This window comes from Punica granatum, chromosome 2 (assembly GCF_007655135.1).
Source record: "Punica granatum isolate Tunisia-2019 chromosome 2, ASM765513v2, whole genome shotgun sequence".
In the NCBI taxonomy this organism is placed as follows: domain Eukaryota; kingdom Viridiplantae; phylum Streptophyta; class Magnoliopsida; order Myrtales; family Lythraceae; genus Punica; species Punica granatum.
Genome location: NC_045128.1, coordinates 24243731 through 24315819, shown reverse-complemented (window position 1 = coordinate 24315819; position 72089 = coordinate 24243731). Strand labels below are relative to the sequence as shown.

The 72089-nt window shown below is 37.1% G+C and overlaps 4 protein-coding genes and 1 long non-coding RNA gene across 9 annotated transcripts; all 5 read right to left on the bottom strand.

Annotated features, from left to right (window-relative positions):
• Window positions 1-11394: 11394 nt before the first annotated feature.
• Window positions 11395-15645, bottom strand: LOC116197787. The gene is made up of 4 exons (XM_031528038.1): window positions 15071-15645; window positions 13769-13865; window positions 12696-12755; window positions 11395-11784 (listed from the first exon to the last, which is right to left on the bottom strand). The coding sequence occupies exons 1-4, from the start codon at window positions 15628-15630 to the stop codon at window positions 11698-11700; spliced, it is 804 nt and encodes a 267-aa protein (XP_031383898.1). The 5' UTR covers window positions 15631-15645; the 3' UTR covers window positions 11395-11697.
• Window positions 15646-30124: 14479 nt separating this feature from the next.
• Window positions 30125-30739, bottom strand: LOC116197766. Its single transcript, XR_004155098.1, has 2 exons — window positions 30598-30739; window positions 30125-30446 (listed from the first exon to the last, which is right to left on the bottom strand). It is a non-coding gene; the product is annotated as an uncharacterized LOC116197766 (long non-coding RNA).
• A 1641-nt stretch (window positions 30740-32380) lies between these two features.
• Window positions 32381-34431, bottom strand: LOC116197765. The gene is made up of 2 exons (XM_031528003.1): window positions 33942-34431; window positions 32381-32856 (listed from the first exon to the last, which is right to left on the bottom strand). Exons 1-2 carry the CDS (start codon window positions 34157-34159, stop codon window positions 32766-32768), a joined length of 309 nt encoding a protein of 102 aa, XP_031383863.1. The 5' UTR covers window positions 34160-34431; the 3' UTR covers window positions 32381-32765.
• A 1875-nt stretch (window positions 34432-36306) lies between these two features.
• On the bottom strand, window positions 36307-43617 carry LOC116196947. Of its 5 annotated transcripts, none has more exons than XM_031526914.1 (18): window positions 43246-43617; window positions 42940-43126; window positions 42399-42561; window positions 42082-42218; window positions 41741-41844; window positions 41539-41634; window positions 40844-40937; window positions 40105-40225; window positions 39831-40030; window positions 39201-39292; window positions 39046-39101; window positions 38286-38375; window positions 38081-38183; window positions 37773-37874; window positions 37591-37663; window positions 37008-37168; window positions 36833-36902; window positions 36307-36693 (listed from the first exon to the last, which is right to left on the bottom strand). In XM_031526914.1, the coding sequence occupies exons 1-18, from the start codon at window positions 43246-43248 to the stop codon at window positions 36635-36637; spliced, it is 1911 nt and encodes a 636-aa protein (XP_031382774.1). In that variant the 5' UTR covers window positions 43249-43617; the 3' UTR covers window positions 36307-36634. The 5 variants fall into 5 exon arrangements, with proteins under 5 accessions (XP_031382774.1, XP_031382771.1, XP_031382772.1 ...); XM_031526911.1 differs by having other exon boundaries at window positions 38081-38180; window positions 43246-43597; XM_031526912.1 differs by having other exon boundaries at window positions 36438-36693; window positions 36833-36887; window positions 43246-43596.
• A 22478-nt stretch (window positions 43618-66095) lies between these two features.
• On the bottom strand, window positions 66096-68995 carry LOC116194389 (dCTP pyrophosphatase 1-like). Its single transcript, XM_031523204.1, has 2 exons — window positions 68767-68995; window positions 66096-66944 (listed from the first exon to the last, which is right to left on the bottom strand). Exons 1-2 carry the CDS (start codon window positions 68878-68880, stop codon window positions 66621-66623), a joined length of 438 nt encoding a protein of 145 aa, XP_031379064.1. The 5' UTR covers window positions 68881-68995; the 3' UTR covers window positions 66096-66620.
• Window positions 68996-72089: the final 3094 nt, after the last annotated feature.

Below are 72089 nucleotides of genomic sequence, written 5' to 3'. Positions count from 1 at the left end.
TATCTATATCTCAAAGATAACAATATTGTAGAGGGATTTTAAGATATATTTTAGATATGGTGGTCATGTATCCATAAATACGGAGTAAGAGTCTTGTATCAAACACAATGTTGCCAGGGATAGTAGCAAGAATGTCAAAAAAATAAAATATATCATAATTATTTTCTTTTAACTTAAAAGGATTACATTGTAATCAAAATATGGTGTAATGCATCGGCGAACCCCCTCTTTTTAAAAAATATAAAAAAATATTATTAGTTATTAAATCTAGGAAAAAATATATGTCATATCACAACATTTTGCTTTTGAGTTAATTTTTTCACAACTTTTGAAAATTACACTATATAGTACAGCGTTTAAGGTGTAGTGTCAGTTATAGCCTAATGTTAAATATTTCGTGAAAATTAAATGGAAGACTGATGTGTGGCACATGTGGATAAATAGTGGGCCCGGACTCTTGCCACATGTAGAATAATCGATATTTCGACCCGCCCGATGTCCTTTTCCCACCCGACTCCCTCACCATTAATACTCGAATAGCATTCCCGCTTCTTCACATACGGGATTACTCTTTCTGAAAAACAACCACACCATCAATAGAATTAAAAAAAATCACATACTGAATTTATTGCAATTCATATAGTGAACAATGGATAAAAAATTGTTAGAAAAAATGGAAGCTCATACTTATCAAATGAAATACAAACTTTAATTCATTTTCTTTTATGGGAACAAATGAGAGAGAAGTGTGAAGAGAAAGACTAGCAAGCTTGTAAGTGAGGGGGGGAGGGGGGCAAAACGCTGAACTAAAGAGAAATTTGGGACTGTATTGATGTGGAAGATGTGTGAAGAGGCAGGAATGAGATTCAGATATTGATGGTGAGGGAGTCTGATCGGTAAAAGGGCACCGAGCATGCCAAAGTATGGTAATTTTGCATGTGGCAAGAGTCTAGGTTCACTATTCATCCACAAATGCGTCACATCAGTCTTTCGTTTAATTTTTACGAAAAATTTGATATCACGCATGCCATAATTGATACTACACCCTAAATGATGTGTTATATAGTGTAATTTTAAAAGATTATGATTAAATTGACACAAAAACAAAAAGGTTGTGCTATGATTCATACTACGCCCTAAATGATGTGCTATATAGTGTAAAAGTTGTGATAAAATTGACACAAAAGTAAAAAAGCTATACTATGGCATATATTTTTCTTTTTTAATCTATATATATAAAGTTGTATCATATGCAATAAATAGAATCAAAGAAGTAAACGTTAATATTATATAGGGTCAGAAATATAAATGTTTAAATAAGAATTATGGTTAAAATATTATTTATAGAAAAAGTAAATAAAATTCTTGCATTAAATGCATTAAATAGTAAAACAAATAAAAATTATTTATTAATTATTTTTACACATTGTTAGTAAAGAAGTATTGTATATTTATTTATAATATGGATTTATAAAAAGTTCTAAAACTTTTCATTTATTCAATTTTTTATGTTATCGAAATAACATGCATTTTTTATATCTAGATAATATTAGCCCTCGTGCATGCGCTTCGCGTGTGCACGATTGCTTTCATGCGTTGGAGCATACACGAATATTGGTTTAACATTCAAAGTCGTTGCTCTTGCGTCTAGGAACAAAGACGATTATGGGATTAACAATCCAATTCATTGCATTATTGAATTCCACATTAATACTTAAACTCACATGAACTGAACATGCTAAAGAAATTACTAAGCAGCAGCATGTCCATCACGAGGTATTCATTGAGATTGAGATGGTCATGATGGCCGCATTGCTGCCTAGCAATTTCTTTAGTCTCTTCAGTTCATGCGAGTTTAGGTATTAATATGTGCAATTCAACTATTCAATAAATTGGACTGTTAATCCATAATCAACTTTGTTCATGGACATGAAAGCAATGATATGTAACGTCAAACCAATATTAATTTTTTCTCCAACGCACGAAAACAATCGCATACACACGAAACGCATGCGTGAGGGGCTAGTTATCCTAAATAATGGAAAAGGAAAAACATGAAAATTACGTTTGCTGTATGCAGTAAGATTACAAATATAACCTTTCTTTTTTGGAGGCCACTAAAAGAAGAGCCACAGTGCAAGCCGCAGTGCTGTCTAGCAAATTGTTTAAACTTTTATGTTAAGACGGGTACAGCCATCGATTGAGATGGGCAATGCTGCACTGATTTAGTCTGTTAAACCAAAAATTGACTTTGCTTCTAGGCTCGAGACTCGCGCGCGCGAGAGCTAGTGTTAAATTAAATTATACCTTTTCACTATCGTAATTTTGATCACATAAATTTATAGACATACTTGTAAAGTATGTAAGATATTGTGCATAGCACATGACATTGCTCCTTTCCATGATCAGAGTTTCCAATTGAGTGGTCGCATGCAGATGCAGAAGTCTCTTGCTAAAATAATTCACTGAATTGTCCCCAAAGAGATTCACACTAAATTAATTATATGATGGAACGGATCCTCAAGATGGAATGGATCTATTTTTGATGTGATCTAGATCACTCCATAAGGTATGAGCCAAATTTTATGCGATGTCAAGTTTTCCTCGGAACGATGAGGGTAAGGCCGCATCCCTTCATCATTCTCGCCGTAATATGGTTTCCAATCATGTCGCTTAATGAAAGGCAGATCGAACACAGCCTCCGTTTTTCTTCCTGATAATTAATAACCTCGATTGAATTGAAAGGTCGGCAAATCCCTCGTACATTAGTTTTTACATATGCTTTTTACTGGTTGTTTCGCTACAGAGTTATATAACCCAGCAAGTCCAGCATATATATATATATATATATATATATTGGATATTTTTCCATTAAGACGAAAAATGGAAGCCCGGGAACTAAAGAAGTGAAACTCCTTGCTCAACCGTAGGGAGTTCACCCCAATCCATGTTTGTCAGATGGTGAGTTTATCAGTATCGATTAGTAAATGTGCTCGATCACTTCCGTAGGGAGTTCATCAAAATCTCCTTGCTCAACCTTACGTGGGACTCAACGTCATTCGCAAGCCCAGTTCCGTCCGCCTTGAATTGTAATCTTATGTCACCTTGAAAATGTTAATACCGACACATTCTGTCTTGATTTTCTATAACATAAGTTTCTTTATATGGAGACTATCGGCACCCCAATTTGGCTCACTAGTCCAAACAACAGCATCAATGGAAAATCAAACTACGACTTGGTGGTTGATACAGAAAAAGACTCAACAAAACAATGAATCATCATTCATCCTCAAGTCGGCAGGGACAAGCAGATGACATGGGCGAACAATAGAAGAACTTCCTTGGTCATCAAGAGCTAACAGAGCAAGCAAAAGCCAAACAATCCCCAAACCGGTATTTTACAAAGTATAAAGCCAACAATACTATTTTCCAATAATTCGCTGAACCATCAGAAAATATCCAATATTGGACTCCAAAAATCAACATCAGTGCCAAACATATGAAAAGTGTCTTTAAACGCATTTTGCAGATCATATGCTCTATACAAAGCAATTTTCTAGATACAGACGACTTTTTAGTGGAAGTTCGAAAATGCCGGTTTATCAAAGAAAAGTTAATGCCTGATGTCAGAAACAACCGTGTCCCACAAACAGACAGAGCATGTACATTGCTTTAGATTGTCTTCTGGAAGCCACACAGACATTTCGAATAACTTCCAAACAACAGAACAAGCATACCTTTCCTCAGAAATGCCTAACCAGAGACTATTCTGACGAGACATCGGTAAACAAAGTTGACCCTGCATTGCCCTGAAAACTACAGCGGACAAACGTAATTGGGCAAATCAGACAACATAACCCCTTTCAGTTTCCCAAGTGACCTCCGAGGAGCATAAAAAGCCGTTTTCAACAAAAATCCATATGCGGATGTCATTTTTGCGGAAACTTGACACCAGACAGCTGCCCTACACAGTGTTTGTCATCCCAAGACTCAGTGTGAAATCATCAAACTGAACTGCACAACTCATCTAGGCCTCCCGAGCAGTGCTTTAAATGTCTCAAATGCACTTTTCTAGTCCTTAGAGGTCTGTGTTCAACAAACAGAGATTACAGTGAGCTCCGGCTCGCCTAAATAACTCAGAAAGCAATCTGAGAAATCCAACTTCGGCCTCCTAGGACGTCTCCGGCTCCACATGTGCAATACTGGCTTAAGGGTCAACTATTCAGTCCAACTGACAATGCATATCAAAATGACCAATGCAAAACACAAATGCAAGATATGCTATCAAATACGGTTAACTTCGCTCTGATCGCCTAAAAAGAGAAAAACCGGCTTCCTAGCCTCATGACCACCCAAGACATTTTCTCATGAAAAATGGCAATTTTGGGCTCATTTGAATCGTTTTATTGCGTACATTGCCGATTCGATGTTCAATTTGAACCACGGGTCTCGATCGCATGATCAATCGAGACTCGAGCTTCCTCCCGACTCAACTCCAACCCAAGCGGGACCTACTGCATCTTGTTCCCCTTGCTCATGACAAAGCTAGCCAAGTTGCATGCAAAATATCAAGTTTTATCCTTCTTGCACTCAACCATCACCATCCAAGCCATTAATGCATTTGGCTTCCTCTTCATGAAGGATACTTGGTTGACATTCATCCTCATCTTCATTAAGCTAACCGACTTTTGCTAAGCAAGCCCCTAATTGCACTTTGTTTTCCTTAATTGCACTTAAACTTTGCTGATATATTGCATAAAGTTCATTAAGCTAATCACTTTCTAGCATGCACACTCTCTCTAGCAATTCTCTCTGAACAAATGCTCTTTAACTCCCTTGCAACCAACAACAAGCATATCAGCCATAGCAACTAGAAAACCAAGCCAAAAACTCTCAAACTTAAGTAGGAAACCATGGCGGTCACTATTCCGACTTAAATCCGAGCTCAACCAAAATTCATATCCCACATATTTTGGATCCTTTGAGTTCATTTCCAAACCCAGATTTTTATTTTGAAGCTTCTATCTCATCATTTCAGGTTGATCTCGTGACCAGTCGCCCGCGTCCAGGCGGTCTAAACGCTCGGTCGAGCGTTCAGGAGAGCACGCTCGCGCTCCACGAGCTCAAGCACTGCACGCCCGCACGCACGTCCGAGCGCTCCTACCTCCCCGCACCCTAGCATTCACGCTCGCGTCTAGATGCCTCCCAACGCTCACGACTCGCGCTCCAGCATACCCGAATGCTCGTGCTCGTGCACCTAAGCACCTATCCTCGTATCCAGCCAAGTCACCCGACTCTCCAGCCCTTCTCCGACTCCTTAGGCTAGGTATAACATTTATGACTTAGAAGAACTAGGGCTTTTTTACATTTTTGCACGTTTATGAAGGAATAAGGTGCTTCAAGCATGTTTCACATGCAATATTTCATTTTTATGCATTTCCATATTATCTTATGCATGTTTATTGTCGTATTACATGCTAGTATGCCGTAAAATGTTAAAATCAGAGTCAAGGAGGCTGTCTTGAACCGAAACATCCAAGGGAGTTCACGGTCTCATCTAAGGAAAGGTGGCCGTGAGCCTTCCTTGGTCCTTCAGGATCATAACTGGCCTCCTTGCCCCAATTTAAGTCGTTTCCCGAATTTTCATGTTATTCCCGCATCCATGAAGTCGATATCGTTTCATTGATTCCTTAAATAACATGTTTGTGCGTGTTTGCAGTTTAAATGTGTTATTCAACTCATGGCGATACCAACTTTGTCAAATACGTGTTATTTATCGTGTTTGGTGTTGAAATATGCGAGAAACAACCGAAAACGGGACGAGGAAATTCCATGAAACCCGACTTGGGTCAAGGGACCTCTCAGCCTTCCTACAGGGAAAGAGGCCGAGAGCCTCTTGAGCCATTTTGGGTCACATTTAATTTCCTTAACCCTATTTAAGTTCGTTTCTCGGATTGCGTGCGATGGCATTTTCAATGTCACCGCAAATCCCGCATTAAAGCACCTTTTAAAATGCTATTCTTCAAGTAATATGCATGGATTCGTGTATCGGTGACTCTTTCGGGTCCATTTGGCTCTTAGGGTATTTTGGTCATTTTGACCAAATTATTGTGTACTTTTCTGGACCCGGCTTGGTTGCCAAATCATGAATCGTTTTCATTAAATGAAACTTTTCGAGTATTCGGACTCCATTCAGTGGATCAACTCATGATCTGTCTGATTGTCTGTAACCCATACATTTAATGCATTCGGCTATAATCCTTAAGCATTAATTCAACGAATGGGTTAATCGGGATGCTCACATGATTAATTTAATCAACCTTAACAATCTTGCACGAATTGGCCATTAATCGGTAACTTGCGTTGACGAATTACAAAACGATGTTAATGCCCTTTTCAAAATTCGCATACTTTCAAATCCGAGACACGCAATCCGATGTAACATAGACGTCTAGGAAAGACTTGTGTGTTTTGACTTGAGTTTTACATGCTTTCAAGTAATTCGGGTTGGAATACAAAAGTTCTTTCTAGATCACTTTCGGATAGATCGACCGAATCTTTGGCTTTTCCGAGGTCTTGCATAACCCTGAAAGACCCAAGGATTTGGTTGGCACCGGTTACAGGTCGAGGTGACCCGCATTATGTTGTCTCCTTTTTCTGAAAACAACTTTTCAAGTCAAGGGCAAAATCGTCATTTTACAATTTAGTGACACCCCTAGGGTTAACTTGACAGAAACACTACAGTATCAGGATAAGAATAGGCTACATGTTCAGGCGCAGGTTCATCTGCAAAGCCTTTTCTTATCCACTGATGAGTTTATGTCATCCTATCATAGACTCGAGTAACTAGAACGGTTATCTCTGTCACAAAATATGCAAAATGCTGATTAATCTTTCACTCAACCTAAGCAAACACTAGATAATGGTTAAGTGGAATTCTAGGTTCCAAATCTAGAGTCAAAACACGAGTTTGGCGAATTCAGTGAAATTTCTGTTAGGAATTGGTGTATGCCCTAAAGGCAATCTATCATCGGTTCTGTAATATAACATGTATTTCATTATATTACGAGGCATTTCTGTTATTGTGTAGATTGCGCTAAATATGATTTTACACAATAATGTCCTTAAAATAGTAGGTTCAATAGGCATCAAGTGTGACTTGATTGTGAGATCCTATAATTACTGAACATTATTCCTAAATGTCCCTAGTCAAAGTATTATCGTTAATTAGGACAACGATAATACGGTTAGACTAGTGCGGGTGTTGATTGATGACCAAGTCTCACAGGTCATGGATATGTAGATATCAAGTCACACCACATGTATACATTAAGAGTAATGTGTATTGGACTGACCCGCCATGAGATTGTTACATGGGTTATTACGTGACTGTCATTAGCATATCTCATAGTGACTATAGTGTAATGGTCCTTTGACTTGAGGTCATCATATATTCCTACATGTAATGTCGTATATTTTGATACTACCAAACGCCACCGTAACAGGTTGGTTATAAAGATAGTTATTGGGTATGCCACAAAGCATAGAAAAGAATGCGAGTGACCAAGATAGGATTTGTCCCTCCTACATAACGGGAGTGATATCTCACGGCCACTTGGTGGTTAAGTCTAAAAGTGTATGCATACCCAAATGAGTCGATGTAGCGATATCGAACTCATTTGTTCTGATAGACTTACCCGGTAAACCAAGAAAGAGAGATATTGAGCCATACAAGGATGTCATCGACCATGCCTTGGGCTCAATAGAGATATAGAGGACAATGGATTATATTACACAGTAATGTAGGTCACGAGGTTCGTCGATAAATTGACTTTTCCAATTACTTGAGTAACAGTGATGCATTGCTAGATGTCGTTCACTGTTTGTAATATTGAAATAGAGATTTCGATATTACTGTCAACGTAATTGGAAACCTACAGGGTCACACACTACGACTAAATTGACGAGATATTTTGAAACAAAGAAAATCGTCTAATAGAGATTAGATGATTTATGGTGCGACCGATTAATTAGATATTTAATGAGATTAAATTTATTGATTAATTAGACTCGATTTATTAGATTAAATGGACCTAATTGATGCACGATCAATGGCTTTTATGTGAATGGACATATCTATGGACACCTGTCATATGGAAACCCAATTTGGGTTAGTTCCACATCGGCCTGGGACTTTAATTGTACCCCCATATTGCTTATAAAAAGGGTGGGCAATGTGTATATATATATATATGTTGCATATGTTTACTAATATATATATATACACGTAGTGTATGCATGTGTGTGCATATAAGTATATATATATATATATATATAATTTGAGTTGAATTGTTCAACTTAAATTAGGTCCATTAGTCTGAAAATTTCGGGTGTCGCATTGGTGTTTCTTCCGAGTGTTGGCCGCTACCACCGCCGATCTCGAAAACTCGTCTACAAAGTCGGTGTGGATACCGGCAGGAGCGTCACGCGTGGGACGCTTGGTTGATAGTTTTAAAATTCCAGGTACGCTTTTATTTACTCTTATTCTTTTAGTAGGTCTTGGGATTAGTTTCACGGGTGAGAAATTTTTGAATTTCTTTTCCTTTTTCGCTTCTGTTGGCCCCGTGAAACTAGCAATTTCTGTGTCATAATACATAACAATTTTAAAAGCAATCCACACATAAAGAGTTTGACTACAGACACCATGTCTATCAGGTCTTTGAAACAAAGCCGAATGCAAAAATGCTTTGCACACGTTTACTTGTTTAGCATATGGCATTTACTTGCAAAATACCCCTAGGTTAATAATTTGTTAATCCACGTATATTTGGCAATAACAAACACATTGTCTGTTATCTACATGATGTTTGTTACTTTTCTGCTATTGTTTGTCCATGCGAGTCGAGCTCGACCCATAGGACGCATTGCACTTAGGGTTCAACGCCCTAACTATCAGTCACGGGTCCAACGCCCCATTCACTGAGAGCGCATTTGAATTTCAGTTTTCGATTTTTCCCTGAACTCACAGTGAGTCGAACGAGAATAATAATCGAAAGCAAGTCAACTGGGATTCAATCATTTGTTATTTGTAATTTGTTGTATTTTGAGAGCACTGTAAGGATTTTACTTTGTACATTTATTTTTGTAAGAATCTCAGTTGGTGAGTGAACGGTCAGAGAGTCGAATTAATTGAATCGGTCTAATGCTTGCCTAGACAAGAGTAAACCCAAGATATCGCAGTTCCAGTTCACGCAGGAATTCAACCATCATGGTTTGATGAACTGTAACGCAATATAGTGAACTGATTCCTTGACAAACGGGCCTACTTCTCTCTCTGCTTCTCAACCGATATCGTTTAGTTCACCAAATTTTCGGTGTCAAAACGTGTAAGCCGAGCACAGCTTAATTCACGCGATAAATGAAATAAAATTGCAAGCCTAGCAAACCAGAGTACCGAAAGGGCGTGCGGGATATAGGTCTGGAAGTAACGTGGACCACCGAACTAGGACTTTCCGGTTCTGCACAGACCAATGCCTTAGTGAAACTTGGTGTATCACTACCCCTAGATCGAGGTAACTTACCAACCCTCGACCTTCCGGTCGTAAAATAGTAAGTGGCGACTCCTTCTCACGCGTGTCCGTCACGCATCCCTGGAAAGGTGGACACTCTCCAGCCGTGCGATCCAAAAGCACGCATGCGGGCCCCGACGAGAACCACATTCGGGTTCATACAGAGACCATGGAGGTGCAGTCGCTGAAGGAGCCACATTACTCCTCCCCAACCCTGAAAGTAAAAAGAATCGCTTACGCCACAAGATAAATGTTGAATACGGAGGAGGAATTAAGGGTATGGGAAGTTTGACGCCTCGACCAGCCAGAGCTGCGCTGCAAAATTAGGGTCAGTAAGCTGGTGGGTCTTCTAACATCCTTGCTCTTCTAGGCCCTGAAAGACCATTGCCCATATATCGTCAACGATGCCAGACAACGAAATGTAGGTCAATAAGCTGTGGTGCCGACGGCAATCTTGCCACCGGTGGCCGTCCAACAGTCGGGAGCGCCACCACAACGACGGTCAATCAAGTCCGACTACTAAAACCGAACATTAATAAACCATCCGACTATTAATCTAGACATTAAGAAACCATTCGAGTACTAAACCAGACATTAATAAATTGTTGGGAGTACTAACACGTGGCATAATATAAATGGTCCACGTAATCAAACGTAATCAAACCGAATTTCGGATGAAATCATAATCTGACAAAAAGTTTTGGGGCTAAAATCTAGGTTTGAAAAACTGCAAGGATCTCACAATAAAGTGTTTTATGGTACAACACACTCGGTGTGTTGCACCACATAATTTGCCTAAAAATTTTGAAAAAAAAAAGGTGATGTAGAGAAAGAGATGAGAGTGAAGAGAGAGGAGAGGAAAGAGAGGAGAGATAAAGAGAGAAAAAAAAGTAAGGATTTGAAATGTGAGAATAATTTTTTAAAGTTATTTTATCATTTTAATCTTAAATGAATAGCTCTTATTAATTTAAATATATCTACTGTCGGTAAAATGAGAAAGCAAAAGTTAGATAAATTTTTTCTTTTTCTTTTTGAGTATTATAGATAGACAAGTAGTCCAATGCCTTCCAGAATCGATAGTTCATTCAAGACTTAAGGCTGCTGCTCCAGGTAATAAACTACTCTTTCATTTACCTCTTCACGTTTAAGTGCATTTTCTACAGAAAATGGAATGGGAAAGTGAAGCGCAAACTCTTGTTGATGTCTGTAGTGACTGCATTCCCTTTTCCTTCCAGTAGTATCCTAAACTCCAATAAACTCTTTAGATTTATGCTAGCTCGGTTTCATTGAGGATAAAACTCTCCCAATAGTAAATTTTCTCCATTCACATTAGTCTTCCTTAATCTTGTTAATGGGGAAGAGGTGCTGAACCCCTGTGACTGCATTCCCTTTAGTACAGCTATTCACTTGGAACTTGAAAGAGACCCAGTGAAGGAAAAATCCCCAGTGGAAAAATAAAGTAACGAACCGTCACAGATTTTTATGCTCTTGCCGGAAGGAATTCTTTATGGATCGAGTAATTCCAGCAATAGCCCCGTATCTTTCGATGGCACTATCTATTGTCTACGTCCGTTCTCGTAATAATACAGATACAGAGAATGCATTGAAATATTAAAATAGTTGCTTAAATATCAAAATATAGATAATAAGCGTGTTAGATAATTTAAAATATATATATATATGTTCAGAAATATATTAATCTAGAAAAATAAAATTCGTGATTTACTTAATACTCTATAACAAACAGCATATCATAAAAAAATTAAAAAGAAAGACGTCACATTTGAACAATTTGAAAATACAATGAACATATTCGAGAGGGGAATAAAACAAAGAAACTTGCTCAATCTGCAGCATACGAAGAACAGGAAATCACAATGAGCAATCTTTTGGAATTCAGCCATTGATGTAAATATAAGAGAGGATAACTATCCACAGAAGCAAATGGAATATTAGGTCTACATATTCCTATTTGGCTGAGTGGAGGAAACTTTCATCTGCATCAGAAATCAATTGTTTGTCATCTAAGATAAAGAGTTTCGAGTTGGGCAAAGCAGAGCAGTTCACTACACACTACACAGAAGCACCTAACACAAAAAGGCCTGCCTAGCTGTTTCCTTGACCATCATTAGTCCCCATTGAGTTTGCCAATGATCTCCGATATGACCTCCTCCATATCTAGCTTCTTCATAGGTGTAAACGGCCGCTTCATGCCCTGCAGAAATGTCATCATCATGATATACCCCAAATTGCCTCAGGTTAAAAAGTTATCCTATGCTTCTTCCTGCCAGTTAATGTCTTAAGGGCAAGGAAGAATCCACATAGTGTGAGACAGGATGAAGAACTTATGATGTTGGAAAAAGCGAAGAATAGGAAGATGAGTCGGTCAATGCAGTTTCTACATTACAGGGACAGTATATTTTCTCTCAAATGTTACAGGATTATAATTTTGCTGTTAGTTCTCGTTTCTCCATTGAATGGCAATATAGGAGCTAACACAAACCAAGGGAAAGATGAAGTCGCTCCTCCTCCGCTGTTTTTAATACTAGTATATAACTGATATAAGTTGATTAACTGCAATTCAACAAAAACCAAGTTGACTAAACTGGAGAGCAATCCAAAGCAGAAGCACTCAAGGAAATATTAGATCCCTAAGCTATTATTACCCCAAAGAAAAAAAAAGATTAAAACAAAAAAGATCCGTAAGCTATCAATATTGCAACTTGTACAAATAGAATACAAACAAGTGGTTCCCCACTAAAAGACACAATTCTTGACCACATTGGACTTCCCTTGTAACAATGATCCAACGAACATTGTGTCCTTGCTCTTATTGCACTATATGATCATTTCCACCAATCCCTGAACAGAAAATTAACAGTGCGGTGCTAATTTCTCTACTTATTTAAATTAACAATAGATTATTCCTCTCACATCATGTCTAGGCTGCCACGGAAAAGATAAATAGCAGTAACACAGATCATGTTGTTATAAGCATCATATCAATCTTCTGTTCAAATTAATGTTTAACAAACTATATACTCCAGTAAGATTGATCGAGAAATCAAAATAGAAGTATCGAAGAAGTTCAAAAAAACTTGCAACTTTAATAATCATATAACTAACCAGAAGGCTGATAAATTTGTCGCCACCTTCCTCACGTATCTCAAAGCAACCCCTTCTTGGCTGTCACAAAAACCACACCAGATTCATGAAAGGTAAGGTTGACATATTAAATATACAAAGCAGGCATTAGAATGACCTTCATATGGAGACATCAAGAGCCTTTACATTTTCAGAAAGCATACAAACTCCAAAAAGAAAAAAAAAATCAAATGCACAAGCATTGCAGAACTAGTAAATCCATGACCAACGCATGTTTCGAGTGGCCTGGACACTGCATGATGATGGGATTTCAAGCACGCAACTTGATGGCATGCAAGTTCCATCATTGTGCTGACCATTGGGTATTCATAATCCTTTGCCTAATCCATTAGTAAGTTAATTCATAGTTCTCACATGTCTACTGAAGAATAAAGTGGCACAAAACAATCAAATTATTGCCCAATACTTGTATAATCATTTCTTTTATTTGTTTCCGATGAATCCATTATGCTCTTATTGAAATCGCCAAAAAGGGGCACAAATGATACAAGCAGTAGAATTTCCAAGCACAATAAAAGCTGGAAGGCAAACAGTGGAAAAAATAAAAAAGGGGAGATTCGTAAACAAGACAACTAATGGCAGAAGTCACACTCAAGTCACCCACGCATTGGCCTCTCATGTGATCTTTTCCACGTGTTAAAACTCCAATGGTATTCCAGCCTATATGTGAATTGGCAGATCGGGGTATTGGATAATACTGTGTGCCTTTATATATAACAAAGTTGAGATTCCATATAATTTATGAAATGGTCATTAAAATTTTGACATCTGAGATCGAGTTTCCGAATAGCAGATGTAGAACAGAATAGAAGGAAAAGAAATGGCAAAACAGACATGCACTTTTCCTGTTCACATCCTTTTTTTTTTTTTAACCATTCAGTGTGAACCTTGGTATCAAGAAGCCCAATAGGGCCTCGATCCTATTCACATCTTTTGATTTCTACTCTTAATAGTACAAAATTGAAACTTACTATTTAAAATGATGTAAATTCCACACATTCACACATTTATGTAGTATACAAATAAAGACATACCTTATCTGGGTTAACCAGCACAGTGATGGCAGAAACACCATTTTCCAAGCCAATCTTCACCTGAAGAGCCCTTGTCTTGAAGGAATTGCATTGCTTGCTAAAGTAAGATACAAAGGCATATCAGAAGAGACCTCCCCAGAAGTAGAGGCACAAAACAAAGAGTAACAAAAGGGTAAAAAGAATTAATAACTAGAATGTAGAGAAACTATTGATAGCAGACTAAATGGAACAAATAGCATGATCATGTTACATTAGAACCTTCTCAAAGGGTCAGCTTTTTATGCTGCAATTATTTTCTTGGATACAAATGTCATGATGATGAATTTTTTCGTTGTCTTTTTTCCCCATTACAGGTTGCTTATAGTAAGCAGCCAGTTAATACGACAGCCTCATCCACATAATTCCTGGTTGAGCTTATCTCTAATTGTACGATTCAAAAGCTAAACACTCTTATTCTTAGTCCCGCTTTTACTTTCCACAAAAGCCCATAAACACGTCATTCTTAATTAGCAAGAGCCGTGGGGTTAGGGCTAAGATGTCATATCTAAAAGACAACTGTACACCAACTCATCCCTTCCATCTTTCTGAATGTAGTGCTCTTATAAATAACCCAATCTCCTCCACCAGAAACTCTAGTAATGCGGTTTGAAGGCACTCAATCTCCTTCTTCCTAGTTCTTCTCCCCGGTTCTAGTTCCTTTGTTGGGTCTCTTAATTTTAGAGCTACAAATACAATCTATAGATTAATCACACACAAAGTGTACTTACCGGATATCACTCAACACTAAAAGTTGTCATTCCGTTGATAAAGTCCGGATTCAGGGAAAAGAAAATGAGAGCTCGCATTTCTAAGTTCAAACCCCAAATAGTAGAGGCAAGTAAACATTCAGTGTGCTGAAATCCCCAAAAAGAGAGAACTTTTTTTCCGAAGACCAACATACATGGCAATATCAGATGCAATTGGAACAAGGCTCTCCTGTCACCAACAACTAGAGGGGCTCACTCCTTTCGGCCTCATTAACGCTAAGTGTATTTATATACGTATGTCTACAGACACAATAAAGTTGGCATTGGAGAGATTAGTCCATCAAAACGATGAAGGGCAACAGTCAAAGAGCAAGGGTTTACCCATCGATGGAAAGGGCTACTGCTGTGGTCTAAGACTCACATCGCTCATAAACCCCGACAATTTCATCACTTCAATCAGCTAACCAAAACGTAGTAAAAATCACTTTCCATTTGCCCCCAACATTTAACTTAGCAGAGGAGCAGATGCGAGAGAGAAAGAGAGAGAGAGGGTCACCAGTGCTCAATGACAACAGTTCTCTCCTTCTTCTTCTTCTCCTCTGCAGTGGTGACCGGCTGAGCTTCTTTAGATTCATCGATTTCACACTCCGCGGACTCTTCATCTGTGAGCTCAGTCACCCCTTTTGCAGTCTCTTCAGCTTGGGCGTCCTTGCCAGCATCTTCCGCCTCCGCTTTCCCTCTCTTACGGGCTTTCCTCTTCTGGGGCTGCTCGGGCACCGACTCAGCCTGCAGTGCCCGGCGAACAGAGGTCCGAGTCACCCGGGTCGTCGTCATCGGAGGTCGTGCCGGGGCTTTCTCCGCCTTCGGGTCACACTCAGCATCACGAAGCAACCTTTTCCGTGGAGCCATTGATTCCCCCCTCCCTTCCTCAAGTTCTGCGGCTATGCTCTGCTCTCCCACCCACACACTCTCCCCCAACCTGAGGAATGGGGTGTTGAACAGAAAATGGAAAGGACAGCCAAAAAAGGTTCTCTCTCTCTCCCTCCTTCCGCCAGTAATGAAGGGACATTTGGTGGTGTCAGGAGATATTTCCTGCTGCTGCGCATTGGCGCCCATTTTCTAATTCTTAATTAATCGTACTGTGGAAGCTTCCCCGCTTTCAAGGTTATTTTGGTCATTCTCTACTATTATAAAAGCAAAACAACAAATATTTGCCTTCAATAATAAAATTAAAATAAAAAAAGCAAAAGAACTTTTCATTTACTTTTACTGTACTATACTAAATTCTCGATAGGGTTGGTTTGATTGTGGAGTAGGATTTTTACTTCACCCATATAAGATAAAATAGGTAATACTAGATAAAAAAATTTATTATTAAAAAATTAGTTACAATAAAAGTAAAAAAAAGTAATTGTGAGAATTTATTATTAAATATGATAAAAAAATTAATAAAAAGATATTTATATGAATGTAAAACTTAATGGATAAATTTATTATTAAAAAATAGTTGTCATAATGTTAGGAAAAATATGTGAGAATTTATTATTAAATTGAGAAAAAAAAAAGTAATAATTATTTTGTTGAATTAAAATGAAGTAGAATGTAGTAATGTGGAGTAAAATGATGTGGAGTGAAGTAAAATGAAGTAAAGTGTAGTGATGTGGAGTAGAAATTCATTCCGAAACCAAATGCAACCGAAATAAAAAGTGAATGATGACATCATGAAATGAATCATCGATTCAAGGTTAAAATGACTCTCCACTTCTTCTACTCAAAACCTATCCGTTTTTTCCTTGCCTCTCTCCTCTCTTTTATGATAGTACGGACCTGAATCCCACACTTGGAACCTATCTATATAGATGGGAGTCCCACTATTTATTTAAGGTCATTGAAATCTTCGGCTAGTAAGTTGCCCGAGGCTAGGAGGATACTTGATACTAATACCGCCTAGGTTTTTATCTAATTGATTTGGAACCAAGGAAACATGTTCGAGAGTTCTATTACGCTCACTCACCAAACCTGAACATGTAGGAATTGATACTCTACTTCCCTCGGATTAGTCGTTTTTATGCTTAGCCGACTTGTTAGGTTCTCTGCTCATACTCTCGCATGGTCAGGATCCTAATATAAATTGAATCAAACAATGTAGCTCAACTACGGGACGGTCCTAATCTGAGCAAACAAAGGCTTCAAGTGGGCCTTAGATAGGCCCGAAGTATTCAAATGGGTGCACGTGTTCTAATTGGGTTTCTCATAGCCCAAGATCCCACCGAAATTAATGAATAAAGTACAATGTCACATAATAACTCATTGGGGTTCACATTCGTGGTCCAAATATTCCACTCATGCTCACCGTGAAATCATGAAAAGTAAATCGCACACGAATTTAATTTAATTTACCGAAATCAAGACAAATTGGAATTTAAATCGGATCAAGATGTCACATTTCAATTTTAAAATTTGAAAGGCAAAGAGTGACATGGGCTGGCCCATGGGGCTTGCATTGGGCCCCTTGAGCTCTCCCAAGTTTTGCGTTGCTTAGGCACAAAAAGTTATCGCTCGATCATGTTGAGAGTTTAGATCTGACATGTAAAAATTAATAAGAATTTAAGAAATTTATAAGAGATTAGGTACCACAACCTATCAGCTCGATCTTTTGGGTAGGAGATGGGAATCGCTTGTAGGCGTATCGGAACTAGTTATGCTTTCGCGTACTCGTATGGGCTCACACCACGCAAAATCCAGTTTCGAGACAATTAAAAGTGCGCCTCTAGTCAGGCCAAAGTGTTGAACTCCTTATGGTTAGTTTAGTTTGTCCCCCCTCGCCCGAGCAAAGAAGAGGATGCATGGCTCCTAGTCAGTTGTTAAGGCGAGTATCGAAGAGCAAGTGGCACATAATGGACCACACGTTGTCACGTGAGGGAGGGTATTGAGAGTTTACATCCCACATGAAAAAAAAATTAAGAATCTAGTAGATCTATAAGAGATCGGACACCACAACCCATCAGCTCAAGCTTTTGGATTCTAGATGAGCCTAATCGCTTATGGACCTAGTAAAATTTTACAGAACCGACCCGGAAGCTCAACTCAACTAAGGAGGCACCCTTTAGCAGCCGATTGGGTACCTTAATGTCTAACATCTTCCCGATATTTAACGCTCTTGGTTCAATCGAAAATTCTCTTGGTTCGAGCTCAAACCACATTAATCAAATCATTTTATTCAATTGAAGTTGTTTCTAAGTGATAAAACCAACTCATATGAGGTCCGATTCACACAGACAACTAAAATCTAAGACAAGACAAGATCGACCCAACTAAAAGCACAACTATTCATCAAATTCACCAAGAAATATATGAAACTCATCCTAAACTCAAGAACTCAACAAAAACATTCATGAACATCAAGAACATCATTCCAACCATGGATCCTCCTTGGGATCAAACAACATAGACTCAATTCCTTACAAACTTGCTTCAAATCATTGAGGACCGAACAAAATGAACTCGAGCTTACCCATCCTCAATTAGACCGAGTAGTCTTGGGGAGGGGGAGCCGAATGCTCCCTTGTTTATTCCATGCTCAAACCTTCGTTTCTAGCTCGGTTATGACCCATTTAAGTCAAATGGCAATTATTCCGGGTTCATATGGGTTAATTCTTGCACAATCAAGCTTGATTTAAGGTTCCAAGTTGAAATTAAGTCAGTTTCAAGCATGGATGGGGTGTCCAAGCAAGGATCTATGCTTAAACTCATTAAATTCATCAAATATGAGAGCTCCTAACTATGCTACCAAGTTAAGGGGATTATACCTTTCCAAATGTGGTTCTTGGGAGTTTTAAACTCAAGAAATATCACAATCGGACTTGTGGTCTCAAGAAAACCAACCCCTCTCCTAAAAGGCCGACTCCAAGCTCAGTTATGACTAGGAAGACCGAGCTGTGGTGGCTGGAAATGAACCTTATCAAATTGATATATCATGCTGTCCACAACCCTCAATTTGGTACATGAAAAAAAATTTCCATCAATTTCATACACAACGTTCGATTATGTCTATCAAAATGCCCGAAACGACATCGTATTGATATTTGTTTTAAAATATATAGATTAAAAACTACGTCGTTTTGGGCATTAAAAATATATAGACAACATTGAACATTGTGCATGAAATTGATGACAAAATTTTTGCATGTGCCAAATTAAGGGTTGCGGACAACATGGTATATGAATTTGATAGTTTTCTCTTAAATTAATGTTCAGCATGTTGTAGTAATTAAGAAGATTGCTTCAATTTTGGAATATAATAGACAAGTCGAGTCAAGTTAGTGTGATGTAAGTGGTAGAGATATATCAAAAGAAGGTGTAGCGTAGTGATGCACGCCATCGCCTGTTGACTTAGAGGTCGTAGGTTCGATACTTAGTGGGACTAAACGTGCCCCTTTATCAGTTATTTAGGATTTCTCTTTCATTGTATTAAATCTTAGTCCTATTTATTGGTTAATATGCGTCTAGAATTGGACCATTGGATTTATATATTTAGTCATAAACGATTGCATTTTAGTTACATTTACACTCTGGTCCTTAAACTTCTACGTATTCACATATTTTTCAATTTTCGATTGATCATTTTCATTACAATCAAAATGCGAATGGTACTCATTATGGGCATATTAGTATTGTATTAGTCTTTTTGCATATATATCCACATTTCAACTTGGCTAGTTCGTAGTCACTAGTCCATACATACTTGGTTACATTTTATTGTCTGCTTGTCAAAACATGTATTTTCATTTTAAATAAAATTAGCAGAATACCCGTGCATCGCACGGGAGTTATACAAAATAATATTATTTTGATGAAGAAAAATGTTATAAATATATACACATATTAAAAAATTATTAGAATAAATTGATATATTAGGAATTTTAAGAGAAAATAGCTAAATAAATAAAATAATCTATACATTTTTTTTGTCATGATTCTTTTTTTTTCGGTGTGTACCCTGGTGTCCAGAAGTCCAATGGGATCTGACTAATCCAGTCAGGAGATCAAGTATTAAATGTTATTCTCCCTCCCAACAAGTGCGTTTCACAGGGTTCGAACTTGTGTTCTCCTCCTTGCGAGGGTAAGCTGCTTACTACTCAACCAACACTTTTGTTGGTTGTCCTGATTCTTTTAACAAATGATTAACCATTATGACACTTCAAAATTTGTTAAGCTACAAATAAGTCAAAAGGCTAAAAAGAAAATTTTTCATGCCAATATGTGACTGAAATGAATTGAATTAAAATAAGTTAGCAATGATATCAATCAAAATAAAATAAAAAGTTTTAAATGAAATGTGTGCAAAAAATTCAAATCATATATGTAAGCAAATATATGATGTGAGACCTGTCATATTTTTTCAAATAAGCACACATATACATATACTTACATGCTTATATATATATATACATATATATATATATACATATTATATACATGTTGTTGGAACCAAAAAAAAAAGAAAGAAGGCGTGGGTTCCACGTGGCCCCCAACTCATTCATTCATTTATTCTTTTCTTTTCTCCTATGTTATTTTTCTGCCGAGGGAAGACAAAGAAGAAACATAGGGTGAGAGAGAGAGAGAGAGAACGAAAAAGAAAGAAAGGCAGAGAACGAGATAGAGAGCCCAAACGACAATTGAAAGGAAGAATCGAGTTAGGAAGTGTTAGGTTGTGTTTGGTATTAGAGTTTAGTTGAGTTAAGTTTTGGTTTTAATTATTTTGTAATGATTGTGTTATTGAATTATAAAAAGTAATGAATAGTTGAGAAAAAATAATGATTGTTTTGTTGTATTATGGAAAAAGTAGTGAATAGTTAAAAGAATTTAGTATTAAAAATTGAATTGAATAGTTAAAAATTTGAAGAAAAAAAAGAAAAGTAATAACTGTGTTGTTGAATTGAAGATAAGTGGAGTTGAGTTGAGTAGAGTTGAAAAAAAATTCTAAAGCCAAACAAGGATTCGGCTTGGAGAGCAGGAAGATGGAGGGGGTCCGTTGGTTTTGAGTTGGATTGAGGGTGAACAATTCTTTGAAGGATTATGTTTTATTTAATTGATTTTTGTTTGGCATTTCGGGGGTTTTGTGTCTTCGACCAGAAACAAAAACAGAGAGAGAGAGGGGTGGAAGAGACAGAGAGCAACAGGAAGAGAGAGGGAGCGCCAAAGCTCAAGGTTGAGCTCGAGGATGAGAGAGGAGGATGGAGGAAGATGGAGAACTGCTCTGACAGTTGAGGAAGGGTCGGAAAAAAGAGGTAAGAACCAAGTAGTTTGTGGACCAGTTTAGGTATCTTTTGTTGAGTTTATGTTGTTCGAGTTCTCCTTTTCATTAATCATGTTCTTTCTTTCGAAACCGAGTAGCAGCATGTGGATTCTTGGATTTCAAAATTTGAGTAGAGCAAGGATAGATGATATGCATGAGTAGAAGGCCAATAGTGTTTATTTTGATTGAATGGGAAACTTAATTGTGCTGGAAATCTATTTATTTGTTACTGAGATGTTACACATGCATTGACGATTCTAATTTCTTCTTGTGTTGAGCTTCTTGTGTGTGATTGGGTTCAATGGAGGATTGAATTTATGTTCTGATTTTATATTTGCTTATTGCAATTAAATGAGTTTGATTGGATGAAAACCAGAGATGTGATGGTTGAGCACTGTTTATAAGTGGATTACTTGGAGATTTGAGTGAAAGAAGCATAAATGTGAAAGTTGAGTTCTCTTAAAACTGTTTTGAGCTGAAGGAAGTAGATTATATGAGCTTGCTTAAACCTTATGAGAGTTATATGACAAAATGAATATGACATAAATAATTTTGCATTGTATTGAGACAATGGGCTGTAAAGAAGTTCATTGGAGGTATTGGAAGCCCCATAATGGTGCTATGTTAATTATTCTCTAAATTTATGTTTGTAAATCATAAGGATCGATGAGACTGAATTCTTGCACTCTAAAGGCTCGGCCCAAATAAGCTATCTTTCTTGGAGTTGTGTGTGAGTACTCTATTCCCTTGTGAAATTATGTGTTATAGTTATATAAATTATTTAAGAAGAATATTGTGATAGTTAGAAATTTAAAAATAGGTCTTGCTAGATTGTGTGAAACGATTTGAGAAATATTGCCCTTTTATGTCTCATTTTGACTTGAAATATGCGGTGTGATTGTGTATATTGATTGTGTATGAGAAATGTGATGATAATGTGATACCATTGTAATGTGATTGGGTATGTACTTGTGTATACTGATATTGCTTGATTATAGTCATGGGATCGCTGGACCCGGCGGATTATAAAATGGGCCAGATCGGCCGCTGGACTCGGCAGTACATAAATAAGAGCCCGATTGGCCGTTGGACCCGACGGAATATAAAATGGGCCAGATCGGCCGCTGGACCCGGCGATACATAAATAGGAGCCTGATCGGCTGCTCGACCCGGTAGAATTTAAAATGAGCCAGATCGGCCGCTGGATCCGGCAGAATATAAAATAGGCCAGATCGGCAACTGGACCCAACGAAATATAAATAGGGGTCTGATCAACCGCTAGACCCGGCATAATAGAAATAAGGACATGATCGGCTGCTAGACCCGGCGTAATATAAATAATGGTCAACTCTTGTTGCCAGAGGTTAATAGGCGGCCCCCGCTTATGAGATTTGAGTATTGGGGAGTTAAGGATGATATGAGTGAGAAGTGCGGGGTTAGGTATCGTCTTAACTTGTCACAAAGAAATGCAACCCTCTGGCTCTGGCTATATTGATTAATTGTGCTGTAAATTGTTTGTCTGATCTGATTGCTATAGATGTGATGATTATTGAGGTTGTCTGAAGTTATTTTGTGAAAGTTGTGTTGTTTGTTAGAGTGGAATATAGTCAGTATTAATGTTAAGTGGTGTTAAGTTAATGGTTAATTCGACTATTATTATATGGTTATAAATATGACTGATTTTTTAAGAATTAATTTAGTAACTATTTGTGTATAATGTATATCATGCTGTGTTGGTGAATTCAATGACAGTCTCGGGTATACTAATATTATCTTTGTTCATTTAAAAATATATTTTTGTATTAATAATAGTTCATTTCACTTTTGAATTATGTACTCACTGAGATGCAACTCATACTATATTTTTCAAATGAGCTAGGAGCTAGACTAGCAGAATAGGAGAACTTTTTGGATATCGGGGATCATCGTGAAGGATTTATGTAGTTAGACCTTAGTTAGTTGATAAGTATTCTTTTATTATAAAATGTATTTGAATATATTACGACTTGAAACTTTTATTTAGTTGGTTTAGTGATGTGACTCTCTTGGAATGTATATGTATATGTATATGCGAGAGCTTGTTGAATTGGTTATATATATTGGGAAATTTATGGAAATCAGGTTTTTATGTGAATAGTTTACGTAATAATGGATATCGATGAAATATAGGGAAAACTCTGCTGAAATTTCGGGTCGTGACATATGAATCAAAAGAAAATGATAAACTCTCCTAGCAAAATATCAGAATAAAATAAGCAAAAGGAAAACCTTTTTAAAACGGCCAAAATGGCGTAAGATTATAATGGATGAGCATGCAACACAGTGCATATATATAAATTCGCAGAGTCACTCACATGTCTTTAAAAATGGAAATGTAATGATAAAAGTTCCGATGTCAACGACATATATATGTATATATATAGTTGACAATATATAATGTAAATTTGTATATGAGCGGCCAATATATATCTTCAACTATATGTAGTTCCTATAATGTAAAGAAAATTATCAAATTGATATACCATGTTGCCTGCAACCCTCAATTTGGTACATGAAAAAATTTTGTCATCAATTTCATAAAGTTTTGTTTATCAAAATGCCCGCAACGACATCGTATTGATATTTGTTTAAAAAAATATAGATTAAAAACTACATCATTTTGGGCATTTTGATAGACAGAATTAAACGTTGTGTATGAAAGTGATGAAAAAATTTTCTCATGTGCCAAATTGAAAGTTACGGACAACATGGTGTATCAATTTGATAGTTTTCTCTATAATGTATCAAACGGCTACATACAACCAATACAAAAATTACTCGTATTCTTATAATGCAAGACTGTGCTTTATCTTTAGATCCCACTATATGTTTCATTATATATTAAAAATAATATTTACATAATTAAAATGACGATATGGCTACATGAGAGAGCCTGTAAAAGATGATGTGGCTTCATGACATTTCATTTTTTGGAGGTAGTTGATCGAGAAACAGGCATAGAGTTTGTTTCATATATGGTAGAAATAAAACTATAATTTGGAAGCAGCCAGTGCAACAGGCCATGTTTGTTTGCTTTGCGACACTCTATCAACCTATTTGGTACATACAATAATTTCAAGAAAGAAAATTGAAAAATTGATATAAAAGTACAAAAATCTCAATTATGGTTTGAGTTTGAGATAAATTGGACCCTTTGGTGTTTCGATAGACAAATAACACCATGTGATTCACTTTGTGAGACATACTGGACCTCGCCGTTAATTTTTTTTGTCACTTTTGGTCCTCAAACTTTTCCTTTTGCCATTATTACTATCAAACTTTCAACTTTTTTTTTTTCAATTTGGTCATAAAATTTTTTTTATAAAAAGGAGAAGGGCCCAGGGCCGTCAGTCGACGACTCCGATACCACCACCGAGGTCGCATGCACCCACAGAGGACGCCAACGACCATGGAGGTAGGGTTGGGGCTGCAGATTGGCGGCCCCGCCCCTGAATTGATCGGGATCTCGAACTCGAGATCTCGTTCGATTCGGGATCTAGAGCTACCAATTGGAGACCCCAACCCCACCCTTGAGGTTTCCGGCGTCCTCTGTGGGTGTCGGCAACCTTGGTGGTAGGGTCGGGGTTGTCGACTGGCAGCCCAAGCCCCTTCCCCCATTTTTTTTTGAATTTTAAGACCAAATTGCAAAAAAGTTGAAAGTTTGAGGGTAATAATGACAAAAAGAAAAGTTGAGGATAAAAATGATGAAAAAATTAATGGTGAGGTCCATTATGTCTCACGAAGTGAATCACATAGTGTTATTTGTCCCTAGAAAAATTACATGATTCAATTTGTCTCAAATTCAAATCCCAACTGGAGTTTTTATACTTTTCCCATATATATACATATATAATCGAGTTATTTATTGGAGTATATAACTAGTGGAAGTACCTTACAGTCAAAAGTCCAACCAAAGGAATTCATAGGCTGAGAACTTCTCACAATCTCGCATAAATAATATATAACAACTTATAGCCTTCGCATCTGCGCCTGTACGACTTAAAGCATAAACTTTGGCGGCTTCTTTAATGAAGAGGACTCCGAATGAAAGAGCACCCGACTAATCCACAGATCAATTGCAGTTCTCAGTCAATCAAGACTCAATCTTTGAGTTAAACATTCCCAAAAAATGCTGCATACAATTTTATTTCATCTGAGCTTTGCAAAACCTGTTTTATTTTACCGAATAGAAAGGGTAAGGTGATGTAAAGGATCATCAGATCCTCTATGATAAATCAAGAACCTTAATGTTGCGTTGATAGAACCTGATATAGTTGACTACCCAGGGCCTTGCCTTTCGCAAAAAGAAAAATCTCCCTTCGCTTGCCTCTCTTTGTTCAACTTGTGCGATAGGTATATATATACAAACGGCACAATATGAATGGCAATATTAACAAACAATATTATATAAACGCGAATTTGATTGTGATTAATATTATAAGAATATATTTGCCCATAATGCAAATGACAACTCTATAAATATTATAAACCCGTTAGTATTGTTTTCCAACTCTATATTTTGTTGCAATATATATAAACGGCAATCGATTGCTACAATATAAAAAATTTCCAGAAATGCAGCTAATATATATAGTATATATTATGTTGGGTTATATTCAAATAATATATAAATTCTATTGCATAATTAATGACAAAAAAATTTCCTTAATACATAAGTAACGACGTGGTAAAGCGACAGAGCTCCGTTTCTTATTTTTGATAATGTGACGGAGTGAGAATTCGGCTCGAACTTTGTTTATATATATATATATATATATATATATATATGAAAATTTATAAAACAATAATTTCTCTGTGCCAGTGTCAAGCATCTCCAGTATGCTCCAAAACATAATATAAAGACTTGGATTTTAGGTACAAGATCAAGTGATTATACTTCCGATCAAGGCTTAGGAGGTTGTTCGGGTTGATTTTAGGCTTCTATTTGTGGTCCTCGCTTCATCGGAAACTAACGCGCATTAGTTGTACTTTGACTAATCGGTGAACATATAACTCTCGTATCTAATTCTAAAATCTTGAAGTGTAACCTGACCCCCCGTCCTTAGACGACAGCCATCAAGTACTGTAAAATAAGCATTATTCATGCAATCATTGCAGTCTTCTGCTGAAAGTTCTCCATTGCAAGCTCCATGACCGTAAGTAATTGGATCGGGCCAAGGACATGAGTTGTAATAGTCGTATCCTGAATTCACCGTCTCAACTGCTACGCCATGAAGAATAAACCGCACGCACTCCTCAAAATGGCTGCCAGAGGCAAATGTGTTTTCGCTGCAGAGCAAGGGGGACACGATAGTTGTATCTGGACGCGCTTTTGCTGTGCTGCAAATAGGGAAGAAGATTAAAATGACAAATCTCTGTATTGTACTCATTTATACATGGACTTAGTTAAGTCAGCTTTCTTGATAATTTGTTGCTAATCCTGCGGTTTGATATATAAAGGGTTTGTTCGCATAGGTTTTGTCCATTGGTTTTCATGGTTGAAATAGTTATTTCATTGATACTTGATGGATATTCTAAGTTTTTACTTAGTGACTTCCGCTAATGTCCAATGCATCAAAATCTTTTAGACCTTTTATGTTCAACTTATCCTTCGACCTTTCGGCAGAAAAACGTTAAGCTTCAAAGACAGAGGGCAAGGCGACAAATCAAATTTGGTTTCCGGCCCCAGACCGGTGCGAGTGGCCGTCAATGGTATATGCTACAACTCTAGCGAAGGTCTTCCAAATTTGGCTGCTTTTTTCATTTTTTTCTAATAACATGAATGTATTTAACATAATGTCTTAACATTAATGCAACAATCCGGCAACGCTGCTATTTTTCTTTCCTACTAGATCATGGAAAAGAATCTCCATTTCATTTGCTTCATCTATTTCACTGATTCATTTTTCACTATTCTTCATCGGTTCATTTTTTGATTATTTCATTCAATATCAATTTTACTATTATTTCTCTCTCGTAGCTCTCTCTCTCTCTCTCGTAAATCTATCAGGAAGAAGGGGACATGAGAGCAGAGAACGCGGACAAATGAGGTCATTAGGAAGCATGAGGAGGTTCGTCGAAGAAATGAGGGCAGTGTTGGCAGCAGCCACAGTGGTGTGGCTGGGGCTGTCGCCGAAAGTAGAGAGGTGAAAGGGATAGTGACAAATGGAGTGAAAATTTGATAGGTAGGAAGGGATAAAGGGATCATTTACCTCTCTTTTATAATGCTTCATAGGCCGGGAATGCTGATTATAGATAGTCCAGTGGTGAATCTGATTTCCGGATGGTTTCAGAACTGGGACCTGGATCCGGAATCCCGAATAATGATGGAGGCGTCACCAAACTACAAAATCCAAATCTGTCCGGAATTGATATGGAACCAGAATTCGGTTCACCTCATCCAAAGATGACGTAATACATTTTATTATTGCAACTCCCAAGGTATCACTACATATACTGTGATTATCAAAAATTATACTGAGATTATCACATATAGTGATAAGTTATCACTTCGTGCAAAATAACATTAATATAATTTGTGATAATATCTGTATATTATTGTGATAACTCAATAATAATATTAGAATATTTACATATTTTAATAATGAACCCCTATTATATATTTTTTGTACGTTTTAATTGTTGAATATATGAAGAATTATTTTATAATAATTCCATAACTATTTAAGGAAAATTATGGAATATTTACACAAAGGAACTGCCGGCGACTGGGATTTCTATTGTGAATTCCGGTGTAGCAGAAGACTGAGAGCATGGCTGAGATCCCTGAAACCACGTAGGACAGGACGATGGCGCGACCAGCATGTTCGCGGGCCTCTTGGCTAGTTTGCACGAAGATGCCAGCTCCGATGACAGATACGAAGCTGAACCAAGTGAGGTTCCACCGGTTGAGGCAACGCTTCATTTAGTTCTCGCTCTGTCTGCGGAGCTCCCCAAGCTCGAGCATCATCCGACCTGGTGGTGATTGGAACACGTCTGGGACAAGGCAAGCCGGTAGTTGTGCCAGCTCTGGAATGACTCTTCCGGGAAGAAATCATCTTTGCTCCAATGCTAGTAGCTTCTTTGCTTATCAATAATCCTACCGTTCCCAGCATCACTCGACTCCCCCATAAATATAAGAGAACTGACAAAATGGTCATTGAAAGATTTTAAAACTAACAAATTACTACCTGAAAGAATTTTTCGAACAAAACGATCATTCAAAGATTAGAATCCATAACGTTTTGCTACCACCATCAAAATTCTGTTAATGCCGTTACGGAAAAATGACACCGACGCTTATGTGGCATCTAGTAGACAAACAACTCCGATTATCGTGGCACTGCTCAGGAGCGACGTCGTTTGTTCTCATTCAAGAAAGGACTGTTTATTAAAAAAAAAAAGGTTACTTGCCCAAAACGACGTCGTCTCCCCCCACTCCCCTCCCCTAATGGAACGACGACGTCGTTCCTCTCCCCCACCCCCACTCAAACGACGTCGTCACCATCATCACCTCTCTCCCTCATCTGCAATCAAAATTAGGGATTTCTCGCACCTTGTTCTTCACGATTGCAGGTTCGAGAGGCTCTGATAGGGCACCGTCGTTTACTCATTTGTACTGAAATCGACGGTCTGGTTTGTCTGCTTCGAGGTTAGTCGACCTTAAGTCGATTTGGCTTGATTAGAGCTCGATTTCTGGTTGCTCAGTGTCTCTATCCATAAGTGGGAACTTTGCTTTCCGGTTGGGAAGTGTCTTTGTCCTTTTCACTTTTTGAAAAAATAAAGAAACCTGAAAGAGAGGAGAGAAATTGGGTCATCTTTGCTAAAAGAGGCTTTGGTGATTTTGATCGGTTGGTGTTGGTCGAAGTTGTGGTGCTGAATGGTAGGTTTTACCAGTTGGAATGACAAAAAGTGTTGGTCGAAGGTGCGGTCCCCTATTGCAATGTTTTCTCGACCAACACCAACCGGTCAAAATCACCAAAGCCTCTCTCAGCAAAGATGGCCCAATTTTTCTCCTTTCTTTCGGGTTTCTTTATTTTTTCAAGAAGTGAAAAGGACAAAGACACTTCCCAACCGGAAAGCAAAGTTCCCACCGATGGACAGAGACACTGAGCAACCAGAAATCGAGCTCTAATCAAGCCAAATCGAGTGAAGGTCGACTAACCTTGAAGCAGACAAACCAGACTGTCGATTTCAATACAAGTGAGTAAACGACGGTACCCTATCAGAGGCTCTCCAACCAGCAATCGTGAAGAACAGGGGCAGGAAATCCCTAATTTTAATTTATTGCCCTAATTTTGATTGCAGATGGGGGAGGGAGGGGGTGATGGTGACGATGCCACTCAGTGGGGGCGGGGGAGAGGAACGACGTCGTCATTCGGTCGGGGGAGGGGAGTGGGGGCGAGGATGGCGTTGTTTTGGGCAGGTAAACTCTTTTTTTTTTTTAATAAACGATCATTTTTTAAATGAGAACAAACGATATCGCTCCTGAGCAGTACCACGTTAATCAGAGCCGTTTATCCACTAGATGCCACATAAGTATCCGTGTCATTTTTCCATAACGGTACTAACGGAATTTTAACGATGGTAGCAAAACATTATGTATTCTTATATTTGAATGATCGTTTTGTTCGAAAAATTCTTTCAGATAGTAATTTGTCAGTTTTAAAATCTTTTAATGACCATTTTAATAGTTTTATCTAAATATAATGATTAAGAGGGAGTGAGGGACCGAGGTGACTCACTCTAATTGTTCTGTCGGGTCCATGAACATATGGTCTGTGTCAGTCTGTTGACTACTTATCCATCTCTTAATCATTGCCAATTGACAGAAGGCCCCTCCATCGCATAATCCATTGAATGCCGGACTAATTAGTAGAAGCCCCCTCATTGCATACATACTTCATCTAATGCCTAGACTATTCTTCGACTGCACCCGTATTCATTCATTTAACACGGCTGACTTGTCTAGGCCACGGGCATCTAATCTATTCATACACGCAAGTTTGATAGGCTACACGTCAGGTAATTAAGAGAACCTTTTATGGAAAAATTCTGCTCTTTATTAGTGTCTTCGGGCTCTATCGACACGACATGATATGACTTGAAAGGGATGCTGAAAATATCTTTAACTACGACTCTCTGTTTGTTTTCCCCAGTAATGATCTTCAAGTGACTTTGATGAACTTATCACACAAGAATTGGGACGATGAACAAAGTCACATATCAACACGAGGAGAATAAACTGTATGGTCTGAAACAGAGATTAGTGTATCAGTGCTATGGCTGTGGTCGAATTATAACCCGACCCAGTGAATGCAATATTACTGTATCTCCCTTATAATGGAAAGGTCAAGTAATGACCTTAGGCAGGGCTCTTACATCTCATTGAAGTGGATTTGATCAAACAGCTAGAGCAACATGGGACATACAATAGAAATCAATTTCTGCAGGAAGAAACAAACGGAACCTCTTCCGACCTCATCCCCACGATAAGGTATTATTGTCCAAAGTAAGCCATTTCTGGGCTGCAATCAAGGCCGGGAGGACAACAGCACCAGATTTCCTCCACTCCTCAGCATCGGGCGTCTTAAACCTGTCCAAGAGCAGAGCGTTCATCCCACTGTAAGCATTTATCTTTCTGGATCTCGGTCTCCTCAGCAAGAGTTTACAAAATTCAATCATATCATATCCCCCGAAATCATGTATGTTAATTAATTAATTAATTAATTAATTAATTAGCTCACCACATTTAATCCCAGGGCTGGAAGAATGACATCCTTATAACTGTACTCTGCATGACCATTCCAACTTTCAGGCCCTTCTCCCGTGCCCACCTCAAGAATGGTTGAGAGTCTGGAAACACTTTGTAAGGCGCAGAAGAACCGAAAGAAACATGTATGCGTCTAAATAATATCTCAGACGTCTCTTCATCATACTCGTATCCTGCCCATCACAAAACTGCACAGCCTCAGGCGAGAATATCACTTGACTTGACCTGCCTAAGGCGACCCTCAGGCTTGCAGTCACAAAAATGAAAATAACCAGCAGATGACCCATTTACTTAGCTCAAAGAAATCCCAACACTTACTTGGATAAATGAATCTCTCGCACAAGTCTACCACCAGACAATGTTAGCAAATCCAAAGCATGGATACTTCCCTGCCATTTCTGAATATGCAAGTTTAAAGCCTTCATGCACACGCTTGTGGTCTGGGCATGGGAACCCAACTGATTTTACTGCCATGCGGTAGTAGTCACCGAGCTCCCCTGTATAGTCTATGAGAGTACCAGTAACATCTATTGTGATACACACCGTAGCTTTGATAGCATCGATATGGTAGCAACAGAGGAAGTCAAGTCCTTAAATAAACCCGTGAAAATTAAGACGATCAGATCAATAGGCCTTGTAAAATCAATGATTTAAATGATATCTAAAATCTGGTAAACATTAATTTAACCAATCTCCTTTATGAATTATGCTTTTGTTAATATAAGAAAAACAACCGTGGAAACAGGCTATTCCATCGCAGATGGTCAGGTTGACTAAGGCATAAGCATAAATAACATCCCCTAATGTATTAATGGGGTATAGTACAAGTAAAGAAATGTGACGAACAGTTTCAAACAAATGGCAGGAATATCTTATAGAATAACAAAGTTATAATCACAGTATGACCTAGCCCATCAGTCTCAAAAGAGTTCATGAATAAAGGCTTCATCACTATATATGCATTTCGTTAGATGAACCTGTCAGAGAATCATACACTAGCAGATACATGAGAAAACAATAAATATCGAGGACGCCACAATACTGATTACTCACATAAGCATGAACTCTATTAATGTAGAGTTTGACAAGCAGTATCATTTAGCAGTTGGCAGTATAGTAAGTGGTCTTGCATGATCGCACATTTGCAGATTGACAAGCTTTTCCATCGAATCATTCAACTCTTAGCAGCAGAATCAGTTCAGAACCTACTTTATTTTGGCCTAAGGTCCACAGCTTGTCTTTTGGATGGATTGAAAGGAAAATGTTATTCCTCCGGATATGTTAATTCAAGTAGAGAATTATTTTTGCTTGTCGGAAACAAATTATCGTTTTTTATTATTATCAAGCAAAAATAGTCACCAACTCCCTCAAATCTCTCCATCCATCAGAAGGGCTATCGTTGCCCTACTAATGCTCAAACAGTGTGAAAAAAGTAAATGCACTCGACCCATTGATTACAGCAAGACTGTTGAAAGATCCTATATTTTGTTCATAATTATATGATTTTCTCAAATTTTAATCCGTTGCAACCAGAGGCCAACCAGTAGATCGGCTGATGTATACAAGGGAAAAGGCTGGAGAAGACGGGCAATTGTCTTTTTTGACATTAATCTACTAAGGACTTCCATAGCAACAACCATTCTCAGGGAGTCAGAAGCTACTCACTATAAACAATCAAGTGGTCATTTTTGTATAAGCAAAGTTTTATTTCTTCAACGGGGAGGAAACATAACCTCATGCACGTTACTGGGTTAAAATGCATCGCAAATTCTATTCTTCTCATTGTAGCTGCAACTTCTTCAAGAAGAGTAATGCGGTAAAAGGTCACAAACCTCATCCCTACAAGTAATTGTATAAACTGATCAACAGTCTCCCCTTGCCCAAGTCAAGGACATCCACAATATACTGTCTAGCCTCACCTTTTTTTTTTCTGCAAATTCATACAAAATGAGAGGGAAAGGAAATAAATCCCGCAGACCCTGTTGAAATATGAGACTCAATGCCCAAAACATCCTTTTAACCAGAGGCACAAGCTAGACTCGCTTGGAGAGAAAAGAAAAAATACAAATGTGCGCAAAACAGATCAAACATGAGTAGCCATGTCCCTGGAGAGGTTTTGCTGAGGTCCAATACCAGAAAGGTTTATTTACTACGTTTTGTGGCGCGCTTCCCTTGGCCTTTCTTGGGTGGTCCCTTCCCACGACGCTTCAACATTTCAAGTTTCGATAATCGCCTGCAAACGAATACATGATATGATGGATCAGATGATAAATTTTGTTTGTATTTGAAGTTAAAAATTCAATAAAATTTCTGCATCAAAACTAAAGATACATCATATAAGGCTATACCGGAGTTCTTAATCTTCAAATATAGGAGCAATTCCCTTTGTCAAACAAATGATTGGGAAGAATATAAAGGAAAACATAGACAGTGTAAAGAAGCTGAAGTTGGCATGTTTGTCATAAAACTCGATTCAGCATAGCGGATGCTCATCATATAAGAAAAATATTAGCCCCAAGACCAACACTTGCTGCAATACATCTCAAAAGACCAAAAAGCTCCTATTAAATCACCTCCCTTCCACCAAAATAGCAAAAGGATTCACTTAATGGAGGGAAAAATAAATAACAATAAAATAACAGAAGAGATGCAATGTAGCCCAAGCTTTGCACATTGAATTCGCTCTGACCATGGAATACAAAAGGTTCAGGGTATAAGAGCAAACAATCATCCAACTACAACTAGCCCACATTTTTTTTTTCCTACTATATATATTATAAATACAGATCAGCAGATCAACTGGATCTCTCTCTTTTGAGTTAGCTTGCAAAAAAAGTTGAGGGCCACCGGGGCAAAAATGGTTAAATGACCCCAGCCTAGTGAATAAACTAAAAACTATTGAATCATAACTTAAGTCACTTTTATTTTGTATTTATCAAACAAGCTTAACCCGATTAAGTGCTGAATTGGAGTAATCGAACACAACCTAAGCTAGCTTGCTTGCTTGCATACTACTCCACGAACTCAATACATGTCCTACCAGTACAAACTAAGAAAAAAGCGGGCAGCTTTTTCAGGCTCCAATAGCTCAACACATAACCAAAATGCCCCAAATGGCATGCACTGCAATATTCTCAGCTCAGTATTGACGTAATCAAACACTTGATCTGATCTGACTCTATATACATATATATATATATATATATATATATATATATATATATAAAGTTACATAGCAGCAAACGGACGAGCACAGAGAGAGTGAGAGAGATGAAGAGAGGGATTGATTAAGTAGTAGTGTAGGTTAGGGTAGGTTACTCTTGTTCTTGGCGGGCCATGACAAGGGGGTCGTCCTTGTTGATGTCATAGGGGTACCACTGAGCGACTTTCTCACCGATGAGCTTCTTACGGAGTATCTTGTGGGGAGACCTTTGACCTGTCGGGTTCAGCATATGCCGGAATATCCTCGCCCTCGCCTCCGTGACGCCACTGCTCACAGCCGCTGCTATCATCCCTTTAAGCTTCTGACCGCTCATCCTCTCTCTCTCTCTCTCTCTCTCTCTCTCTCTCTCTCTGTAGTCTCTCCCTCCCTTGGCCTTTTTCGCTTGCAATCGCAAGCCCAGCTCACTTCACCAGTCGAGTTCCTTCGCCTAGAAATGGTCTTCACTTCGGTCTTCACTTCAGTCTTCAGCTCAGCCGCCGCCCTCCGCAGGGCAGCGGTAACACTAACACGGCCGCCGCAGGGGAGGGAATGAAATGAACGGATGGATCAATGGAGAGGGAAGGCAATGAGCGGTAGCCTGCGAAACAATGGTCATTAATACGAGGCCCATCTGGTCATTAAAATATAATTAGTTTTTCCTCAACTTTTATTATTCAGAAAAATCAGAAGGATTTCGTATAAAAAATACTATATGTATAAATTATGATATATACGACATTATTTCTTTTTCGAGTATTAGGTTGCAACTTGCAAGTGGGAACCTTCTCCCACTCCGGATGTTTCATTTTTATTATGATTTCCGCATTATTTTAATTTCCCCTTCCGACCAAACCCAAAGGTAAACATCGATTTTGTTGTTAATTTATTTTTCATAAATTTATAAAATACTAATGATTTCATTTTCCTAAATTACATCATGTATATACACTTTCATATCAAAATGAAGTCTTATTAATTTATATAATAAAGAAATTATAAATATATCTCAACTATATATATTCATAAATATCTATACATTTTCTATTATAGGAAAATTATATTTTTATATTGGCAATGCATCAAAACCGCTATATACATACATACATACATATATATATATATATATATATCTGCCAATAAAAAAAATTACACCATATTCTATATTATATCAAAGCATATATATATATATACTCCTGTAAAGTAAGACTATATATAATATCATCACCTATCTTAAAAATTTTTAAAACCTATATAGTTATACAATTCTGAGCTATGCTAGAGACAGTATGGCAACTATTCATACTCTTGAATGCTTTTTTTATCCTTTATTTTAACAATTAATTTTATTATATTATATATCAATGAATAAATAGAAAACATAAAAGTTTATCACCTCTTTTGTTTATTAGGCATAAATATTTATACTATATAGTTATTTTATTTTATTTATAAAAAACTTTTGTATATATATATATATATAATATTCTCTACAAAACCTTTATAGATATAACTTATAATAACAAACTATAATTATAATAATAATAATAACAATAACAATAACAACAATAATAATAACAACCTATAATGCATTAAATCTTCTATTTTCCTCAAACCTCCATAATTATATATATATATATATATGTATATATATTCTGTACAAATTCTGACATAAATATAACTTATAATAACAACCTATAATAACAGAGAAGAGAGACAAATAAATCCAACAAGTTCATGCAAGTAATATATTATTCAATGTAACTTTAACTTTATTTGCTTTTCTTAAAGTAAAAATTTGTGAATTCTGGGCAACTTTCTCTGGACCTATGCATATTGTCTATCACCAGCGATCCAAAATGCTCAAAGATGCTGAAGTAATTAGTGACGATAACACTAAAACTGAGGCTAAGACTTATCAGTTAGTTCTTCACTTCTGTAATTTCATCACAGAGCAATGCGCTGCCTAATGAAACGAGGCCTTGTTTATTTGATCTAGAGCTAGAAGAGGGTTGAGATTGTGAAGACTGGATGATTCTAGAAATTAACAATTAATAGTTAATAATAAATAGATAAAAAAGGAAAACAAAGTCAAAAAGAAAAAAGAAGAATACTTGATAGTATGATACTATATGATCGGGGCCCGGCCCAGCGGATAAGCTTATATATATATATAGGCCTAGCACAACAGTAACACCCGCGCATGCACGGGGAACTTGCTGGTTAATATATAGATTTCATAGTCAATATGAAAGGGAGCATCGCGTAAAATATATATATATATATATATATGTATATATATATACTGCGAATACTATATAAAATATTTGGCAAAAAATATACAATATTTCAACACAATCAAGTTTAAGATACTCATCATAGCAGAGCAAAACAACTGAAAATTTGAAATTTTCAATTGACTCAGCAAAGCAAAACTATTAGAAAATTCAAATTGCCGACTTTGATGCAATGATACAATATCTAAAGTAGGATACCCCGCGTAACCAAAAAATAAAATAGGATACCCCGCGTAACTTCATGAGAATATGATGCCTAGATTTCATGAGATGACATCGTGTGCTGCGGTAAGTAAACCCCGCGCTCCTACTGATACGTTTAGAGAAAGTTATCCCCTCACTCCCATTCAGTAGCAAAGGAAAAAAGGGAAACTGCTTCACAAATATCTCCATTAGCATGGATTTATCCATACCGTGAATACATCTGATCTGATCCATTTACCAATTCCTAACATTACGAGATTGCAGAAGTTAGGGTAGGCGTATAATTACAACAGACAAACTGCCAGAAGCACTCAACTTCTCTCGACCATGCTCTTTATGCTGGGGAATCTTGGAGCCCACCGAGAATATCCTGCACAACAACAATATAACACCTTGAGCCATTCTCAAGATCGAGCATGCATCCACACCAGTATGAATCATTCAGTAGGCAAAGAAACAGCTGAGAATATACAGTCCTGCAAGGATTTAAGACGGCAGTTGGTAGTTACCAGATGAAATGATCTCGTAAAGGTCCATCTCAGACTGGGCATCATCAGACACATCCTGCGATAATAATGCCTTTAAAAATGTATCTTAGATGTCCAGATATAAATTTTACTTTGCACCAACTAATCGATCCTGATTAGAAGAAAGATGGCAGTACTTAGGAGCAGAAAATTTTACCTGTCGGACCGAAGTAAGGCTTCTCGCAACGAGGCAATAAAGCCGGTTGCATGTGGCTCTGTCAAGCTCGGACTTTAGAAGAGCTTCTTCTGATGTATAGTCGAGTATCAATGAACATACGCTTGAAGCCATCATAGTGACAGATAGGTCGCAAGCATTCTCTATATCAAAGCCCAAATTTAAAAAGTATATACAACAATAATAACCACACATAAATAACTCCAACAAATAAAATATAAAAAATAAGGCATGCTGTGATTGATAAAGCCAACTCAACTGCACAATTTGTTACCCAGTGAATTGTAGGCTAGAAGAAAGATATCTGTCCATGGTTTGAGCATCAATTTAGAAGTTTGAAATTATCCTTTTATTATCTACTGGCTAATTTGAAATTTGTTTTGTCAAATTAATTGACAGCATAAAGCAAAGTCAATATGTCAATAAAAAGGTCCACAAGATTTTTGATGGAATTCATGAAACCTTCACAACCTAATGGAATCTGTACAGAAGAGGTTCGTTTAGTTTCCCACAAAGATAGACAAGAGGCTCAGAGGGGATACTTCTACTAGAATTTGGGATTTACCAGCCCAATATGTCAATGCTTTCAGAAGGTCAATATAGAGTGATGCATCCATTGAAAGTTGCAGCTCCTCTCTCTGTTATACAAAAACGGAATTATAGTAGTGAACACAGCTGCATTTACATAAGGAGCTTTGAAAGGATTAGAGACATCTCAGTTAGGAAAGGGCCCGCCACCACAGTTACCTTTATCAGAAGGTTGAGGACAGTATCACAAGCCAAGAAGATGCCGCCACTACTGTCTGTCAGAGCATTCTGACCAACCAGTTTTACAAGGCACTGCACAATCTACAGATGCAGCATTGATGGCAAGATCCCATAAGTCGAGTTACCAAAACAGAAGAAACGACAATCATAGATGAAAAAATACGTTGAGCCTTGAGACAGAACCAAAACAAAAGTGAAAACTTTCATAACAGAACTGATGCACTCTAAACAAGAACAGCTTAAAATTTTTTTTGAGATGGAGCAGTTGAAGAATTAAACGAACTTACAGCTCTATGCCCTCCCGATGAAACTAAACTTTTACATCCTTCAAAGTCCATTGTGATTTGACAGAGCAGAGGCATGAGAAAGCAGACAGAGGAAAAGGGACTGCTAGCTCAGGGAACACAAAACCGTGAAAATTATTAACCACAGCAAAGTACCTAACTTTTGTATGTAGATTGTGAAATCCACTCAGAAACATAAACAATATACCTAGGTTCATCTTCTCCTTCCACAGAGAGCATATAAGCTAGGAGCTCTCTCACCTTCTCTTTACATGCCATAGGTGTCTCTGCAAGATAACTGACCGAGCAAATCAAGTTAGGATTAGATTCAATACTGGCCAAGAAAGACTAAATATATTAGGCTACCAGAGGAATACACAAGAAGACTGCAACAAGAACTGATGTCTGCTCCAGTATCTAGCATGAAATTACCACTAATACACTGATTCTCTGCCAGGGCCATTAAAGATATAATGCCCAGTTTTTTGTCACTTGTCAGGCATTTACAATAACAGCACCCTAACACAACGAGACGCTAAAAATATAATACTCTCTAACAAGAACTGTTATAAGCAGGTGACAATATCACCTCTACATGGACATCAAAAAGTTCTCTACTATGGGACCAGCCAGAAAAATTTTGCAAAACCACAAAATTTTCTTCCACTGATCACGGTTCACACTGCATAATTTATTAATCATAACTGAAACTTGCCTGATGATTGAAAGAGATAAAATGCCTTTGGTTTTAGCTATTACAATGTTCACAGGTGTCAATTTAAATGCATAAATTATTATTTGCTACCAAGACCACTTTATGTCAGCACCCATCACCATGCAATACAACCTAAAGACACCAGTAATTCATAGCCATCTGTTTGACATTGACACGACCTAATTTAAACATTGAAGAGCAAAGAACAATGATTTGAGAGTAGTGGGAAAAAGAGGTGTGCAAATGGGTATACCTCCCAACAACCCGTACAGATGCTAGCAGATCATCTCCCTTCTTTTGACCATGATCCTGCATTGACCAAAGTTCGATCAGAGCCAAGTAAAGATTTGAATTATGACAAAGGCCCAAATAAAATGGGTAAAAGGACTTCCTCGACAAAGATGTTACCTTGGCATCTTGTAAATACTCAAGAACCACAGCAATTGTCTCATTGAGCCCGTTGATGACCTTCACAAAAGTATTATCATCAACAAGACTACCTGCATATCATTTAAGAGGTGAAATTCCTCATCAGTAAAATTGCCTGCAATCATTAATACTGAAGCAAGAAATTGACTGGTTCTTAGCATAGGCATCGCAGAGTCATGTAGGGATTTGCATAAAACCGGATTAGCAAAAACAACAATTTCAAATTTCACTTGAAAGAAGACATCCAAGGCAGCAAGCCACAAATTCAATCATCTACGCATGTATTTCGGCCTTGCCAGGTTAATCTGTATGAGCTTGATCCATCAAAAGTCAGCCATAAGCAGCCTAAAAATTGGGCCAATAAAGCCAACAATCCTCTACTATCAGAGGGAAAGACCTCTAATTTATCAGTAAAATCTTTGCAACACAGAATATAGACATCAAACTCTATATGTTCTTACAGGATGCAGGCTCCAGGACAAGATCCATTTTGTTTTCTTGAAGGGATAATGCAAAGCATGCTGAATAGCACATATATGAGGTATATGGGAGCAATATGTGCAATGATAAATCCCAAACACGAGCTCTGAATTTTTATGTAGTTAATACCTTCTTCTTCCCCAATGGTTGAGATTAGTCTAATTATCTTCTCAACCAAGGAAAAAGCAATACCCAGATGTCTCCGCTTTGAAAGAATACTTTCCATAGTGGATGAAGTATTCTTTGAAGCTTCGTATTTTAGGTATGCAATATCATTCAACAGAACAGCAACTTCAACACGGGAAGACTCCAACACTAGCAGGAGACACCTATAAAGAAAAAATACAATAAGCATAGAACTAAATCAAAGATTCTCAAAGACTTTTGTGAAGACCCTAGTTACCTGTCTGGAGGAACTTGCTCCTGCATATTAGGCAATTTAACTGGATTAATCAGCCATCTCTCACCCATTATTGAGATAGCCGTCTCGGCTAAAACAAGGGAATGGAGCTTTTCGGCAGGAGCTACATAAATAAAAAACACATCATAGTGTATTTCACAGAATGATTCATCAACATTAATCCTTAACATTCAAAAGAAAAAAATTTAGTTGCTTCAAATCAAACTAGTGGAGGCACACAATATGAAACCAAAGTTCTGGTCTTCTCATACAAACTCAGAAACGGAACCTCATAATCTGATCTAACTTTATTTACAACCAATTCTTTACCCCCTGCGAAGGTTCCTTTCATGAAACAAAAATGATTACTTCAAAAGACGGTCTAAACTGGCTTTCACTTCACACTCAATAGTCTTTAGCAAAGCGACTTGAAACCATGCCCTACAAAACCTAGCATTTGTTTCTTTCAACTTAATCAAATAAATGGGAGAAAGAGGGAAAGATAAGGGTCCAAACTATTTAATCATTAAGCAAAAAATCACTTAATAAGTGAAACTATTTGACTTAAGAGGGGGAGAATGATAAGAATGAAAAGATGATTTATTAGGAGTTTAAGAATACCAATAAGTGAAAAATGACATCAATAAACTACTCTCGTTACATTACGACTGCATTAATTCTGAGACATAGAGTGGAGGATTCAAGTATTTAGAGGAAATTAACTCTCTTAGAGTTTACATACCTACCCTGTTTTGTAGGATTGCTACAACACCGATGAGCAGATAATCTGGCCAATGATTATTCGTCTTTCGACCAAGTTCCTCCTTAAGTGGTCCCTGAAATTTCCCAGAAACATTATATTCATTTTGAACAGGAAGGATAATACAAAATGTAGAGCACATGAACAACTTCATGATCACCCAAGAAAAATGCAAGACCATAAACATCCATCTACAGGTAGCAAAGAACTTCAATCTCAAAAACAAGGTACCAAAACTAAAAAAATTATATACAAGAAGAATTAAGACAGATCAGAGTTCCATGTCCATGAGGAAAATATCATTCTTAGTTGTGCCTGGCAGATCCATGAAGAGATTGAAAATTCTCCCAAATATTGAGAAGCCTTCTGCAGACTTGCGCATGTAAAAACTATTAACCAGACATCAAATCCTACCATTAGAGCACACAGCTTTCTCTCTCCCTTCCCTGCAACTGCCTCTTTTACCGAGTGTAGTTCACCCCGCTGAGTAGATTGATGTTTGAGTTTGGGCTAGGTATAGTATATGTAACCATTTTGAATAACTAAAGATTTCATTTCAGAAATTGATGCCACCGACAATGAAGTGCAGAGGATAACTGTTTCACCACATATTTCATTAACAGATCCATTTTAAATTCTAAAAGGAGAAAAAATATGAACAGAAGATCGATACTGACCGAATAGTCTGAAGAGAAGATGGCAGAAAGCAGGTGAAGCGCATCAAATTTCAAGGCATTGTGCAACATGGCAAATTGCCTTATTATAGCAGCCACCTGGATTAGCAGTTACATGCATATTTCACATGAATAAGAACCTAACAGGTCTCCACAAAAGACTGAAAGACAAAAATGCAATTGTTTTATTCAATTGGGGACTCACAATGGTTGACATCTCTACAAGGCAGGCATCTGTAATGATGCCAAGCGACACCTTGCTTAGCATCAATTGTACAAGTTTCATAGATAGCTCCATCAAATGAGAACCTGCAGCAGCTTTGCCATTAATTCCACTGTTAACATGAAATCCACTTCATTTTTTATTTTAATCTATTTTGGGAAATACTTTGTAAAATAAAATTGAAAAAAACCACAGCTTTATGAATAAGAGGCTTCACAATGCCCACAATCTACTAATTGCAGATCATAATGCCATATAGATTGATAATTGAAATAATGCTTGCATGGTTACCCACCAAATTAACATAATGATCAGAAAATTACCATCAGTAAAAGTAGAAATTGGGGAAGCTAATATCCTGATGCCATCGGATTCGAACAACGTAGTAACTCCATCTTCATTTGTGGATGATGTTAAGTACAAAAACTCATAACACTCTTCAAGAACAGGTGAAACTGATCTGGTGTTCATAATAGGAGCAGAGACACGCAACTGGAAGAAGTCAATAAATGGGCAGAAGAAAGTGCAATCAATTTTACAAGTGACATGTACCACTGCAATGTGCAGCCACATTACTTATCTGTTACTTAATATTGTATAGCCATGTCAGCGAAGTCTATTTCAAGGCTCAAATACTCACTCTTTAGACATGACCTCCAATACAACTGGGATTTTAGACACCATCTCTTTTGAAGAAGCAATCTCTGGAACACGACAAAGTGTGGCAAGAACTGTCACCGATAACTGCAAATATGCATCGCGGTTGTCATTGTCACTCCCACCATTAGGTCCTTTTCTCATCCCTGGCCCCAAAAGGACATAAGATCATCAGTTAGAAGCAACAATTATATAATCTAGAATTCAGCTCACAACTCGAGGAATATACGAGATGATAGAACAATATTGCCCCTAGAAACACCTATTATGGTTCATTTTTCCGTCAAATTGGAATCCCCAGTCATCCTCTATGTCCAGCCACTAAAAGTACATTGCAATTACTGTTAATTTCTGCTCCTGTACAGGCCATCTATGTGCATTAGTATCATCGACTAGGAACTGAAACTGACGACTGTTATAGGCAAAATCGATACTTTCACCATAAATTTCTGCAAGAACGAAGTAAACTAGCAGCCGTTCAAGCTAAATGCAATCATCAGTAAAAGGGTGTCTCGAGAAATTACCAGTCCTCAAGAGACGGTCAAGAAACTGGGAACCAACCGCATCGTAGGCCCGACGAATTGAGGCGTGATCATCGCCTCTGCAGAACTTAGTCAACAAGAGGAGACCGGCCAGCCGTTGCTCGTCTCTCTCGCCCTTCAACAGCTTCAGGCAATCGTCGAGGGAAGGAGACTGCTCTTGCTGCTGCGACTGCAAACAAACAAGCAAGCAAGCGGGATATTTCACAAACAATGACATCTCTCACACAGCAACAGATTGTCACGCAGCAGAAGAAGCAAAACGGGACAAAACAGAGGGCTCAGGCTCACCATCGGAATCAGAGTTCTTGACGGGACTTCCAAAGAGACTGAGATGAGGAGCAAGCAATGGTTTTTCTGCCTTCTGTGCAGTAGGACAGGTCTATGCTCTTCGACACCGCTGAGAGCAGGAGAGGCTACGGTACTACTAGAGCCCTGTGCAAGACGGGTCGGACCAGGGACGGAGGGGGCGAGGGACGGAGCAGGAGCAGGAGTAAGAGCAGAAGCAGCAGCTCGAGAGGCGAGGGATGGACGGAGCAGCAGCAGCCTGGTGGACTCACAGATGAGGAAAATTCCAGATGAAAGAGGATGTCGGGAACCGGACGCTGTGAGGAGAGGCAAAACAGAGGGAGAAAATTGTAAGATGATTTTTATTTCCTTTGTTTATTTATTGACATTTAGCTGCAGGGATAATTTAAGTTTTGGGATTGAAAGAAAGAATAGGAATCTAATAGAGTAAATAAATAATTTCATTTCTGACTTTCGCAAGTTGTATTAATTTTGTCATTGACTTATTTTTTACATTAATTTCGTTCCTGATTTTGCATATTTGTATCAATTTTATTCCTGACTTATTTTTTACATCAATTTAGTTCCCGATTTTGCACAATTACATCAAACTAGTCCATGATTTTGCACGGTTACATCAATTTTGTCCCTGATGTTTGCAGCACAAGTCCCTGATTTGAGCATTACATCAGATCGATTCCCGGTTACATCAATCTAATCTGAGTGGCTGAGGGATAAACGACGTCACTATTCCGTTAATTTCTTGAGGGACTGGATTGATGTAACGCGTGGGCAAATTGATGTAACATAGAATTTAAATGATGTTCGTTACATGGCTTACATCCTTAATGTTGATTATATCATCCTTCCCCCTCCCTTTTCCCGCCCGTTTGAAGACGTTTCATATTCTTCCTTTGCTTTCTCTCTCTTTCTCTCTCTGTGCGTTGTCTTTCTTCAAGTGCGAAGTGCATCATCTCCAAGTTCCAGCGAGGTGATCATCAAGAGAAGACTCAACTTGAGCACTATGGAAGACGATAATCACGAGTTTGTCTATATACCTAGGTAACTTTCGCTGTCTGTGCTTTTCGGTGAAATGTAAGTTTTAAAATGAATAGATTTTTGAGGGGTTTTGATTATCAGTACACATGCTTCCTAAAGTGTTGTTAGTCTGTCAGGATTTAGGTTCATGTTTTGATTATTGTCAAGATTTAGGTTCATAAAGATGATATTTTGGTGGGTCGATCATGTTGTAATGTGGTGAAATTTGCATGTCCTGGTATATGTGGTGTTTATACATGTTAAAAATGATTTTTTTTTCACAATGGCTTTCTCTACAGTTTGCATCTGTGGAAAACAGTCGATGTTTATCTGCATCGTGGAGGGAAGTTTGTTGGGGAACCCAAGGTGAGTTATGAGGGTGGTGATGTAGACATCATAAGAAATGTAGATGTAGATACAATCACAGCAGTTGGGGTCTGTGATTTGCTGCCTGATATCTATAGAACAACACCCACTAGCTGCCATTATAGGAATCCTACATTTAAGACATTTGATTTGGCCATAAACAATTTCAAGTCTGACCTTGATGCTAGATACTTTATCAGTGTCTTGCAAAATCAGACTGAACTCCACTTGTAATATGAGCATAGCCAAGTGGATGATCCTTTAGAACTCAATGAAGATGAGATTAGGGAGTTGGCGAGGGTTGAGGCTAAGAGAAGAGAGCAAGAAGCTGATTTGAAGAGAAAGCAAGAAGAGAAAGAAATGATGGAATAAGAAGCTGCAGAGAAGAGGAAACAATAAGAGATTGAAAGGATGGAACAAGAAGTTACAGAGAAGAGGAGACAAGAAAAAGAGATGGAAAGGATAGGGCCTGAAGTAAGGCATTGGGATGAGGAAGATGATGATATGGAGTTTGAGCAGTCCACTCAGCCTGGTCTTGAAGAGATGCATTGTGCCAATGCTATTGTAAAAATAAGCCAAGTAAGAACTAGGAAGAAGTTTGTTACTGTGAAGAAGAGAAAGCAGAAGGAGAAGAGTAAGGAGAAAGTCCAAGCGGTCTCAAAACACAAAAGGCCAAGTTACAAAAGCAATGACAAGTTTAAGATGACAATACAAACAGATGTTGCAGCTAATTATGATGATACAATACCTGCATCTCCTGCATCTCCTACAAGTCCACTAGCAAATGTAGCTGATGATGTTGAGGCGACACCAGCAATGGATGACAAGCTATCTGATGGCTATAAAAGTGAAGAACTGGAGTCATTGATTGGGGATTCAAATGAGGAAAATGATAAGTTTCCAATGTACAATGCCGAAGACAATCGAACTGAGGAAATTACTATTGGAATGGAGTTTGAAAATCTTGATGTCTTCAAGATATCAAGATGGCTATGAGAAACACCAACATTGCAGTGGGGAGGGAAGTTAATTTTATGAAAACTAATAAGGCAAGAGTAAGGGCATATTGTGTTGAGAAGATGGGGACCACGGCTGCCAATGGAAAATATATTGTATTTTGAATAAAAAGACAAACACCTATCAAATGATGACATATGATCTAGAGCACACTTGTGGAAGAATGATCAAGAACAAGCTGGCAACAAGGGAGTGGGTTGCAGAGAAGTTAATTCTCAGGTTAAGGACCCAGCCAAACATGTTTGCACAGCAGGTATTTGAGTTCTTCATTCACACTTACTAGGTGAAGTTGCATGATGCAATGGTTTTCAGGGCCACCAAGCTAGACAAGCAAAAGTGTAAAGGTGAAGAAAGGGAATAATATGCAATACTGAGAGATTATGCCCATGAGATTTTAAGATACAACCCTAGTTCGACTGTATTATTGCAAGTCCAACTAAAAACACATGAGTTTGAGGGGCTATACATTTGTTTAGAAGTATGTAAGAGGGGCTTCCAAGAAGGTTATATACCCATCATTGGGTTAGATAGATGCTTCCTAAAGGGTTATTGTGGTAGTCAACTTCTTTCAGTAGTAAACCAGGATGGAAACAATTTATTTTTTGTCATTGCATATGCTGTAGTTGAAGTGGAGTGCACAAAAAGCTGAAAATGGTTTCTTTAGAACCTCATCTCTGATGTGGGAGATCCAATAAATAAGAAATATACTTTCATCTGAAATGCAAAATGTGAGTTCAATGATTGTGCATTGCATTGTTGCATTAGTTACATCCTTTAAAATTGTGTATTAATTGTCTTTTTGAACATTACAGGGGTTGGATGTTGTACTCAAAGAAGTATGTGATGGTGCACCCCACATATTTTGCAGAAGGCATATCTGAGCAAATCTGACCAAGCATGCTAAGTGCAATGGTAGTGATTTGCGAAGATCATTATGGAATTATGCCAAAGCAACAACTCCACAAAGGTTCACGCAGTGCATGAATGCTATTCGAAGGATCAACCAAAGAGCTGCAGAGTATCTGGGGACAATTGATCCAAGCAGATGGTCAATGTCAACTTTTGACAGCAATACATGTGAGCAATTCAACAAAGAACTATTAAAAATGAGGGTAAACCTATACTAACCTTGGTTGCAGGGGTGAGAGAGTACATCACAAGGAAGAAAATAAGATGTCAGACTTTATTGGCCAAATACAATGGATTTCTCTACTCCAAAGTTCAGGCAAGATTAGAGGAACACAGGAAGAACCCTAATGGCTGGGTTCCATTGTAGGTAGGGGATCTTCACGTGTCACAGTTTGAGGTAATATGCTCACCATTCTCTAAGTGTGTTGTTGATATGAAGGCGCATAGTTGTTCTTATAGAGTATGAGACTTAACTGGCATACCATACAAGCATGCTATTGTTGCCATCCTCTACAATAGCCAGAGGGCAGAGGAGTTGTCAATCCTCTCTTAAGGAAATATGTCACACAAAAAGCTTAAGAAACCTTCATACATCCCATCCGTTGCCAAGATTACTGGGAGAGGACTCCTGATGACCCTGTCTTTCCTCCAAAGATGAAGACACAACCAAGAAGACCCAAGAAGCAGAGGAAAAAGGCTCTAGAGGATAAGGCTAACCCTCACAAGTTAAAGAGACAGTTGAATGATTCAAGGTGTGGCAGGTGTGGAGAAATGGGGCACATCAAGAGAAAATGTACTGGACAACCAATTGCTAAGGGGAAAAAGGACAAGCATGGTACTTCTACTTTAGGTGGTGCTCCGAGCGGTTTTGGGCTAGCTGAAGCAGAGAATCTGAATGTTCAAGTGGAAAGGAATGAGAATATGAAAGCTATAGCAGAAGAAATGAATATATCACAAGAATCTGCTCCACCCCAACCATCACAACCATCTCAGTTTGGTCTATCTGATGCACAGCCATTACAAGTACTTTTGCTTTCATTTTTACATTTGAATTTTGGTAAATGCTGCGAATTAAGTCACTCTCCTTAATATCATGTATAGGTTCTTCAGATGCCCACATTTGCTGAGACCTCCTTTTTTCAACCAATGACGGCCCCTCCAATGAGGCCCCCTCCAGTGAGGCCACCTCCATTTAGGCCACCTCCAGTAGGGCCCCCTCCAATTAGGCCCCATCACACTCCCATAACAACACACATCATGGAATCTACAAGTTCTAGAACTGTTGCTAGGTTTGCAACATATTTCCAACCAATGAGACTTCCACCTAACTGAACTGTAAATTGCAGAAGTTCATCATTTTGGGTTGTCCCAAATTGCTGCCGTACATTTTGCAGAAGCTCATCATCTTGGGTTGGATACATGTTACATTGTCAAAGATATTGCATTTGTCTGTACCTTTCGTGTAGGCATTTTTGGCAAACTGACCATTTTTGTGCAGCAGATAGATTGTCGCTTTGCCCATGTCTATACCTTTTGTATAGCCATTTTTGTCTATAGTACTAATATAGTCATTTTTCTAATTTCATTTCATTTTGGTAAGTTTTTTCCTTCATTCTATTTGCAATCCATTTGCTTTGAACCATCCAGTAGGCCAAGATGACTTTGTTTCGTTGGGGGAAGGAGGAAGGAAGGCGGGAGTTCAGTTCACTGTGTTAAAAAATTGTGCATAGACTAAATTGATGTAGCAAATGGGTAGGAGTTTAGTTAGATCTATTAAAAAATGGTCCAAGGACTAATTTGATGTAGCACGAGGACCAAATTGATGTAACATTTTCCACCGTTTAACACCGTAACCATTAAAACATTATGGTAGGGCCAAATTGATGTGGCAGGGGACCAAATTGATGTCGCATTGGGATCAGATCGATGCATCCACCCTAAAAAAGGATTAAATTGATGTAACCGTGCAAAGTGGAGGACTAATTTGATGTAACCTTCAAGTGAGGGACTAAATTGATGCAAATGTGCAAAGTCATGGACAAAATTGATGCAAATGTGCAAAGTCGGAGACGAAATTGATGTAAAAAATAAGTCAGGGACAAAATAGATGCAACGTGCGAAAGTTAGGGATGAAATTGCATATTTACTCAATCTAAAAATAAAAAATCTATACCTTCACTGAAAAAGGAGTGAGTGGCTTTCACCTTCCCTTTTTACTCATGATCTGATAATTCTATTAATTAGGAGTTATTTGATTATGAGTATGACACTAATTTCGAACAATTACGACAATCTTTCACTCTTCACTTTTTTTCTCAATCTCTTTCCCCCGAGAAAATTTTAAATGATTCTATCTCGTAATGATATGGTGATGAAGAACCAATAAAATTGTTTTAATTAAGAAAACTTACCACAATTAATCGAGTGATTAATATTTATTATTTAGTTTTTTACAATTTAATTTGTATTTCCTCATGCCACGTGATGAAGTAGATCAGTGAATAATCTCTCCTTTCCCTGCTCCTTCCTCCCTCTTTTCTTCCATCAGCTAGGAAAAACCATCCCTTATTTCGAGAGAGAAATTGCCAATTACAGAAACCGACCTCTTTCTCATTTTTTTCTTGGAATAATATTACCATATAGTACGATATTTTGAAAAAATTTAACGATATTTTGAAAATTTTTATCATATAGTACATATTGTATTAATTTCACTATTCAGCGCGATATTTTGAAATGTTTTCATGACATAGCATAACAAGTAATAATTTCACCAAATAACACAAAATTGTAAAAAAAATTCACCATAAAGCACAAAATTATGAATTTTTTTTCTTAATATAGCACAAAAAATTGACGAAAAACTAACATCGTGCTATGTGGTAAAAAAATTTCAAAATTACATCTAATTGATCCTGAATTAAACCTAATTATTAAACGACCAGAATGTCAACGCAAGCAATTAAGCAAGATTAGACCCAATTAGAACCTAATTAGCACATACATAAACTAATTACAACTAGTTACAACTAATTATGCACAAATTGACTCAATTAACACCAAATCAAGTCCAATTAATCATGCAATTAGTCTTTTACAAGTGCAATCAAGATTAATTAGCCAAATTTAATCCTAATCAAGCAAGATACTACTCAATTAATCCTAATCAGGTTCCAAATCACTCTATTTATCGACCTAGTCATCTAATCTACACATAATTATCATAATTAAGCACAAATTGATCAAGATGGGAGTTAAAGAGCTCCATCTCGATTCTAGACAGAGGCGAAAAGTCACCTTTCTCACCATAGTTCGGCACAGTTCGAATTCACGAGCTAGAAATCGGTGAAAATTGCACTCAAGCTCACTAAATTCTACTCATATCTATGAACTATTGGTGTTATTAGAGATTTTGAGGTAATTTTAGCAAAGTTTCAGCATGTGAATTGCCAAAAATCTTCTCTTGTTGAAAATGAACCCTTATTAGTAGGCATAAGGGAGTCAACGGTTATTTTGCAAAAACCAATTGTTCATGGATGAAAACGCAATTTTATTTTTACAATTTGAGTGCTCTAGATGTGTCTAGCTGTCTGAACCAGTCCGTTGGGACAGTTGGTCCGCAGGCACAATTACCAACCACTCGCCGCGCCTCTGTACAAGGAAGCGAGAACTAACCATGCCCCTGTTCGAAAATTCCACCTCGGTGGGAGCTGAGTTGAACCAATTAAACTGAACTAGTTTGGTTAGGTAAAAATTACATATATGCCCTCAAACTTTCAAAAATGTTGCATTTTCACCTTTTTCGGAATTTTAAAGCACATTTAATAGGAGAAAAATTAACAAAAAATATCATCAGGTTTAGAAAACATTTTCTAAGTAGGAACCACCTCGACGTGAATATTCATTAAGTGAGAATATCATTTTTCTCTATCTCGAACCTTTGTCATGTTAAATGTTTTAATCAGAGAAAATTTTATTGTGCCTTTTTTATGTGAAAAATACGAGTAATTTGGTTTAAAACAAGGTCTTTAGAGAGTAAGCATCACGTTCTCCAAATCCGTTCTACATGCGTGTCCTCGGAAAAAGAAATATTGCCAATTAACTCGTATAAATTTTGAAAATAGGCATGGGTAATCAAAATTAAGTACTCAGCACTCGAAAACTTATCTATTTATTCTCGATAGTCTGTCTTCATACGGGCAATCCTTAGGTGCTTTATCAATTCTCTGATTTGATGTGTTCTCCGAGCAAGGATCCTTGCCTGAGCCATGACGAGATGCTTATAGCTGCCTCTCTTCGGCTCACCATGACGATGGGCCAAAGAAGAAAAAGGACTCGCTCTAGGGTCAAGATTGATTGGTTGTCTGCTCACTATTCCCTTGTCCTTTTCCTTTAATAGAGATGTCATTCCTGAAGGGCTTTTGAAAAATGAATAATTCAAATTAGACAATTCACGTGCAAGAACGATTTAAAGTTTAAAATGAAATCACGTCATGCATAAGGGTGATTTGAAAATCAATTGAGCCACACTAGGGTTGAAAATTTTGGTTTGGCCACATTAGAGGCTTGAAGATTTTGATATGTGGTTGGGGAAACACTGCCTCCTGCTGATCGAGATTTGAATTAGGAATGAGGAAACACACGTTGTCCATTAATCGAAGTTTTGATATGTGGATGAAAAACACTTCCCTCCGCTGATCGAGTTTTGACTTGTGAACGGGGAAACACATGCCATCCATTAGTCGGGGTTTTGATCTGTGAGGGGGAAACGCTTCCACCCGCTGATCAAGTTTTGACTTGTGAATGGGGAAACACATGTCGTCCACTAGTTGTGATTTTGATGTGCGAGTGGAAAACACTTCCATTTGCTGATCGAGTTATTCACATGCCGCCAATTAGTCGGGATTTTGATATGTGGAAGCACTTTCACTTGCTAATTGAGTTTTCAATGAAGTGATTTCGAAAGATCGATTTTTTTCTTCTAAAAAGTTGGTCACGTGCGAAACGACTTTTTGAGGAAAATGTGATTTGATGGGCTCACGGACCATAAATGGATAAGAACGAAGGGTGGATGGCAGAACTAATTAAATCCACTTGTTAAGATAACTTGCAATGAGTAAGAAAAGTCATTTTGATTCGCCACACTCAAGGATGAACAATAAGAATCGAGGTTTTCGCCAATAAACAAAGATCTTGTTCAAATAAGAAAGAGATGAAATGCTCTAGGTAATTTCATTCAAAATATTCATCATTCTCTTTAATCAGAATAGAGCTAATATAGTGCTCTTACAACCACTTAGACATAACGACAACAATGGAAAGTAAAGACAACTACTTTCCATGCATAGGAAAGATAAAATTTAAATGAAAATGGTTGAACAAGAGTTTGCAGGCATTAACTTCCCATCCACCTTGCTGTACCACCATTATTTGAAGGATATTCAGCCAAAATGCAGGTGGGTAATTAAAGAGCCACCTACTCTACTTGATCAGGTGTTTGACCACCTATTTCCATGCACTTATGGTAATGGGCCCACGGCGAGTTGCAACAAGCTTCTTGGCCTTGGAACGCGTGATAGGACCCGAACTAGATCTAACCTCGTCTTGGACTACATTCTTGGGCACATCATCCCCTTTCGCTTTGAAAGGATTTTCCATCAAATCCAAATCATCTTCATCTTCAAAATATGGAGATAGGTCCCTCACATTGAAAGTTGCTGAAACATTATAATCATCAGGCAACTCAATCTTGTAAGGCAGGTATCCCAACTCTTCAAGTTTTTATTCACAATAACTCGAAGTAAAGAGGAGAAAGTACGATGCATCACTTCAATTTGGCCATCAGTTTGGGGATGATAAGCCGTGCTGAATAGCAATTTAGTGTTGAGCTTCACCCATAAGGTCTTCCAAAAGTAACTCAAGAACTTGGGGTCATGGTCAAACACAATACTCATTGGAATACCATGCATTCTCACCACTTCTTTGAAGTTTGAAGAACAAATCAACAACATGGGAGGCATCATTGGACTTGTGACACGGAATGAAATGAGCCATCTTAGAGAAGCAACCGACCGCTACTAGAATCGAGTCTTTACCCCTCTGAGTCATTGGTAAGCCAAGTACAAAATCCATGGTTGATTTGGTACTGGCATAGGCATATATAGGCCATGGGGAGCTTCCTTGCATTTTGTCTTCTTGCAAGTAATACACAGTACAATAATCCGGTGCACATCTCAGATCATTTTTGGTCAGTAGAAATGCTTATTAACCATCTCAAGAGTCTTCTTCTCTCCGAAATGGCCGGCTAAAACCCCCAGCATGGGCCTCCCGCACTAATAACTCACGAACGGATCCACTTGGAATTCAAATCTTGCAAAGCTTATACAAGTATCCATCATGCAGATAATACCCATCAACAACACCCTTAGCACAAGCCAAATGAATCGAAGCAAAATAGGGATCTTCCACATACTGACTTTTAATCAATTCAAACCCCAACAGCATTCATGAGTGAAATCAACGCATACCTTTGAGATAGGGCATCAACCACGACATTAACATTCCCTTGCTTGTACTTGATGACATAAGGAAATATCTCCAAGAATTCTACCCATTTGGCATGCCTTCAATTTAGCTTATTATGTCTCGTCAAATACTTCAAGGACCCATGATCGGTGTGAATGACAAACTCCTTAAGTAGTAAGTAATGCTCCCACATTTCAAGAGCCCAGATAAGAGCATAAAACTCCTTGTCATACGTTGAGTAGTTCAGACTCGCACCACTTAGCTTCTCACTGAAATAAGCTATTAAGCATTTGTCTTGCATGAGAACAGCTCCAATCCCAACTCCCAAAGCATCACAATCAATCTCAAACGTCTTTGAAAAGTCAAGTGGGCTAAGATGGGGGCTGTACACAGCTTCTTCTTGATGATCTCAAAACTTCGTTGGGCTGATTCACTCTACTTGAACTTGGTACCATTCTTCATGCATTCAGTTAATGGAGCAAGTATAGCGCTGAAATTCTTCACAAATCTCCTATAAAAGGATGCTAGGCCATGGAAACTCTTCACCTCGGATGTAGTAATGGGAATAGGGCACTCCCAAATGGCCTTGACCTTTTCTTCATCAACCTCGACACCCCGTTGAGAGATAACAAAGCCAAGAAAGACGACTTTGTCCTGGCAGAATTGACACTTCTTTATATTGCTATATAACTTCTCTCGTTTCAAAATTTCAAAGACCCTCCTAAAATGCTCAGTATGCTCTTTAAGGGTCTTGTAATAGACCAAAATGTCATCAAAATAGACAATAACAAAATGACCAATGAATTCCCGTAAAACATGGTTCATCAACCTCATAAAGGTGCTAGGAGCATTGGACAGTCCGAATGGTATAACCATCCACTCATATAGACCATGCTTGGACTTGAAAGCTGTCTTTCACTCATCTCCCTCCTTCATGCGAATTTGATGATATCCACTTTTCAGATCGATCTTTGAAAACACATTCGAACCATTCAATTCATCAAGCATATGATCTAGTCGAGGAATGGAATAATGATATTTTACCGTAATCTTGTTGATGACCCGACTGTTGACGTACATTCTTATGGATCCATCCTTCTTGGGCACCAAAAGAGCTTGTACAGAACAAGGGCTCATGGACTCCAGTACATAGCCTTCTCAAGCAATTCATTCACTTGTTGTTGCAGCTCTTTAGCTTAATCCGGATTGCACTGATATGCCGGTCGATTAGGCAAAGCAGCACCAAGAACGAGGTTAATTTGATGCTCAATCCCCCTAATTAGAGGCAACCCTTCAGGCAACTCCTTAGGAAATACGTCAATGAACTCCTTTAAGAGAGCCATGAACCGAGGTGGAAGAGAAATCTTCTCTTTAGGTGTTGCTTCCTTCACGAACAAAATGAGATTTAAGTTGAAGTTCAACAAAGTCCTCTCAAGCTCTCCCAGAGTCATCACTAAGCTTTCTTTTTTCGAGCCATTCACACTCGCACTATGGTCCTTTTGCGCTTGTTGTGGACTGAGCGGAGCTAGAACAATATTGTTCCCCTCTTTGGCGAATGAATAAGTGTTCTTGTATTTATCATGCAAAGCCCTCTTATTGTACTGCCATGGTCTTCCTAACATAAGATGACTTGCACTCATCGAAACCACATCACATATTACTTCAACTTTATACGTCTTCCCCATTGAGAATGGAATATGAACTTGCTGAGTGACTTGTACTTTGCCTTTATCATTCAGTCATCTCAACTTATAGGGGCATGGGTACTTCGTAATAGCTAGATTCAGCTTCTCCACCAAGGTAGTAGAAGCAACATTGATGTAACTCCCACTGTCAATAATAAATCTGTATACCTTATTTTGGATAGTGCACCGAATTCAGAAGAGATTCTCCCGCTATTCTTCTTCCAGTTTTGCTTCAAAACTTAAGATTCGAAGAATCATGAGCATCTTACCCTCATCGGCAAACTCTACATTCTCTTCCTGCGCAACTCCAGAAACCTCATCATCCACCCTTTCATCTTCACTCTCGATCACTTGAGTGCTTTGGATGGTCATCACTCGCTAATTCGGACATTTGGAAGCTATGTGTCCAAATCCAAGACATTTGAAGCACTTGATGTCTCGACTCCGAACAAGGCATTGTGGATCATTGTGCTTCTCCTTTCCCTTTGTCGCTTCAGCTTGAGGCTTATGAGAGCCCCCTACTTCCTCCTGCTGTGCATTCCACTTCGAAGAAGACCTTTTGTCGATTAAACTAGCAGCCACTGGTTTAGAGTTAAGAACTCGCGATGCATTGAGTTTGCTGCGTTTTTGCTGCTTTTCCACCTTACTGGCCAGATTAATCACATCTTCCAAAAACACATAGGGCTGTAACTCCATGACATTCGCAATTTCATTTTTCAAGCCACCAATAAATCGAGCAATGGTCTGCTCCCATGGCTCATTTAGTTTGCATCTCATTGACAACATTTCGAACTCCATAACATAATCTTCAACGGACATACCTCCCTAACGAATACTCTGCAATTTGAGGAATAGATCTTGCTTGTAATACTCAGGCACGAATCTTCTATCCATGATGAGCTTCATCTCCCGCCAACTACGAATCTCATCTTCCCCCATCTTTTCTTCGCTGCGACTTTAAGTTTTCCCACTACAGATTCACATAATCGGTGAGCTCAAGAGCAGCAAACTGGCACTTCTGGGCTTTGGAGTATTCCTAGGCACTAGACCCACTCGAGGTACTCTTCAAGGGAACTCGTGCCTTTGAATTGTGGAATCTTCAGCTTGAGGTTGTTACCGATGCCCCTTTGCTATCGTCATGGAATTGACGGCTCATCTTCTTTAGGAAGTTCATCCCCCCGGTCAATTTAATTTTCCAATCGAACATTCCGTTCAGGAACTCGATCTGCACGTTGTGGAGGAGTAGGCGCCACAACCATTCGCTCAAGAGCTTGGATCACTCGATCAAGTCATGCAAAGAGCTCATTTTGCCTCCATTGAAACTCAAGGAATTGGGCTTCCTCGAGCGTGAGTCCCTTCGGAACCTGATAGAGGTTTTCCTCATCCATTGCGTTTCTCAGAATGAATCCTCACTAAACACTCGTGCATACACTCCCTCACGTGTGTCACTCGGCTATTCAGTGGTAAACCTATGCTTTGATACCAAATGATGGGCTCATAGACCAGAAATGGATAAAAAAGAAGGGTAGAGGGTAGAACCAACTAAACTCACTCGATAAGATAACTCGCCACGAGTAAGAAAAATCGTTTTGATTCGTCATGCTCAAGGATAAACGATAAGAATCGGGTTTTCGGCACTACACAAAGAACTTGTTCAGATAAGAAAAGAGAGGAAATGTTCTAGGTAATTTCATTCAAAATATTCATCATTTTCATAAATCAGAATAGAGCTTATATATTGCTCTTACAACCACTTAGATATAATGACAGCAATGGAAAGTAAAGACAACTGGTTTCCATGCATGGGAAAGATAGAGTTTAAATGAAAATGGTTGAACAAGAGTCTGTAGGCATTAACTCCCTATCCACCTTGCTGCAACCACCATTATTTGAAGGAAACTCGGCCAAAATGCAAGTGGATAATTAAAGAGCCACCTACTCCACTTGATCATATGTTTCACCATGTATTTCCATGTACTTAAGTATGGTAATGGGCCTGGGGCGAGTTGCAGCAAGTTTCTTGGCCTTGGAATGTATTATAAGACTCGAACTAAATCTGGTCTCGTCATGGACTGCATTCTTAGGCACATCATGATTGGTGTTCGTCGGCTTCTGTGCTTCTTAGACAGAGCTGCGATTTTCTCCATCAATGTTTATATTTCTATGACAGACATCACGATTCGTTTTCGTCTACTTCCCTCGCTCTCCTGCTCAGGTGCGCGATTCAATTCGTCAACTTTTGTGACTTTAGACAGATGATGCAATTTTATCTGTCAATGTCTATATCTTGTGACAGCATTGCGATTTATTTCCATATGTTTCCCTCGCTCTCTTGCTCGAGTGCGCGATTCGATCCGTTAGCTCCTATGACTCTGGACAGATGTTGCGATTTTCTTCGTCAATATCTATATCCTCTGACAGACATTGCGATTCAATCTCGTCAGCTCCCTCACCCTCATGCTTGGGTGCTCGATTCATTGGCGTCAATGCCTGTACTTTCCATAACAGACATTGTGATTCATTTTCATCCGCTTCCCTCGCTCTCATGCTCGGGCAGGCGATTTAATTTTGTCTTGAAAATTGAGATTTTTTTAACTGGTGAGCGAACGAGTGTCTCTCCTGACCCGTCGGTTTAATGATTTGGTTGTCTCGCCACGGCTTGCGAAACCTGTAGAGAAGAAAAGAGGTTAGTTGGTATGCTCAAAATACCAAGTCTTGACTAAAGTTTGATCGACAGGGATTTCTAGAAATTGTCCTTTGGTGACTTTTGTAATGGACTTGAACCCCTAGATGACCTTCAATAGGCTCTATCAAAATGTTTTCCTCAAGGGGTATGCGTTCTTGTGTCTTTTTGAAAAATCATTTCATTGGCCGGATAGGAGGTTGAAATTATGCCCCATTTCGGTGGGACTCTTCCATTAATTTTTCCTAAACGGCAAGGTTTTTTGCTTTTTGTAAAAGGCTCTTGAGCCATGAGATGAGACTATAAATCAATGTCTAATGGTCAACTTCAATTGGCAAGGATCGTGGTAGAAAATCGATCTTCTCCCTAAAATGGAGATCATCTCACTGATAACACTCTCGCTCAAGCTCACTATGCAAGTATAATTTAGCTCACCACGCGAGCCAAGGAATTGGAGTGGCTTTTCTCATCGTGAGTGGGATCGCTTATCCTCACGTTCACTTTAACGGGGTTGATTCTCATCCTAATCATCCCTTAGACCGCGACTTAATGAGGGAATTTTAGGGACTTTTAACGATAAGTGTTTTTGCACCAACTTCGGCATAGATGCACACAACCAATCACAGAGGACCCTTTGGGATGTGGGTTGTGGTGTTTGGTTGAGAAGAGGATGATTTTATATGGATGGGTAATAGGCTTCTTTGAGATAGGACTTATCATGTCTAGTCTATTGATTTAACCGTGCATTTTCTTAAATGACTAGAAGCTCCCACCTAAACTCTACCAATATAATTCCTAGATCAATTGCCCCAGAGACCCTAGAAGGCGTAAAAAATCTGAATGAGCTTTCTTAGGGTTGTAGTGTAGGGCAGGCCACAGGTGAAGAAGAAACATTGATTTATCAGCTCAAATGAATATTTTTCACGTGGTAATGAGCCGGTGACCATCTTTCAACAACCTTCCTGAATGCATCCTTTTCTTGAGGGTTTTTCTTTGAGCTCACATCCTTGTTTGGAGCTTATGTCTTTGCTTGTGCTTCCGTCGCATTTTCGTTTGCGACTTTCATTTTTGCTTGCGCTTTGTCAATTAGGACGCTTCCTTTTGCATCGCCTTTTCATTTATCCAACATAAAGTGGTTAAATCTACTTTGTTTTGTTCAACTCAACTACCATTTCCTTTGGAGAACCTTTGCCGAAATTCGTCGCGCTTGAACTTTGCCCTATCAGCATGTTCAAAGGCGATATGCAGACTCAAATCGTGAGTTGCAAATCCTTGCGATTAACTTTGAATTACATATGACCTCCACTACAACATCCAGTGCACTTTACATTGGCTTATTCATGCTTCTATCAATGAAGCCAAGTTTATTCTAGGCATGCTAGATTTTTCTCATTCTTCTCAATCATGTCGAGTAATTAATAACCCATTAAGACGGTAAGTCACCAATGTTGCACTTGGAACATCCGAAGTGCTCACGTAGTAGGTAGAAAAGATATTAATGGGCCTGTTCTCAACCACGACACTAGTACCTAAGGTTTGTATTACACAAAAAAAAACTAAGGTTTTTATTGCTCTAAGGCACAACCTGCTTTGGTAAAAGTACAATTGGAGTTTTTATCTAAAATGACCCATGGTTTACCCGTTTTGTCAAATCTATCATATATTTTTTTTGTCAAATCTATTCCATGATTTACTTTTTGCATCAAATCTATGGCGTTATCTTTTCCATCAACATCTAATGGCCGTGTGACGCGTGGAAAAATAGTGGGCCACACTTGCCACGACAGAAAAGATAACGCCGAGATAGATTTGATGCAAAAAGTAAACCATGTGATAGATTTGACAAAACGGGTCATTTTAGGTAAATTCCTCATGTAAAATTACTGAGATGGAAAAACTTATTTTTCATTCAATAACTAGGGAGATGGCCCGTGCACTGCACGGTCATCGATACCTCCTAATTATATATCGTAAAATATAAATAAAAATAATATTTTTTAGTTATTATTAAGTCATGGCCGGTCATTAAAGTTCATATAGAAATTCATATAATTGATATATATTAATTAAAATATTGATTACATCTTATATTTGATAAAGGAAAAAAATATTTACTTTACTCATATGATGTTAACATACCGTAAGTTCTTTGAGTTTCATGACTTTCTTTCTGTATACGATCGTAATTTGTTCAAAATTCGTAAAAATTTTGTCCATAAATCTCTCTGTAGAAGGAACACCGTTGTTCATGCCTGTAAGAGAAAACTGAGTAGCCAGGAATAAACAGTAATGGGAAAGGATAAACAAGAGACTTTCTCAACAATAAAACATGAAAGAATGAAGCACATGTGATTGTGAAGCCTATATATAGAGGTGTAAAATGGTAGAAATTATACATGTTAAAAATATATATTGAGTTGTCCATATATCAACATACAAATGGTTGCATGATAGTAGCTTCATGCATATTGGTAGGTGCATTTTGTTAAGAAAAAATACATATCCAATTCGGATATATTTTAAAGTACCAATTCATAGAAGATAGTCCATTTTATAGATAAATTTATTTTAAATATTATATATTATATTCCACTTTGTAATTTAAAATCTATACATTACTTAACTATAAATTAAGTAAATGCAATGAAATTATTTCAAATTTATTACTTTATATAGTAACATTTTGAGAAAAATGAACGTATATGTTAATCTTATTTACTTCATAATTAAGTAAACACATATATTATTAAATTATTTTATATTTTATTATTTACTTTCTCATCAGGTAATATATATATTTTTATATAAAAATTTAGGGGCAAATTATTAATTATATATCGTAAAATAAAAAATTTTAATTTGCATAATGAAACTAAATAGCAATGTGAATGCATTTGTTTACTTCTTTCTTTATTCATCGAAAATTGAATATAATATGTTATTTTATACAGTAAGTTTTGGTAAAAAATGCACGTATATATTAATATTATTTGCTTCACAATTAAGTATACACATATATCATTATATTGTCATATATTTTATTATTTACTTCCTCGTCAAGTAATGTACATTTTTTTATATAAAATTTAGGGGGAAATTATTAATTATATATCATCAAATAAAAAAATTTAATTTGCATAATGAAAATAAATAGCAATATGAATGCATTTATTTCTAAAATTATTAATTATATACTAATATTATTTACTTCACAATTAAGAAAACAAATATATATTATTTATTTTATATTTCATTGAAATTCGAATAGAATATATTATAAGTAATATAATTTATTAAATGTACTAAAAAATAAACGAAAATAAATTGCATTCTAATGTGAACTCATTTATTATTTTTTTGTTTGTTTATTTATCGAAAGTCAAATATAATATATATTATAATTAAAATAAATTTATTAAAATATATCAATAAATTAATGAAAATGAATAATAGTCGTGCAAATACGAAATTGGAATTGTACTCACCCCTATATCGCACAAAGTAGCTTAATTAATGAAGTTGGTAATCATTCTCTTTGAATAATATTAGAATTAATATGTGCTAGTAAACAGTAAAAACAACCCATTTTGTAATTTGTGGAAAATAATTTGAAATTTATGCATTATTTAACTTTTAACTAAATAAATATGACAAAATCATTTAAAGTTTCTTATTTTATACAATAATATATAAAGTAAAAAAATCAAAGTACGGGTAGTATAGAATCTATAGTACTCATACTATCCTAAATCCTAAAGCCCTAAAACATTATGTCATAATAGATCCGAATATTTGTCCCGGAGGGGTAGAATGGGATCCGTAATATGCGAGAAAATCACCCGCTTGATTGAGTATGCTACCAATCAATTTCGCAATGAAATTCACGTAGATTAATTTATGGTAAAACTCATAAAAAAATAAACATACATATTAATACTCTTTACTATATTGTTAAGTAAACATATATATTAATATATTATTCTATAACGTTATTATTTATTTCATTGTTAAGCAACTTATTTATTATTGTATTATTTTATAACAATATTATTTACTTCATGGGTGAGAAATTATTTACCTAATAGAATGAAATAACAATGTGAATGCGCTTATAGTTTTTGTTTGTCTATTTATCGAAAGTTAAATAAAATATATTATAAGTAAAATAAATTTATTAAAAATATAATAAAAAATAAATAAAAACTAATCACAGTCACGAAAATATTGAATTCGAATTGCACTCTCCCCTAGATCGTACGAAATAGCTCAAGTTTGATATAGAGATAGAGATATATATAGATGTATATATATTGATTGATAGATAGATAGATAGATAGATAGATAGATAGATAGAAAAACATATTATAAGCGAAAGAAAAAAAAAACATATTATAAGCGAAAAACATGTTCCCTTCAGATATATCATAATATTATTATATAAATATATACATATACAAAGGGAGTGCCCTTCAGATAGCTGATTAATTTATTTGCTCTCCCTGTCATTTTGTTTAATCTCTTCTATCTCAACAGCATAAAGATCAAAAGTTTAACCCTTCTCAGCCACCTTATTCAAGTGGGTAAAAACAAAAACTCCAAAGAAACAAACAACCACCATGAAAATCAACAAAAAGAGCAAAACGGCATGGTCCCAGATGGAAAAAATGGTTCAGATCTTTGTGCAGGTTAATCAGAGGGGAATAAGTCAAAATACCAGAGCCAAGAGAAGATTCCTAGGGCTGTGGAACTGATCCCAGTCCCTCTCCCTCGCAAACTCTGCCATTCTCTTCCTCAGCTCTTCGAGGGTGACCCCTTCTGCCTCGACCATCTCCTCTCTCTCTCCCCCTCGGGGCCGTCAAACGCGGTCGTTTCACTGGACAAAGTTATCAAAGTCTGCAACTCTCCTTTTCTTTTCTCCTCTCTTTTTCCTCTGACGGGGAAAGGGAAGAGACGGGAATTTTATTGGAGGGAGGCGATGGTGACCGGTGATTGCCGGTTGCTTTGGAGGGGGTTTGGAGCTATCCCTCCCCGCTTGACCGACACGTGTGGGACAGATCATTCGTTGCCCCCCGGACGCGGGATTTGGGGGGACCACCGGATGGTCCCTTTGGGAAAATATAAATTTTTTTACCTTTTATAGAAATCCTCTATATAATATTGAGACCCTCATTAGAGCTAAGCAAATGAGGGTAATAGTGGTGGGCACGGGATGAAACTATGCCGCTAAATTTGAACGGTAACCATCCTGAATTTACATGCTAAATTTTGGAAACCATAATCGTAAACAAACCCAATTTAAGGGGTAAAATTGTCCCAAAAAAATACTATTTTCCTGTCCAATTAATAATTTCACTTGGGATTTGGGACTTTAAGGAAGGAAGAATTCCAAATCAACGTAAACTAGACACGTCACCGGCGCATTGCACATGATTATTATTGGTGACAAAAGTTAGTATATTTTATTGTTTAATTTAATTTGATCCCAAAAACAGGTAATCTAATAGAATACATTAAATTCATGAGTTATTCCTACTAAAATATTTCTCGCTAGTTACCAAAATAATTTATTTTTATTAAAGTAGCACTAATTTTATATATTTTTCTAGTAAGAATAGTAAAATCAAGTTAGTAAAGTTATTTTAACCCAAATTAATATTTTTTATTATTATTTATGACTTTAAAGAACTTTTATGGCTTATTTGGTTTCAAAGTAGGATTTTAAAATCCCACTTTAACTAAATCCTACTCACAACAAAACAAAATAACTTATACAAAGTAAAATAGTAAGCTTTATTTATACCACTCTTTTTCCACAACAAAATAAAATGACTCATACAAAGTCAAATGGTGGGTTCCATTTATACCACTCTTTTTCAAAATCAAAATTTAATTTTAAAATCATACTTTAAAACCAAATGCAGTATTAAATTTTTAACATGGAATTGTAAAAGATATTTCCATATCCTTAATTCACTTTAAATTTTCTAGACACTATAAAGCAATGTTATCAAAATCGGACCGGACCGGTCGATCGGACCAATTTGATCGGGAACCGGCACTTTGTTCCGTCTGGATCGAGTGATCCCATTAAACCGGGCGGTTTTTTGACCAAACCCATAGGTTTGCTTTTATTGAAAAATTAATATTGCATTCATTGAGACTTGAACGAATAATCTCAACCTCTCTAAAAGCCACATGCTTAGCCTCTTAGCCATTTAGGCAATAACCATATTTATTTACTTTTGATCATTCTTTATCTCTTTAAGCATAATAAAGGAAGAAATAATTTCAATAAAAAACTTTCTTTCATTCATTATTTCAATTATTTGAATTATTGTGTATATATTTAATATATCATAGTCTTTCTTAATTTTATATGCATTATTTATTATTTAATTAGACCTGCGGTCCGACTCATCGAACCCCCGGTTGAACCCATAAACCCGTGAACCCATACCTCAATTGGTTCAGCGTCCAGTTCGATTTTAATAACACTGCTATATAGCATTCCTAAAATTTAAAATTCCAATTCAAACTAATATATATTATTTATTTTATATTTCATTGAAATTCGAATAGAATATATTATAAGTAATATAAATTTATTAAATATACTTAAAAATAAACGAAAATAAATTGCATTCTAATGTGAACTCATTTATTTTTTTGTTTGTTTATTTATCGAAAGTCGAATATAATATATATTATAATTAAAATAAATTTATTAAAATATATCAATAAATTAATGAAAATGAATAACAGTCGTGCAAATACGAAATTGGAATCTTACTCACCCCTATATCGCACAAAGTAGCTTAATTAATGAAGTTGGTAATCATTCTCTTTGAATAATATTAGAATTAATATGTGCTTAGAAAACAGTAAAAACAACCCATTTTGTAATTTGTGGAAAATAATTTGAAATTTATACATTATTTAACTTTTAACTAAGTAAATATGACAAAATCATTTAAAGTTTCTTATTTTATACAATAATATATAAAGTAAAAAATTCAAGTATGGGTAGTATAGAATCTATAGTACCCATACTATCCTAAATCCTAAAATCCTAAAACATTATGTCATAATAGATCCGAATACTTGTCCCAGAGGGGTAGAATGAGATCAGTAGTATGCGAAAAAATCACCCGCTTGATCGAGTATGCTACCAATCAATTTCACGATGAAATCCACGTAGATTAATTTTTGGTAAAACTCATAAAAAATAAACATACATATTAATACTCTTTACTATATTGTTAAGTAAACATATATATTAATATATTATTCTATAACGTTATTATTTATTTCATCGTTAAGCAACTTATTTATTATTGTATTATTTTATAACAATATTATTTACTTCATGGTTGAGAAATTATTTGCCTAATAGAACGAAATAACAATGTGAACGCGCTTATAGTATTTGTTTGTCTATTTATCGAAAGTTAAATAAAATATATTATAAGTAAAATAAATTTATTAAAAATATAATAAAAAATAAATAAAAACTAATCACAATCACGAAAATATTGAATTCGAATCGCACTCTCCCCTACATTGTACGAAATAGCTCAAGTTTGATATAGAGATAGAGATATATATAGATGTATAGATATTGATAGATAGATAGATAGATAGATGTGTGCAAAGTCTCCCATGTATAGAAGCTTGACCAACTAAAGTGGCACCAATAAAGGAAAACAAATCAAAGAACGACAAATCAAGGAATATAATATACAGTTAATAAACACAAAGATCGGGAAGTAACAAAAAAATTCTTCCAGATAATCTAGAGTCAGTCCCAGTCAAGCATTCACAATACCAACACATCGGGACCGGTTTTGACAGCATTCTTAGGGACCCGAGGGTCAAGTCCAGGTCGGTTCAAGATCCCTCCCAATGGACCTTCATTTACGCAATTGTAATTCGAAAGTTCCTATTGAAATATACGCAAGACACGAACATACGTAGCTTCCCTTTTTTCTTTTCCTTAGAAAGGGATTGATGCCTATCTAGAATATGTTAACATTAATCAAATGCATTTATTCATCAAAATCCCATCTATATGACTCGTTAATTACGGATGAACATGCTGGTTGAATATGGTTTCTTGTAATTGTGATGAAATATGGGCAAAGTACTTGTCTGTAAATGTTTATCATACTGAAAACAATTGCAGACGACACTGCTACATAACCCATATTCTCAATCCGGAAATTAAACCCAAATCTAAGAAAGTTTTCTTTCATCCTGCCCCCACTTTTGCGGATTGAAACAACGTTGTGGAACTGGAACCCATCTGGTTTCATATTGAATTTGAAATATGGTTCAATCTATATTGGAAGAAAGCCACCTGAGCAATGAACACTGTTGGAAAGGGAAGGGTGTACCACCCAAGATGGTGCTCATGCAGACAAACTGCTCGGATTCAAACCACTATTCCCCCACATTCCACTCAATCATGCCTTGCCCCACCACGGTCACAAAATTCCATGTTGTTTGTACGGTCCATTAATGTGTAATATTTAGAAACAGAAAAATATTAAAGGTTGAGGCCTATATATATATATATATATATATATATTGTATCTATGCAAGTATACGTCATAGCAGACCGTACAACCTAATAGCAGACAAAGCCATACATTACAGTTTTGAAAATGGTCCCAAAATACAAAACATATCGACGAAAAGCCTACGACACCAGAAAAGGGGTTGCACATATTTCTTTGACCTCGTTCCGAGCAATCGCACCGACCCACCTAAAAGTCATTTGGTTTCATGTATGGATGTTATGTGACCCGCATAATCCAATGTTGCTTTTAGAGTTTTAATGCAGTGATTTGACCCGGATATAACCCAGCTGTCCGAAAAGAAACCGGGTCCTTAATCCGTATGACACGTTAATCTAGAATGTAACAAGAAACATAGTGATATTCACCGATGGCTTTCCGAGATGAACAATCAGTTAAGCTAAGAGTTTTGGATAACGAGATGTTGCTATATCTCCCCACCTGGTTCCCAAAATTTTACAGGCAACGAGCTCGGAGGTCCCCGGTCAATTCGGGATTGGGGCCGCCAATTGGCGACTGCAACCCCTCCACCGAGGTTACCGGCATCCTCCGTGGGTGATATATGCTAGCCATCACTAATCAAACACCATCATCAATAATATTGGTGGTGCTGCTGCTGTCAGCAGCAGCAGCAGCGGTCCCATGATCATTGATTTCTGCGTGCTTCTCGGAGGAGCCCTTGCAGAGCTTGACCGGGTACTTAATGGCGTTGAGCTCCATCTTCCTCAGGGCAGCCTTTCCAAGATCCACCCCACATATGTCAGCCAGCCTGACAAGGTACAGCAGCACATCAGACAGCTCTTCCCCCAAGTGCTCCTTCTCTTCCTCTTTCCAGTCGGGGAGTCCCCTCGGCACCTCTCCTTTCCACTGGAATACCTCAGACAGCTCCCCCACTTCTCCCACCTGAAATATTTTCCGTTCTTTCAACACCCCAGACCAGATACAAGCCAAAAAAAAAAAAGGTAGTACGGTGAAAGTACTGAAAATTCTATCATTTATGTCATGAACGTCGTGAGAATCTGTTAACTGTTGAATCAACACTTGAGGGTGGATCCCATCCCACGTCAATTGAGCGGGAAATAGAGCCTCGTGAATCATTCATGTCATGAATGTTGAATGTTAAAAGTGCCCTTGGATAAGTTAAAGTTATGCTGGGGTGTAGACAGCTAGAAGTAGGAGTTGACAAGGAAAGAAAACATCCATTTGCTTTTGTACTTTTTCTTGATAATGAGATGAAATCAAGAAAAAGTGTGGGGTCCTCTCCTCAAAAACAAAATGTAGCTCTCATCCGACCATTCTTTTGCCCCCACCCAACTTCCTAGCATCCTCACTGGATTCTACTTTCTACTGCCCACGGGGTGACACAAAGATTCTTCCACTGACTAGGTAGCATTCACATTAATACAAATGATATATCAAATCTAACCAACCATGTGGAACCTGTAGCTAAGTACTTATAGAAGTGTTTTTGCCAGTCAAAACAACGATGAACTTAGTTTTTAACGACCCAGGCCAAGGCCTTATGAGTCAAACGAAAATTGGTCATGTTTGACTGTCGACATGCTAGTCGGTAGCATTCACTTGTCTGCTTCCTAATTATATTGAGTCTGTGTAAGAGTTTTATGGTCTAGGTTGAATGTCCTTTGGAAGCTGATGAGTCAATTCCAAGGGACCAGGGTACACTTGCTAGTTACTACAGTGCATAGTACAGCATAAAAGTCATGCATGAACAAACAGTAGAAGCTCATGTGGCCATTATTAGTCCTCTCCCTCTCCGTCCATCCCTCTCTCTCTCTCTCTCTCGTTAATTCAGCTTCAAAGTTCAATGAGAAGTTGCTCTCCTGCTGTGCCCAGAAAGGGGTTAGGCAGGAGCACCATAAAAAGCTTTTGACAGGAGAAAAAGGAGGGAACTTTCCTGTTGCCCACTTGATCTTTTTTTTTTTACCCCTTTTTATCACGCCTCCTATACTTTTAGCCAAACGCACTGAAGTCTCTTGGTAGTTGCTCCATATATCAATTAACAAAGATTGATTTACATCAGGTTTCCCAATCTTCTTCTCCTCACTGACAACAAACAGCAAATTGAAATTAAAAACTCCCCCATTTTCGATTATTTATTCGGGTTCGAGTACTGCCCTGGAGATAATAACGTAAGTTGTAACACACCACATATTCACCAGCTTAAAACTCTCCCACCTCCCATGAATTCTATTAGCATGACAAATCAATATTCCACCCCACAGGTGATCAGATTGTAGCTCATCAATTATAAATAGGCTTGAAAGAGTGACACTATCAAGTCAGACTGCTTTTGGCCACACCCCCAAAAAGAAAAAAAAAATGCCCATTGTCAGAATAACTTGGGAGAAAAGCCAATCTTGGGGAAAGAGATAGAGCATATTATAAGCGAAAAACATGTTCCCTTCAGATATATCATAATATTATTATATAAATATATACATATACAAAGGGAGTGCCCTTCAGATAGCTGATTAATTTATTTGCTCTCCCTGTCATTTTGTTTAATCTCTTCTATCTAAACAGCATAAAGATCAAAACTTTAACCCTTCTCAGCCACCTTATTCAAGTGGGTAAAAACAAAAGCCCCAAAGAAACAAACACCCACCATGAAAATCAACAAAAAGAGCAAAACGTCATGGTCCCAGATGGAAAAAATGGTTCAGATCTTTGTGCAGGTTAATCAGAGGGGAATAAGTCAAAATACCAGAGCCAAGAGAAGATTCCTAGGGCTGTGGAACTGATCCCAGTCCCTCTCCCTCGCAAACTCCGCCATTCTCTTCCTCAGCTCTTCGAGGGTGACCCCTTCTGCCTCGACCATCTCCTCTCTCTCTCCCCCTCGGGGCCGTCAAACGCGGTCGTTTCACTGGACAAAGTTATCAAAGTCTGCAACTCTCCTTTTCTTTTCTCCTCTCTTTTTCCTCTGACGGGGAAAGGGTAGAGAAGGGAATTTTATTGAAGGGAGGAGATGGTGACTGGTGATTGCCGGTTGCTTTGGAGGGGGTTTGGAGCTATCTCACCCCGCTTGACCGACACGTGTGGGACAGATCATTCGTTGCCCCCGGACACGGGATTTGGGGGGACCACCGGATGGTCCGTTTGGGAAAATATAAAATTGTTTTACCTTTTATGGAAATCCTCTATAGAATATTGAAACCCTCATTAGAACTAAGCCAATGAGGGTAATAGTGGTGGGCACGGGATGAAACTATGCCGCTAAATTTGAACTGTAACCATCCTGAATTTACGTGCTGAATTTTGAAAACCATAATCGTAAACAAATCCAATTTGAGGGGTAAAATTGTCCCAGAAAAATACTATTTTCCAATCCAATTAATCGTTTCACCTGGGATTTGGGACTTTAAGGAATGAAGAATTCTAAACCAACGTAAACTAGACATGTCACCTGCGCGTTGCACATGATTATTATTCGTGACAAAAGTTAGTATATTTTATTGTTTAATTTAATATGGTCCCAAAAACAGGTAATCTAATAGAATACATTAAATTCATGAGTTATTCCTACTAAAATATTTCTCCCCAGTTACCAAAATAATTTATTTCTATTAAAGTAGCACTAATTTTATATATTTTTCTAGTAAGAATAGTAAAATCAAGTTAGTAAAGTTATTTTAACCCAAATTAATATTTTTTTATTCTTTATGGCTTTAAAGAACTTTTAAATTTTTAACATGGAATTGTAAAAGATATTTCCATATCCTGGATTCACTTTAAATTTTCTAGACATTATAAAGCAATATTATCAAAACCGGACCGGACTGGTCGATCGGACCAGTTTGATTAGGAACCGACACCTTGTTCGGTCCGGATCGGGTGATCCCATTAAACAAGGCGGTTTTTTGACCAAACCCATAGGTTTGCTTTTATTGAAAAATTAATATTGCATGCATGGAGACTTGATCGAAGAACCTCAATCTCCCTAAAAGCCACATGCCTAGCCTCTTAGCCATTTAGGCAATAACCATATTTGTTTACTTTTAATCATTCTTTATCTCTTTAAGCATAATAAAGGAAGAAATAATTTCAATAAAAAACTCTCTTTCATTCATTATTTCAATATTTGAATTATTGTGTATATATTTAATATATCATAGTCTTTCTTAATTTTATATGCATTATTTATTATTTAATTAGACTTGCGGTCCGACCCATTGAACCCCCGATTGAACCTCTAAACCCGTGAACCCATACTTCGACCGGTTCAACGTCCAGTCCGGTTTTAATAACACTGCTATATAGCACTCCTAAAATTTAAAATTCCAATTCAAACTAATATAAATTTACATAATATGTTATTTCATAAATGTATCATGTGGCCAAAATAACATTTTCAATAAAGTGTTTCGTCTTGAAAACCTGTATTTAATTTTTACTTCTAAATTTCTCTATAACAATTTGTCTTCTCATGTCATTTTTTATATTCTTATTCAATTTTTTATTTTAAGGAAAATAGTTTTTCAAGTCAAATATGATTGTTTGTTTTATTTTCAATCTTGTTAATTATAATTGTTATATACATGTTAAAGAAGGTTTATTTTGTAATAATATATTTTAATTTCAAATACGTTTATTTGTTGCCATTTAATCAAAACTCTTTCTTTTTAATTTTTATTCTTTTACCGAAATTTTGTGATCGAAAAGTCGATGGATGAAATTTTGGTTGATTCTAATAAATTATTCGACTACATATTTTATATTGAATTAAACATATAGATCATTAGATAATAATTCTATTTCATTTTGCATGGACTAAATTAATATTATGAGTCAATTAATGTTATATTATTTTGTATTTTTGGGAATTTTCAGGTTTATAAAATATTGAGGGCTAATAAAAGTCACTCATATAATAAAGGCAAGTACTTAATTAATGTTATGGGGCATGCGAAAGTTTGGGCCATGAGGAGTTGAGGATTTAAAAATTAAAGAGACGACGTTAATTGTTCCTCTCTGTTTGCAATTACTTATGTAATACCAGCATAAATTTACCTCAACATAGTTCGCTAAAAAACTAAATTTATGCCTTCAACTAACACCTTAACAACACTATATGAAATAATTAGGGATGGAAAGTTAACCTGTAGAGGACATATCAGATAATGAGATAGACAAAATAATATTTAACGAATAGAGGTTTTTATGTTATATATATCCCATGATTTTACCCTTTTATCAAATCTATCTCATATTTTAAAAATTACCTACTTTTTGACCTACGATTTATATCATGTTCCAAATCTATCATTACGTTAATTTGTTCGTCAATGAAACGTAAGTGGGCTCCAAACCTATCTCATCATTTTAATTTTTTCTCAAATTTATCCAATGGTTTTAATTTTTTTTTTCTCAAATCTATCTTGCGCAAAGAGTCACAGTGGGCCCACTTATGTTTTACGTCAACAACACCGTTAAATGTTGACGAAAAAATTAATGCCAAGATAAATTTGAGAACAGATGTAAATCATAAGCCTTTCTGAGTAATTTTTAAATCATGAAATAGATTTAAGAAACGAGTGATACTATGTGATATTTAACGTAATAACCCTTAACGAATATAAAAATTAGAGCTACCCTTATAACCCGGAATTATATATATATAATAAATCAAAATGAGATGGTTAACCATAATTTTTTATGTGGAAAATCATAACCATCTGAAATTGAATAATTTTTAGTTATATCCAAACCGAAAATTTTATGTAACTAATCCATTTTTTTGGGATAGTAACCGGATGGTTTCACGGGACAGTTTGCCTTGGGGTTTTTATCCCAAATGGCCCATAGTTTACGCGTTTTGTTAAATCTATCATATGTTTTTTTGTCAGATATATCTCATGGTTTATATTTTGCTTCAAATTTATCTTGTCATTATATCTCCATCAACGTCTAACCGTTTTGCTACAGTAATCCCTTTTATCTGGGATAGATTTTAGAAAAAATTAAAACCATGTGATAGATTTGGGAGAAAATTGAAATCATGAGATATATTTGAAGCCTACTAACATTTCA

Bases quoted from the DNA above. Each gene is read 5' to 3' on its own strand.
- LOC116197787 (XM_031528038.1), bottom strand. From the start codon at position 15,630: ATGGGCGCCAATGCGCAGCAGCAGGAAATATCTCCTGACACCACCAAA. The intron at 13,866-15,070 runs GTGACCCTCTCT...ATCTTACTTTAG, and splicing joins ACTGTTGTCATTGAGCACTG to CAAGCAATGCAATTCCTTCA. The intron at 11,785-12,695 runs GTTAGTTATATG...ACATTTCTGCAG, and splicing joins ACAAATTTATCAGCCTTCTG to GGCATGAAGCGGCCGTTTAC.
- LOC116197765 (XM_031528003.1), bottom strand. From the start codon at position 34,159: ATGAGCGGTCAGAAGCTTAAAGGGATGATAGCAGCGGCTGTGAGCAGT. The intron at 32,857-33,941 runs GTAACCTACCCT...ATTCGTTTGCAG, and splicing joins ATGGCCCGCCAAGAACAAGA to GCGATTATCGAAACTTGAAA.
- LOC116196947 (XM_031526914.1), bottom strand. The intron at 40,031-40,104 runs GTAACTAGGGTC...TTTTCTTTATAG, and splicing joins GAGCAAGTTCCTCCAGACAG to GTGTCTCCTGCTAGTGTTGG. The intron at 39,293-39,830 runs GTATTAACTACA...AATGATATGCAG, and splicing joins AACCATTGGGGAAGAAGAAG to GTAGTCTTGTTGATGATAAT.
- LOC116194389 (XM_031523204.1), bottom strand. From the start codon at position 68,880: ATGGTCGAGGCAGAAGGGGTCACCCTCGAAGAGCTGAGGAAGAGAATG. The intron at 66,945-68,766 runs GTATTTTGACTT...AAAATATTTCAG, and splicing joins GGAATCTTCTCTTGGCTCTG to GTGGGAGAAGTGGGGGAGCT.